Source organism: Miscanthus floridulus, chromosome 9, assembly GCF_019320115.1.
Source record: "Miscanthus floridulus cultivar M001 chromosome 9, ASM1932011v1, whole genome shotgun sequence".
Lineage (NCBI taxonomy): Eukaryota > Viridiplantae > Streptophyta > Magnoliopsida > Poales > Poaceae > Miscanthus > Miscanthus floridulus.
The window spans coordinates 51,177,102-51,247,850 of NC_089588.1; the positions used below are offsets into that span (position 1 = coordinate 51,177,102).

A 70,749-nucleotide genomic window follows, 5' to 3' on the forward strand; every position below is an offset into this window, starting at 1 on the left:
TGCTACAGCCAAACTAGAATGCATCAAATGTGCACTTGCTTTTCAAGTGTCAGGCTCCTGGATTCTTTCTTTGTTATCATGCTCCAGCCACGTGTTTCTTTATTTGGTTTGACATAGATTTAGCAACAATATATCATTTTTCAGATATATGATGACAGGCATAGAAATAGATCAAGGAGACTATTTTGATCTTGTCACTTTATTCGCGGTCTTATGTACTTATGAGCTTGCTGAACTGGTCGTAATAATGAATCACACCTAAGGAGACACTCACCTAAGAAACTATCGTGCATTTGATTTCTAGTAATTATTTATGGTAGAACACATATTTTCACATTTGAAAAATTACCTAATCAGTGTGGTGTGTCATTATGCGCAATAGCTGATAGGTGTTGCCTCTTATGCTAGTTAGATCAAGTTTATGGTAAACAAGCATAAATTATTTTTCTTAACCACAGTTCCCTACAACTAAACTAAATCTTCTTAGCTTAAGGAATATATCAGTTTTTTTTTATCTCAGAAGAGCTAAAATGTTTGTTGCTAAAACCTAATCAGCTACACAATGCAATATTCAAATGTCATCACGGAAATTTTATATGACAATTTGCTTTCATGCAAACTCTCAGCTTATAAATAATATTTGTCTGGATGTAATCTCAGACAGGAAGCTATATTGCAATATATTTTATTCTTCTTCTGATGTTTTTTTAAATTTCTTGTTAGGGTCCGGAGGCCAGAGTTTCCTAACGGTAAACTTCCTCTGCTTATCATTTCCTTTTCAGCATGATATTTTATTTGCCCTATGGGTGGCAAAGAATTTCATGTTGCTTTTGAGTGACACTTCAAACTTCAGTCACACCCTAAAGTTTGATCAAGTGAAACTATTCCATTTTAAGCTAACACTCTCTTTGTATCTTTACTAGCATAAGTAGGACAATGCAGTAGTGAAATGTGCAATCCAGTTATAATAGAGAAACACATCCTACTATTTTGATTTTGAGATGGATTAGTTCATTCCCGAGCTTAGATTTCTAGATTGTGGACCATGGAACTACTGTTGTGTTCCGGTTTGACGAGGTGCAGCAATGTTATTCAAATGAAATATTTTTTATTTCAGCTATCTTGAAATCGTTCGAAGCTCAGCAATGGGACCGCTTGTGTAACAACCCAAAAATCCACACACTAAAAAAATACCAACTACAAATTTTTTCTTAGAACTCCCATGTGATGATGAGTGTCATATATAGTAACCCAACCTAAGAGATGCATTAGGTCTAACCCCAACCCAAGTTAACACATAAGCATGGCATGCCGTTAGTTAATTGTGTTTATTTAAATTCTAACAAATAAAGTATTGCATGCTTTGTTAATTCAAAATGTGATTTGAATTTCCATTTGAGTTATGATATGCTTAACAACTCCAATGAATTTGGTGCACCCATTTTGAATTTAAAATACCCAAACCAAATTTGAATTCAAATCAAGGAAGAAGAAAAAGAAAACAGAAAAAGGAAATGAGGAAGAAGGCTTCGCAGCCTAGGCTGCTCGGCTTCGCGGCCCACGAGCCGGCCCAGCGCATCGCCCGCACACCTATCTGCCTCGCTCGCAGCCGCTGCCTGCTAGACCCTACATGTCAGCCACCCCCATCTACAGTGTCATCTTCCTCACCCACGCCTCAACCGCCTACGTGACCGTCGCCCGATAGCTGTGGCAGGGGTGAGCCAGGGGGTCACGCCGGGGGCATGACCCTGTCCCCTTGCACCGCGCCCAAGCAACCTCGCACCACCGTCTGATGTGATGCACACGCCTCCACCGCACGATGCCATCCGCCATGGGAGGCATGGCACTCGGCTATAAAGCCAGCCCGCACGCCGCTCACGCCCGACGCCCTAGTTTCTCCCTTAGCCTCCATCGCCGCTTGGTGGCCCAGCAGCCACGCCACACCAAGACAAGAGGGCCGTGAAGGGATCATGAGAGGAGGATCGGAGCCCTCATGCACTGTCGAAGTCGCCAGAGCTGAGGGCGACGCCGTCGTCGTCATCACGGTCGTGGGTCGGCGCTGCATGGCACTGCTTCCGAAGCTACATGGCCGCAACTCGTCACTGCACCGCCATCCTTTCTTCCACAACACCCCTGGTGAGCCCTTGATTTTTCCCCTGCTTGCCGCCGGATCTTGCTACTCCGGCCATGGTGCTCCATACCATGAGCGCGTAGGCCAAGGCCATCCCCCGGCCTCTAGGCACACCAGCACAGCACGCTCACGTTGACCGTGACCATCCCCAAGCCCTTGGATGCTATAGACCTCTCCAAGTTCCTCGAACACCATAGCCGAGCACGCATGCTACGCTCACGCCGCCGCCGCCATGGCACAGCCACCACCTCCGAGCACCAGACCACCGTGCCGAGCACCAGACCACCGGTCCAAGCACCCGACCATTGGTCTGAGCACCAGACCACCGTGCCGAGCACCCGACCACCGATCCGAGCACCCGACCACTGGTCAGAGCACTGACCACCGTGGCCAATACTGCTGGGAGCGCCTGGTGCCTCCTTGACATGCCCATCCCATTCGCTGAAGCCATGGGTAACTCATGCGCACGCCGTGACCACCCCGCTAGAGCCCCGTGGTTCACCCGCGTGCCTCACCGTCGTCACTACGTCGCCGTGGCTGCTGGGACACCCCTAACGGCCACCTTGAATTCGAAGCCCCGCCTTGAGCCCTAGACGCCTTCGTTGTGCACCCACGGATCCGCTGAAGCCCCTGTCTGCTTAGTCGAGCCACCGGAGAGCCTGCAAATGCGACCTTGCCACCGGCGAGCACTGCCGAGCCACCGTTCGCCGTGGCTAGTGCCATGGTGAGCCCCGGCCGCCATCTAGACCCCACCATCGCAGTCGCCGTAGCCTGGGGAAGCCTTTCCCCTCCCTAATTGGGCACCAGCACCGCCACGAAGGCTCACAGCCAGCTCGCCGCCGGCAGGAGCACCACCTCGGGAGGAAAACAGGGGAACACCCCCTCACCAGCCACCCATGCGTGAGCTCGGTGCACGTGAGCCGAGCCAAGGAGAAGAGATAGTGGACTTGGTCCACCATGCGCCCTGCCGTAAGTCCATGGACCATGAGCGCTAGTCCACCGTGAGCCACACAGTGTGAGCCGCGCTGTGGACAAAGCCCAATAAGAGCCCATGGCCGTGACGTGGCAGCGTCACAGCGTGCCACGTGTTTGGCCCGGCCCAGCCCAGATCGGCCTAACCCGAAGCCCGTTTAAGACCCGGCCATGTTGACCGTTGACTGGTCAACGTTGACCATTGACCTGGACCCACATGTCAGTGACACGGACACATTGGACCCACACGACAGACGCTGACGTCACACGGGACCCACATGTCAGCAGCCCAAGCCCCACATGTCAGTGACCCTGACTGTTGATCGTTGACTCACCATTGACCGATGTTGACTTTGACCGGACCCACCTGTCAGTGACCCAATAGCCTTTGGCCCCACCTGTTGGAGTGGATGACGTTGATGACGTCATGCTGACATCATGCTGACGTTAGTGAGACCCCACCTGTCAGCTCAGAACTGTGATGCTGACGTCATGCTGACGTCAGTAAGCCACGTGGACCAACCATAGCATGACACGTGTCAGCCCAGGATTAATTCAGCCTTTTTCCATTTTCAGAAATAGATTTAAACTTCAGAAATTCATAACTAATTCATATGACCTCAGAAAAATACGAAACCAAAACCAAAATTCATCTAAAATCGAGCCCTACGCAATGAACCCATGCTTGAGTGCATTTGGCTCTTTTGAATTTTCATTGCTCCTTTGTGCTATTCTATAGACGTCACTAACGCGACTATAATACGATCGTTTGCAGACTCGGAGGAGCACTAGACCAACGAGGATCGTGAGTACCGTGAGGAGTACGGAGATGACTACACTGAAGGTGCCACATTCCACCCAATCTCGTAGCACCTATTACGCATGGCTAATGTAGAACCGCTATTGCTTTACTTTACTGTTATAATCATACTATGATAGGACTTGCATGGTAGTATGCTTTCTTGATAGCCTTTACCTTGACGCAACCTTACCCCTGCATACCCTGCTATTAGGTTAGACACACGCTTACTGCTATATTTTAAATTGCTTATACTTCTACTATGCTTATACTACATTAATGCGTGGTGTATTCTAGACTACGGGGAGAGTGCTGCATGTGTGACTTGGGTGTGTGGAGGGTGAGGGTTGTGTCGACCAAGTTGGAGTATACGACGAGCCTAGGGCAAGTCATGCCGTGTGGTGCTACCTGGGCACCCTTGGAATGGATACCTATGGTGGGTAAATAGTATATGAGGTGGTCCTAGGTGTGAACCTGTGATGGGAGAAGCCCGGGATGGAGGTGCTGTGGTGGCACAATAAATGGAACCCTGATGAAGACATTCTGGCTTGGTCACCCCTAAGGACTTACTAGTACATAGATTCACTGGGAAGCCTTACATACCACTCGCCCTATATGGTGTGGGACAGCCGGACTACTTCGTAGGATATTACCACTTCTGCTAGGTTGATAGCAGACAGTGCGAGGGAGGTACGGGGTGCGGAGGATTTCCCCCACACCCTTCCGAGACTTCATGGAGACCTTGTGGACCCAACTCATGACTCACAGTTTCAGCCACCCCAGACTAGACTTGGGGTGTACCAGGGTTGAATGGTAGGGTAGCATTATCCTAGGCTAGCAAGCGGCCGGAATCAGCCCAGTTGACGATGGTCAGCAAGGAAGGCGGATCTTGTGGTTATGTAAAACCTCTGCAGAGTGTATGGTTGATCGATCGATACATGTGCCGACTTGTCGGCTATGGACCTTTCCTGGGTTTTGATTAAACTAGATAGAGAGATGAGTCCTTCTTTTCTCCCCCTGGAAGTGAGTGTTCGGTCGTAGCCAGGGGCTACGGGCCTTGAGACAGTGCCGAGAGGGAGTTGGCCTATCGACTGAGCGATGGTATGGTATGGTGATAGTGTGGAGATGGTGGTATGTCAATCCCAGGATCAAAACCTGGCTCTGGAATGGGAATGGGTGGAATAGGTGTGGGGATGGTGTTAAAACTTGAATATACTGTTATATACTTGATATGCTAAAATACATAGGAAACCCCAGCCTTATAGGTTCCTTTTGCAAATATCCAACTTGCATCCAATTTCCACAAAGCAATGCTCATAGGGTTGGGAGTGGCCAGTACAAATCGTACTGATAAATTTTGGCATACAGGTTCTGCTGAGGAGTATAGCTCCGAGAAGTTTGACGGTTGAGGGGTTCGTGCCTACGCTCGAGTTTGGCGATCTTATCTTCAAGCTGTTCTAAATGAATGCTACTTTTGATTCTGCCAATGCGGCGATGTAATAATTTATGTAATTCCACACTATTTGTACTCTGATATTATTGTTGTATGGATGTGATATTCGACTGGGATTTGGGTAATATGATCTACTACAGTCTTATTACACTTCAACTCTGTGGATTTCCCTTCGTGGAAATTGGGGTTGTTTCAGTTGGTATCAGAGCCATACTTGACCATAGGACGAGACCCTTAGAAATGGACGATAGAATAGGACGTGAACAGCCCTTCTTTCGGTTATATACCGACCCTGCATTTACTTTTATGCAAGGCTTATCTATTAATGACCTTCTAACACCTGTTCCTTAAAATATGCAGATGGCAATGAACGTTGACTGGCCGCCTCTAGGACCGCTACCTCTGGACCACGCCAAGCTTACCTTCGACTTATGTGAGCTCGGGGGTTTTGCATAGACCCTCTACCGAGTTCTCGTCATGTTAGGTGTCCCCAACGAGCTTGTCAAGGTCACCTGCACTGGGAAGCCAGCTCAGGAAGGAGGAATCAAAGGACCAGTCATCACCTCAGTCGAGTTCCCAGCTAGCACTACCTTACCTTCTGTCCCAGCTTCCACCGAGTTGACTATAGAGGACACCATCGAGGAGGGACTGTGAGCTATCTCGCACAAGGCACTTCGCAGAGTGATGAGGGACCACTATGAGCACTTGAAGATGACAGAGTTCCATCTACTTCCCTAGGCCCTTGACCTCAGCCTTACCCCTAGTGAGCAGAGTTTCGCAGGAGGCAGAGTTATCCTTGCCGAGGAGGATAGATGCCTTCGTGTCTCAGCTATTCACCTACTAGAGCAGGACAGGTACGTGACCCAGCTGGAGCAGAGGAGACGTCAGGACCAGGCCCTCTGGTGGGAGTACTAGGAGCGAGACTCGTAGGGAGCACAGGAGTGAGCTAGTCTACTGGATACAGTTGCCAAGCTATAGGACGAGCTCAACCGTCATGAGGAGGTCCACAGAGCCAAGGTCGTTGACTTATAGGACAAAGCAGCTGACCTAGGCAATAGGAACTACTACCTTGATAGCAAGGTCTTGGAGTTGTAGAGAGAGTTAGACGACAAGAAGGCCGAGTTCAACCGTAGAGGAGATAGAGAGAGATCCAAGGGGATTGACATGCTGAAGATCCAATCTTGGAACAAGACCCTAACTCAGGAGCTAGAGGAGTTTAGGAAGAAGGCCGTTCGCAACCAGGGTCACCTAATTGAGGCACTCAGGTAGACCAAGTACCTACAGGACAAGTGTGAGAGGACATGGTAGGCTTGGCAGAAGTCTGACAGGAAGCGCCTTAGGGAGATGAAGGGTATGTGGGATCAGCTACCCAAGGAGGTTCGTAGTAAGACGAAGCCTAGGATAGAGGAGTTTGAGTTAGCCCTGACTCACCTCAACCTAGATGCCTGCCCTACCCTACCTGGAGCCAAGCCTACTGAGGAGCTCGCCGAGGCCTTGAAGTACGTGTCCCGACTTCACAAGTCTGATGAGGAGATCGAGATCGAGAACAGTCGTATCCCAGCTGCGGTATACGAGTTAGAGTAGAATGACCCTGCATGGTCATGAGTCATGTCAGTAGCTTCCGTAAGTTGTACCCCATGATGTACCCCTTATGAGATGTATTATGAGACATTATGTGTAGTACGATTCTCGCACGTCTTTAAGTGTAGCTACTGGAGATGATGCTATGTAATAAAACCCATGTAATGAATGTTTTGGATCTTATTGCATCTTATGGATCTTATTGCTTCTTTGTAATGAGTGTTGGATAGTGTAAATGTTTTTCTTTAAATCATCAAAAATCATGTAATCATATTGAATTATAAGCACTTTTGGCACAAGCACTAAATTCTCTATAATCCGTGTTGCAGATGCCGAACCGCCGATCTAATCGCCTAATGAACCATGGACGTGCGCCCACCCCTGAACTAGTTGAACCAAATGGGGGACGTGGTGGCAACAACCATGGCCATGGCCATGGCCATGGACGTGGAGGGATACCCTTCCACCTGAAGAATACTCCGTCGCCTGAGGAGAACATTCCTCCACCACCACCACCAAACCTAGTAGAAGTGAGGGCACAACAGACCTAGCTTCTTGCAGCTCTTATTGAAGGAGCAAACCATCACCAGGGAGGTCAGCAGAATGACTTCCAAAGGAAGCTAGAGGGATTCCTGAAGCTAAGGCCACCTACCTATGATGGCACCGACCCTGACCCGCTTGTAGCCGATGACTGGCTCAAGGAGATGGAGAAGAAGCTTGACCTCACTACTTTCACCGACGATGAGTGTGTTGGAGCTGCCGCACACCAACTCACAGGTGCAGCACGCGCCTGGTGGGATAGTTTTAGTGATTCCCATGAGGACCCTGCCAACATCTCATGGGATGAGTTCACCGAAGCATTCACTAAGTACCACATTCCCAAGGGTATCATGGAGGCTAAAGTCGAGGAGTTCTGCAACATCAAGATGGGAAAGGATAGGGTGACTGAGTACACTACCTGTTTCACTAACCTTCTACGCTATGCGCCTCCCTATGTTGTGAACTCGGAGAAAGAGAAGTTGTACTATTACCGCAAGGGACTTAACCCGCACATCAAGCTGAAGTTGGCGGTATTGAGAGTAACACATTGCGTGCTCTAGTGGATCGCTGCATCCAGATTGAGAAGGACCATGCTGAAGCTGGAGAAGAGTACAAGGAGAGGAAGCGTAAGCCTGAGGAGTCCTTCCATGGACTGATCGCAAGAGGTTCCGTAGAGATGCACCATCTAGGGAGCACTCTCACCACAATAGGGATGACAACCCTAGATCGAGTAGGGGTAGTGGAGGTTACACCGTCAAATACTCCCGCCTTGCTCAGGGTCGTTACACCCGGGACTGTTATGCGCAGAACCGCTACACTCAGGACCATTTCAACCGTCCCCGCTCAGCGAATGAACACCCAGCATAGAACCGCTCCGCACCAAGCACTAGAAACTAGAAGGCAACCGTGCCAACCCCTATAGGCGGTACGCCTTTCACCTGCTTTGCTTGTGGCCAACCAGGTCACAAAGCCACTGAGTGCCCTCAGAACTCAGCTGCTCAGAAGTCTCAGCTCAAGGGATCTGCTACTTGTGGACGTCTCAACCATCTGGATGCCGAGGAAGCACAAGCTACCCCTGACATGGTGTACGGTATGTTTTTAGTTAATGGCAACACTGCATCAGTTCTATTCGACTCTGGAGCAACTTGTTCATACATGTCATCCAAGTTTGCATGAGAGCATAACCTACCTATAACCCCACGTGAAAAGCCTATCATCACCAGTTCACCGTTAGGAGACCTAAAATGCACCCACATCTGTAAGGGAGTGAGTCTTACCATTGAGGGCCTTGTCTTTAAAGCCGACCTAACCCTTTTACCTTCCACTAACCTAGATGTCATCTTAGGTATGGATTGGTTAACCATTCACCAAGGTATCATATCATGTTCACCTAGATATGCCCAAGTGACCCACCCATCAGGCCAAGTCATTAGATGTGAACCCTAGTCCGAAAAGTCTACCTCTATCCTATGTGCCCTTAAAATAAGTTCAGAATCACAGAAAGAGGAGAAGACAGTTCATGATGTGCCTATGGTCAGAGACTATCTTGATGTATTCCCTAAAGAATTACCGGGTATGCCACCAGACCGTGATGTAGAGTTCATCATTGATCTTTTGCCGAGGACAGGACCCATTGCCAAGAGACCCTATCACATGTCAGTTGATGAACTGGCCGAGCTCAAGAAACAGCTTGATGAGCTCATCTTGAAGGGATATATCAGACCCAATGCTTTGCCCTAGGGATCCCCTGTTCTGTTTGTTAAGAAGAAGGATGGCTCAATGAGAATGTGCATTGATTACTAGAACTTGAACACAGTCACCATCAAGAACAAGTACTCCTTGCCAAGGATTGATGATCTACTTGATCAGCTTCGAGGCGCCAAGTATTTCTCCAAGATTGATCTCAGATCTGGCTATCATCAGATGAAGATTCAAGAAAGTGACATCCCGAAGACAGCTTTTGTGACTAGGTATGGTCAGTTTGAGTTCACTGTGGTATCCTTTAGACTCACGAACGCTCCCGCCTACTTCATGAACATGATGAATAAGGTTTTCATGGATGAACTAGATAAGTTCGTGGTGGTATTCATTGATGACATCCTTGTCTATTCACCCACCGCTGAAGAACATGAATATCATATGAGAACTGTGCTCGAGAAATTAGCCCAACATCAGCTCTACGCAAAGTTCAGCAAATGTGAGTTTTGGCTACAGGAAGTTGCCTTCCTAGGCCATGTACTATCAGCTGAAGGTGTTGCGATTGACCCAGCCAAGATTGAAGCTGTGAAAGAGTGGGATCAACCCTGTAATGTGACAGAAGTCAGAAGTTTCTTAGGATTGGCTGGATATTATCGCCAATTCATTGAGAATTTCTCCAAGATAGCCCGTCCAATGACCAATCTTCTAAAGAAGACCAAGGAGTTTGAATGGACGCCCGAGTGTGAACAAAGCTTCCAAGAATTGAAACAGAAGCTTACCACAACTCCTATGTTAGCATTGCCTGATATCAGCAAAGAATTCGTGGTCTATTGTGATGCATCCCATCAAGGACTTGGTTGTGTATTGATGCAAGATGGAAGAGTGATAGCTTATGCTTCTCGATAGTTGAAAGAACACGAGAATCATTACCCTACTCATGATCTTGAGTTAGCAGCAGTTGTACATGCCTTGAAAATCTGGAGGCACTACTTGATAGGCAACAAGTGCGATATCTACACCAATCATAAAAGCTTGAAGTACTTTTTCACTCAAGAAGATCTGAATATGAGGCAACGCCAATGGCTAGAGTTGATCAAGGACTATGACCTAGAAATTCACTATCATACAGGAAAAGCTAATGTAGTCGCAGATGCCCTCAGCCGTAAGAGCTACTTTCACACTTTGATCACTGAATCTGTACCACCTGAGCTCAAGGAAGAGATTGACGATTTCCAACTTGAGATACTACCGCACGGCTTGTTGAATGAGCTCTACATACAATATGATCTCATAGAACGCATCCGTCAAGCTCAGAAAGATTATGAAGAAATCGAATATCTCCGTGGTCTAATGAAACTAGGCTATAAGACCAACCACCACGAAGATGAACAAGGAACCATCTGGTTCAAGAATAGAATCTGTGTTCCATCTAACCCAGTGCTATGAGAGGAAATTCTGTCAGAAGCTCACGACTCTAAGTACTGTATTCACCCTGAAGGTTCAAAAATGTATCAAGATTTGAAGAAACACTTTTGGTGGAAAGGCATGAAGACAGACATTGTAGGACATGTGGCACGATGTGACACCTATAATAGAGTCAAGGCTGAACATCAAAGGCCTACAGGTTTGCTAAAGCCTCTTGATGTCCTCGAGTGGAAGTGGGAGAGCATATCCATGGATTTCATAGTTGGATTGCCCCGTTCACAGAAAGGCAATGATTCTATCTGGGTGATTGTTGATCGCTTGACCAAAATTGCTCACTTTGTACCAGTAAAGACCAAGACCAATGCTGAAAAACTAGCAGATCTATACATTGAACATATTCTCAGACTGCATGGAGCTCCCTCTAGTATTGTATCTGATCGTGGCCCTCAGTTTGTGTCTCGATTTTGGGAAGCCCTACGCAAGTCCATTGGAACTAAACTTGACTTCAGTACCGCTTTTCATCCACAGACAGATGGACAGACTAAATGAGTAAATCAGATCTTAGAAGACATGCTTCGCGCTAGTGTGCTGAATTATGGCTCTTATTGGGAGAGATGCTTACCCTAAGCAGAATTTTCTTACAACAACAGCTACCAAGCCAGTATCAAGATGTCGCCGTTTGAGGCTCTATATGGCAGACCTTGTAAGACACCTTTGATGTGGTCCCAACCAGGAGAAAGATCATTCTTTGACTCCGCTAAGATTCAAGATGCAGAAGAAGGAGTTGCTCAAGTAAGAGAGAATTTGAGAATTGCTCAAAGTCGATACAAGAGCTATGCTGACAAAAGGAGAAGAGAACTTGAGTTCAATGTGGGAGATTTCGTCTATCTCAAGGTATCCCTGCTACGTGGAACTGTCAGATTCCATGTGAAAGGAAAGCTTGCCCCTAGATTTGTTGGCCCATACAAGATTTGCAAGAGGATTGGAAAGCTTGCCTATGAACTAGAGCTACCCGAGGAATTGATGGGTGTACACTCTGTATTCCATGTCTCATAGCTACTCAAGTGTTTGAGAGTTCCCGATGAAGTAGTTCCAACTGATACACTAGACATTCAAGACACACTCAAGTATAAAGAACATCCTATCAGAATTCTGGGCAGAGATACCAAAGAGACCCGAAGCAAGACTATCCCTATGTGCAAGATCCAATGGAGCAATCACACAGAGAGAGAAGCAACATGGGAAAAAGAGTCTGACCTCCGGCTACGATATCCTTACCTCTTCAAAGAGTATGTTACGCTTTAATCTCGGGGATGAGATTCTGTTAAGGGGGTAGGACTATAACAACCCAAAAATCCACACACTAAAAAAATACCAACTACAAAATTTTTCTTAGAACTCCCATGTGATGATGAGTGTCATATATAGTAACCCAACCTAAGAGATGCATTAGGTCTAACCCCAACCCAAGTTAACACATAAGCATGGCATGTCATTAGTTAATTGTGTTTATTTAAATTCTAACAAATAAAGTATTGCATGCTTTGTTAATTCAAAATGTGATTTGGATTTCCATTTGAGTTATGATATGCTTAACAACTCCAATGAATTTGGTGCACCCATTTTGAATTCAAAATACCCAAACCAAATTTGAATTCAAATCAAGGAAGAAGAAAAAGAAAACAGAAAAAGGAAATGAGGAAGAAGGCTTCGTAGCCCAGGCTGCTCGGCTTCGCGGCCCATGAGCCGGCCCAGCGCATCGCCCGCACACCCGTCTGCCTCGCTCGTAGCCACTGCCTGGTAGACCCTGCATGTCAGCCACCCCCGTCTACAGTGTCATCTTCCTCACCCACGCCTCAACCGCCTACGCGACTGGTGCCCGATAGCTATGGCAGGGGCAGGCTATGGGGTCACGCCCAGGGCATGACCCTGTCCCCTTGCGCCGCGCCCACGCAACCTCGCACCACCGTCTGATGCGATGCACACGCCTCGACCACATGATGCCATCCGCCGTGGGAGGCATGGCGCTCGGCTATAAAGCTAGCGCACACGCCGCTCACACCCGACGCCCTAGTTTCTCCCTCAGCCTCCGCCGTCACTTGGTGGCCCAGTAGCCGCACCACACCGAGAGAAGAGGGCCGTGAAGGGATCGTGAGAGGAGGATCGGAGCCCTCGCACACTGTCGAAGTCGCCGAAGCCGAGGGCGACGCCGTCGTCGTCATAACGGTCACGGGTCGGCGCTGCACGGCACTGCTTCCGGAGCTACACGGCCGCAACTCGTCACTGCATCGCCATCCTTTCTTCCACAGCACCCACGGTGAGCCCCTGATTTTTCCCCTACTCGCCGCCAGATCTTGCTACTCCGACCATGGTGCTCCATACCATGAGCGCGTAGGCCATAGCCATCCCCAGCCTCTAGGCACACCAGCATAGCACGCTCACATTGACCATGACCATCCCCGAGCCCTTGGACGCTATAGACCTCTCCAAGTTCCCCGGATGCCGTAGCCGAGCACGTATGCTACGCTCACAATGCCGTTGCCATGGCGTAGCCACCACCTCCGAGCACTAGACCACCGTGCCAAGCACCTGACCACCGGTCCGAGCACCCGACCACCGGTCCGAGCACCAGACCACCGTGCCGAGCACCTGACCACCGGTCCGAGCACCCAACCACCGGTCAGAGCACCGACCACCGTGGCCAATACTGCTGGGAGCGCCTGGCGCCTCCTTGACTCGCTCGTCCCATTTGCTGAAGCCATGGGTAACTCATGCGCACGCCATGACCACCCTGCTGGAGCCCCGTGGTTCACCCACGTGCCTCACCGTCGTCACTACGTCGCCGTGGCCGCTGGGACACCCCTAATGGCCACCTTGAAGCCGAAGCCCCGCCTTGAGCCCTAGATGCCTTCGCCGTGCACCCACGGATCCGCTGAAGCCCCTGTCTGCCCAGTCGAGCCACTAGAGAGCCTGCAAATACGACCTCGCCACCGGCGAGCACTGCTGAGCCGCCATTCACCATGGCCAGTGCCATGGTGAGCCCTGGCTGCCATCTAGACCCACCATCACAGTCGCCGTAGCCTAGGGAAGCCTTTCCTCTCCCCAATTGGGCACCAGCACCGCCACGAAGGCTCACAGCCAGCTCACCACTGGCAGGAGCACCACCACGGGAGAAAAACAGGGGAACACCCCCTCACCGGCCACCCATGTGTGAGCTCAGTGCACGTGAGCCGAGCCAAGGAGAAGAGATGGTGGATTTGGTCCACCATGCGCCCTGCCGTAAGTCCATGGACCATGAGCGCTGGTCCACCATGAGCCACACGGTGTGAGCCGCGCTATGGACGAAGCCCAATAAGAGCCCACGGCCGTGACGTGGTAGCGTCACAGCGTGCCACGTGTTTGGCCTGGCCTGGCCCGGCCCAGCCCAACCCGAAGCCTATTTGAGACCCGACCATGTTGACCGTTAACTGGTCAACATTGACCATTGACCTAGACCCACATGTCAGTGACACAGACACATTGGACCCACACGATAGACGCTGACGTCATGCTGACGTCACACGGGACCCACATGTTAGCAGCCCGGGCGCCACATGTCAATGACCCTGACTATTGACCATTGACCGTTGACCGTTGACTCACCGTTGACCGATGTTGACTTTGACCGGACCCACCTGTCAGTGACCCAATAGCCTTTGGCCCCACCTGTCGGAGTGGATGACGTTGATGACGTCATGTTGACATCAGCGGGACCCCACCTGTCAGCTCGGAACCATGATGCTGACATCAGCAAGCCACGTGGACCAACCACAGCATGACACATGTCAGCCCAGGATTAATTCAGCCTTTTTCCATTTTTAGAAATAGATTTAAACTTCAGAAATTCATAACTAATTCATATGACCTCAGAAAAATACAAAGCTAGGACCAAAATTCATCTAAAATCGAGCCCTATGCAATGAACCCATGCTTGAGTGCATTTGACTCTTTTGAATTTTCATTGCTCCTTTGTGCTATTCTATAGACGTCGCTAACGCGACTATAATACGATCGTTTACAGACTCGGAGGAGCACCAGACCGACAAGGATTGTGAGTACCATGAGGAGTACGGAGACGACTACACTGAAGGTGCCACATCCCACCCAATCTCGTAGCACCTATTACGCATGGCTAATGTAGAACTGCTATTGCTTTACTTTACTGTTATAATCATACTATGATAGGACTTGCATGGTAGTATGCTTTCTTGATGGCCTTTACCTTGACGCAACCTTACCCCTGCATACCTTGCTATTAGGTTAGACACACGCTTACTGCTATATTTTAAATTGCTTGTACTTCTACTACGCTTATACTACATTAATGCATGGTGTATTCTGGACTACGGGGTGAGTGCTACGTGTGTGACTTGGGTGTGTGGAGGGTGAGGGTTGTGTCAACCAAGTTGGAGTATACGATGAGCCTGGGGCAAGTCATGCCATGTGGTGCTACCTGGGCACCCTTGGAATGGATACCTGTGGTGGGTAAATGGTATATGAGGTGGTCTTCGGTGTGAACCTATGATGGGAGGAGCCCAGGATGGAGGTGCTGTGGTGGCACGATAAATGGAACCCTGATGAAGACATTCTGGCTTGGTCACCCCTAAGGACTTACTAGTACTCAGATTCACCGGGAAGCCTTACGTACCCTCGCCCTATATGGTGCGGGACGGCCGGACTACTTGGTAGGATATTGCCACTACTACTAGGTTGATAGCAGATAGTGCGAGGGAGGTATGGGGTGCGGAGGATTTCCCCCACACCCTTCCAAGACTTCATGGAGACTTTGTGGACCCGGCTCATGACTCACAGTTTCAGCCACCCCAGACTAGACTTGGGGTGTACCAGGGCTGAATGGTAGGGTGGCATTATCCTAGGCTAGCAAGCGGCCGAAATCAGCCCAGTTGACGACGGTCAGCAAGGAAGGCGGATCTTGTGGTTATGTAAAACCTCTGCAGAGTGTATGGTTGATCGATCGATACATGTGCTGACTTGTTGGCTATGGACCTTTCCTGGCTTTTGCTTAAACTAGATAGAGAGATGAGTCCTTCTTTTCTCCCCCCTGGAAGTGAGTGTTCGATCGTAGCCAGGGGCTACAGGCCTTGAGACAGTGCCGAGAGGGAGTTGGCCTATCGACTGAGCGATGGTATGGTATGGTATGGTGATAGTGTGGAGATGGTGGTATGTCGATCCCAGGATCGAAACCTAGCTCTGGAATGGGAATGGATGGAATAGGTGTGGGGATGGTGTTAAAACTTGACTATACTGTTATATACTTGATATGCTAAAATACATAGGAAACCCCAGCCTTATAGGTTCCTTTTGCAAATATCCAACTTGCATCCAATTTCCACAAAGCAATGCTCATAGGGTCGGGAGTGGCCAGTACAAATCGTACTAATAAATTTTGGCATACAGGTTCTACTAAGGAGTATAGCTCCGAGGAGTTTGACGGTTGAGGGGTTCGTGCCTACGCTCGAGTTTGGCGATCTTATCTTCAAGCTGTTCTAAATGAATGCTACTTTTGATTCCGCCAATGCGGCGATGTAATAATTTATGTAATTCCGCACTATTTGTACTCTGATATTATCGTTGTATGGATGTGATATTCGACTGGGATTTGGGTAATATGATCTACTACGGTCTTATTACACTTCAACTCTGTGGATTTCCCTTCGCGGAAATTGGGGTTGTTTCAGCTTGTTAGGCAAAGCCGTGATGTTTTTGTTTTCTTGGGGAAGCATGATTGCCTCTTTGGCACGGTTGGCCTATGGTGGTGTTTGGTCCAACTTTCTTTTCTGGAGAATATGGAGTTGTATGTGTCTAGTACTACCGAATTTGTCTGGGTGTTCTAGTTCTTTACCCAACTTGGATCTTGTATTTGTTGGTTTTAACTCGCATAACTAAAATTGGTCCATTTTTTTCTTGAAAAAAGGCTGGGAAGTTAGAAGTACCTAGTTTTTATAACAAAAATACTGATATTTACGAACACTGACATTAGAAGCTTGTTTGTCTTATATCCTCTCCTTATCATTCAAGACAATGTTATCAAATCGTCTAATCGATCCTAGTCATCATGGCACTGATCAGCCCAACTAACCGCGATTAATCGTGACTAACCATAGTGCATAGCTGATCGCCATGGCAGCGATCAGCCTGACTAATAGCGACTAATCATGATTAGTCGCTAGACTTGATAACCATGATTCATGATTAGTATCATTTGATATTTTTCACATTATAGTATAACTTGACAACATTTTTCCTGATTGGTTTGGAATCATGATGTTCACGAAGGGCTCGAAATATATGAGGGATGAGTATGGCACGGTGAAGTAGCAAGTTTAGAGTTTATAGCTGAAGCTACATTTGTAGTGAATGCATATATGTTCAGTTTAGATAACTTTTGTCAGCCTGTAGATGCCGCAGAATTGCATATCAGTTTGCATCTACATTATAGATAGAGTTACTACATTCAACTGGAGAATGCTTGCTTTTGTAAATGGACCAGTCTCATAAATTTAAAAGTGAGTATATATGTGCACAGCAAAGGAAGTATATACTTTTACTCCCTTGTAAGAAGATGTACAAATACTCCTCAAAATTGTATACACCATACATAATCTTTTTGTAAAGTAGTATGTATACATACTCTTTTCAGAAGTACCTACTAATACTAGCTCGTCAAAAAAGTATGCATGTATATAGTACATTTTAAGATTGTAGTAATGTTACAACTGTGATTTTGTATTATGATGCACTACAAATATAATGCTTTACAACAACTGAGCCTTTTACTCTCCGTTCAATGTTTTAAATAAACAATTCTCTTCACCCTTGTATCAAATTTTTTAGGTGTTCTCCCCCAAATTTACTGACTCAATGGAAAATATGTATTCTAGAAATCTTGGTTAGTGCCTTTTAATATTCTTATATACTAGGATAATGAAAAGCATCCATCCCTGCACAAAATTATGTCAGCCTCAGTGCCTAAAAAATTTTAGGTCCATTATCCTACCTTAATGACAAAATGGATGGCAGGACCATTCTAGTTCTACAAACCTCTTTTTCTGAAAATATATTTTTGCAGTTTTTGCATTGAAATTGAATATGTGCTTATGCTAAACTGCACCTCCATGGTAGTGAAAAGTTAACTTATCAAGTTCTATTTTTTTGCTGATTCTCTCGGAGTTTCCAATAATGCTCACCTCCATCCTTGCATTTTGTGGCTAATATTTTTCTTAAAGAAATCTCTTATAGTTGCTATCTAATTGGTGCTTTCCTCTCTATTCTTTTCAGTTTGGCGACAACTCGAGCAATAGAATCCTCTATTTTTCAAGGCATACTATATGAGGCTAATGCTTAAGAATCAAATAATGGTCTTCAACAAGATTCTTCAGGATCAATCCGAGATTATGAATAAAGAGTTTTCTTTAGATATCCTTGTATGTCTTTTACTAATGGCTCTAATTCCAACCTATGTAATATCTTTGTTTCCGGCCTTCTTATGAGGGATTGCTCATCAGGGATAAGCAGGAGGACCATATGAGCAATAAATGTCATTTTTGGTCAATGGCAAATTATTAGAGTAATAATGCAAGAAATTGGAGGGTCATGTGATAATTCTTGGAAGATAATGTGGAAATTGAAGGTCCTTCCAAAGATCAAGGTTTTTTGGTGGTGGTTATTAAATGAATTCATCCCAGCCAAGGATATTCTGAATCGTCGTCATATTGAACCAGTTGGTTTCTGTGAGTGGTGTGGAAGCGAAAGGGAGACAATCAAGCACATCTTCATGGATTGCACTACTGCAGGGGTTTCTGGCACGAGGCAAAAGGTTTGACAGGTGTGAAGCTCCCTCCACTACATCCCTTGACTTGGGCAAGTTATATTTTACGAGATGAGGTTTGTTCAGAATGTGATCGTTGTGGCATCATTATTGGAATGTATGCTCTCTGGACACAGCGCAACAGGAAAGACCATGGGGAGCAACAGCTGCCACTGCGGAAAGCTATACAATGGGCGGTGGATATGGCCCATGATTTTTGGTGGACCACCAAACAAGCTATGTAAAGGACGACCGAGTTTTCTAAACCAACATGGAGGACACCATCGACGGGTTGCATGAAATGCAATGTGGATGGGGCGTTTGATCCAAGGACTGGCCAGGGGACAACCGGTGTTGTTCTTCGGAATCATAGTGGTAGCTTTGTGAGTGGAAGAGCGAGATGGTACCCGTATGGCCTGGACTCACTAGATTTGGAAGCATTAGCCTGCAAGGATGGGGTACTGCTGGCTGCAGAGAGGGGTGTCCAGCGTCTGCAGGTTGAAACTGATAGCTAGGAATTGGTGAAGCTCTAGGAGGAGGTAGACATTCAACGATCTAGTATATATCCGATTCTTAAAGAGATAAAAGACCGCAGTGCAGCTTTCTTTGAATTTTCCTTGATGTATGATAATCGCTCTTGTAATGAAGTTGCTCATGTACTAGCTAGACAGGTCTCAGATGACATTAGGATGGGTGAGTGGCATTAGGCCCCATCCTATGTTCTTCATCTGCTGACTGAAGATTGTACTCCTGTTGATTCCTAATAAGAGGAAGATCATAAAAAAATGCCCAACATCCCTTCTGCTATAGAACAAGCTGCATCAGGTAGAATTTGCTGAGAACCCATTATCCATTTTTAACCTATGAATAATAGTGAAATGTAGTATGCTTCGTGAATGAACCTATGAACAACTTGGGACAATAGTACAGTTTGATTTCTGTTGAGTTTACGGATCCCCTAGGTTGGATTTTTTATGCATATATGAATGCCTTTTCTGTGTGTTGTCCGATTCAGCCGTAGTATCACATAGCTTGATTTTTGTTGTAGGTGTGGATGATTTTTTATGCAATTGTGATAAAAATGCATCTGTGGCACTAATTTATTATTTATGGTTCCAAGATATCTGTGGCATGAAAGTATATGAGAACCATGTTGACAACTTGACATGATTCATAGTGAACTCATCCCCAAGTCTCTAGCCCGAACCCCAAATCCATAAGTTATTGCAATTGGATTGGACTTGCCATTTCTGTATTTGGTTTTCATATTTGAAATAATTTATGATTTGAAGAGTTAGTTCTACACTTGAATTACTTTGTGATGTATCATTTAGTACTAGTGGTGCAAAAAACAGGTCTAATTGCAACAGTGATGATGATAGCATGGCAGATGTGCTCATCTTCTTGCTAGCTAGAAGCTGCAATGATGGATGCATGCATTTGGCAAGATGGCACATGAAGGGATGTTGTGTAATCCAGGGATAGCTTGGCAAATGCTAAATTAGCATCCACCAGGAATCCATCGCATGATATTTTAGTTAGTTGACATACTAGTTTCTTTTGATATTATGCATCCTGTTGAGTTGCTTTTTGACTGAATAAACTAAAATGATAGCTTAGCAAATGCTAAATTAGCATCCACCAGTAATCAATCGCATGATATTTTAGTTAGTTGACATACTAGTTTTCTTTTGATATTATGCATCCTGTTGAGTTGCTTTTTGACTGAATAAACTAAAATTATATCAGTAGAAGCTTTTCACCTACTACTTCGATTTTGTTCTTGATGTCTATATTTTTGGAAAACAAATGGATGGGGAAAAAGGGTAATTTTACCAAGTAGCAACCATGTCACAACAACTGTCTTACAATTTGTGCAGGTGTTAGAAAGACCTGGCAACTGTGTATTAGCAGCCAAGCCTACCTCACCCTTTTGGTCACTAGAATGCACGCATCAGATAAGTATAATTGATCTCTTTATCTCTCTTTTTCTTTTTTGGTTCAGGGTGTTATGAGCAAAAGATATCTAATTTGAAGATTATCATACTATGAATTCAGTTAATTACTCATGGGATTTCTGTTCTTTATAGATTGTATTCTTTTCCCCTCAAAAGATGCTCCCTCCATTTCAAATTATAAGTTGTTTTGGCTTTTTTTGGTATATAGATTTTGCTATATATCTAGGTGCAGAGCAAAAGCCATGAGAAAAGCTATGCACCTAGAAAAGCCAAAATGACTTATAATTTAAAATGGATGGAGTACCAACTGGAAGATATCTAATTAAATTAAAAGATATCTAATTAGAAGATAGAGATGTTTCTACAAATGTATTATTAATGTGTCGGTGTTTCGAATAAGTACCGGCAAGTAAATTTATAGTTATGCACGTTAGGCCCGGATGGTGCGCTAATGGACACAAGATTTATACTGGTTCGGGCTGAATGTCCCTACGTCCAGTCTGTTGCTGCTCGTGTTATTAGCACCGAAAATGGTTCGTAGTAGGGGGTACAAACGGTCGTGAGAGGGACTGGTCCCAAGTCTCTGATGGAAGGGTCGAAAGGATGTCAAGAGCCTGATAGCAGCTTGACTATGTGTGATGTATGTTGTTCGTCAAGAGTCGGTCCCTTCGTTGAAGGAAGTACATCCCCTTTTATAGATGAAGGGGACGGCTTTACAAGTGAGAGGGCTCGGATGCGTACGCTACCTAGCCTTATTGTTCACGTCTACCAAGCCTTGTTGTCCATTCCGGTGGGTGCGAAAGGATGATAAGCGCCTAAAATACTGTCGATGCCACTGTAGAATGTTAGTGTGGCTACAGAGTACTGCCCCACGCAGGGTATGGACTTTGGTATAGTGGTTTTGACTTATGAGCCATGCCTTGCCTTTCTTCGCACATCTTCTGGTTCCCTCTGAATGGGGAGCCCCCGGTCGGATGCTCCAGTCGGCCCTCAGTGCGCCGGTCGGAGAAGAGCGGTGAGCAGGCTTCCTGCGAGCCCCGGTCATGGGGTCGGAGTCGTGGGGTCAGAGCAGGAAGCAGTACTATGGGCAAAGCCTTTTGTTCGAAGGGGCGTCCGGAGGCTAAAGCGAATACTCTGATCTGGTGGACCCAAGGGGCCATGAAGCGGGTGCCGCTCCCTTGGGACCATATCGTGGTGATAGCATATCCGTCATTTGTGGAGGACGCGAGTCTTTTTTCTAGACCGTAGCGGTTGTCGTATGTCTATGTCGGGTTTCATGCCCGAGGGCTGAAGGCGGCACCTACAACTCTATAGGGCAAAGAGCACGTGCCCACAACACTGTTCAGGCTCTGCTACACCTAAAAGGGTCTAAAGCACCCATCCCGTCATTCCCTGGCAGTACTTTTCCTATTGGGGCGCAGGGTATGGACTCTGGTTTAGTGGTTTTGACTTATGAGCCATGCCTTGCCTTTCTCCGCACGTCTTCTGGTTCCCTCTGAACGGGGAGCCCCCGGTCGGATGGCTCCAGTCGGCCCTCAGTGCGCTGGTCGGAGAAGAGCAGTGAGCAGGCTTCCCATGAGCCCTGGTCGTAGGGTCAGAGTCATGGGGTCGGAGAAGGAAGTAGTGCTGTGGGCGTCCCTCGGGCGAGACCGAGCCCGTCCCTCGGGGGTCGGGCGAGGCAGAGCTGGCCCTTATCCCTTGGGCGAGACTGAGCCTAGACCTCAGGGGTCGGGCAAGGTGGAGTCTATCCCTAAGCCCTTGGGCGAGGCGGAGCTGGCCCAGAGGCGTCAGGCGAGGAAGAACCAAACTCCCATCATTCGGGCAAGAAATGTAGCGGCGCCATTGTCTGTCCAGAAGTTTTTAACGTTCGATGGTTATTAGTTCCACCTCCTTAGGTACCCCGGTATTAGGTCCCTGACAGTAGCCCCTGAGCCCCCGAGTGATTCGGATAGAGTCGCCCGGGGGATGTATTCAATTTCGTCAGAGTCAATTCGCCAGAGGGTGCACGTGAGCGCACCCAATGGGTGTAGCCCCTAGCCCCTGGGTGATTCGAGTAGAGTCGCCCGGGGGGTAGTATCAGCGCGGGTAAGGCCGTAAGACTTGGTTTTTTGTCAATTGGATATTTTTAAGGGAAACGTGGTATTCCATTCGTGGGAATTTTATTTAGGGCCAGCGAGCTCCTGGCGGAGCTGTAGACGGAGTGGGACCTCAAGCTGAAGGCTGAGGAGAGGTCCGTGACGTTGCAGGAGAAGGCGAACCAGGATGCCATGGTGGTCGATTGGGCCATCTGAGAGTGCGACAAAGCGCGTCGGGAGGCCGAGGCACGCCGGGCGGATCTTGGAGTCGAGGTGGCTCGACGGCTAGATGCCGAGGAAGTTTCTGCTGGTCTGCGCGCCGATCTCGCCGAGGCGTGGGGGCTTCTTCAAGTCGAAGGTGATGAGTATGATCGCCTATCTTTCACTGTCCTGGTGGTCTATGACGACCTACGGGTGACGCAAGAGGAGGGGGCTGGTTCCCTCATGGTCCATGCTACTAGTATCACGGCACGTGTGGGCCAGCTTGAGGAGAGCGCCTGTTGCCTCGAGATCACCCAGGCCTTCACTATCGCCCATTCCCATTATGCTCAGGAGATCAACCTGGGGTTGATGAGCCAAGGCTTCACACCTGTCTATGAAGACGCTGAGCTTGATGAGATGGAGAAGGCGGTGGCTCCCCTTGCACGGAACCTGGCGGACAAGCTGAAAGAAGAGGTTCTCCCTTCGCGGAAGTAGTTAGTGGAATTGGTTTGATAAACACTTATTTGTAACATGTGAACAAGTGTCAGTGCTTTTGTGTCCTGGAAATGGTTGCGTAAGTCTCGTTTCGTTTGTTTTGATCTTACCTTCTCTTTTTGCGATGAAAAAGATTTAGACTATCGACCCTTCCGTTTGTTAAGACCATAGGGCCCAAGGTTTTTTAGGGGAAACTTGATTGTGCCAGTGAGCAAAATTACCATAGTTGTCTGGGCATGGGCCTTTTGCGGTCTTACCAGTCTGTTCCACCGAACCTTGCCCCTGGTCTTGATGTGAAGAGGAGGTCAAATGTAATATTTTCTCAAAAAGAAAAGAAAGGAGGTTCTCATACCTTTATCAGCCCCTGAGTGAGATCTGACCCCTTGTGGTTGCTGGGGTCGGATGTTACAGGAGACCGGAGCGAGGGAGGCGAACTTACATTTGTATTTACTCGTACCCCTTACCTTAGGACTTTGATGATTGCTGCATGACCTTGCGTTATGAGCTTGCTAACAGGGATGTTCGGATGGAATCCGATCCCGTTTGCTTCGCGACAGGGTCGGCGAAGCCCTCGGGTGGCATTCCACTACTCCTTGGCCCGCCTTCCAACAAATTCCCCCTCAATGGGGTTTCTATGGGCTTGGCTAGAGGCTGGATTTGAACAAGAAGGTTAAGATGACCCTATTCACCTTAATGCGGGTCGGGCAAAGGCCGTTGAGGCTCATCTGTGTTTTCTCCCCTAGCTCTTATTCGACGTGAGGCGGCCCTAGACCCTTCGCTGGTCAGCCATCAAACCTTGGTCTCTCGATCTTGGATCGAGTGGCTCGAGCCCCCGAGCCCTTGAGGGTCTGCTAGGGGTCGGCTATGTTTTCGTGTGCTACCCTATCCTCTGTTTTCATGGCCAGAGGGGCTGAGTTGACGACACTTGCCTCGATGGCTTGAGTGTCGCGCTCAATGTGCTCTCTAACGGGTATGTTCGTGTGGAATCCGAATCCATCATTCGCTGACAGGGTCGGCAGAGCCCTCATGTGGCATTCCACTACTTCTGAACCCACCTCCTGGTAGATGCTCGAGCCGTTTGTTGGGCTCAGGTGGCCTGTTGGCCTCTCCTCGATGGAGATTCTATGGGTCTGGCTCGAGGTTAGAATCGAACGAGAAAGGTCAAGATGTCCCTGTCCGCTTTTGAATGGGGTCGGGCAAGGCCGTTGGGGCTCATTTCGGTTTTTCTCCCCTAGCTCTGTTTGACACGAGGTGGCCTCGAGCCCTTCGTGGGCCGACCTTCGAACCCCGGTCAGGTGTCGCTCATATTGAATGAGGCGGCTACCGCTTCGTGATGTGACACGAAGCATTGAGATGTACGGGTTTGCATATGCAATGTTTGAATGCATGAATTTAACATATAGTTTAATCGAGATGAAAGCAGGGGTCGGTAACGTTACCTTGGTGGTATGAGCCATGGGAAGCTCCTACCAGACATGTCCATGCTAGGTTCGGGTCCGATGTTTGCGATGAGGCCAGCGTAACCTGCATAAGTATCGTGATTTTTTGTTTCCATCTCTCGGTGGCAATCTGAGCCATACGATTGACTTTTAAGCGATCTGTCAGCTTCCCCCCGAAGGGGCTCTATAGGCGGACCCCTCCAAACTCCTTTCAGGAAGGCGGGAGCTAAGGCTAGTAGTGTGAGGAATTGTGAACGCGATTAACACCGTAGCCGTTAGGGCGTAGGGTCTGGTGGTTCGTCCAGTTGTACTCATCGTTGTATTCCCACATGCCGTGCTTTTGGTTTCCCAAACGTAAGGAGGGGTCAGGCTAAGAGGGTGTTTAAACAAACATGCGCCCTCGACAGCCCCTGAGCGATGTCCGTGCCCCTACCGTTGCTGGGGTCGGAGGCCTAGTAAAGAATTTAATACTCAAAGTAAGTAAACAGGGGTACTTATCTTTCAATTGGTCGTTCGTTCGTTGTTTTGCCTGGGCCGCCCGATCAACTCAGGAGGCCCGTTGGACTCCCCCTAGAGGGAGGTTCCATCATTGGGTTGTTCCATGGGCCTGCCTGTGGAAGTGGAGAGTTGCCTGCAGGTGAGCGTGCCCCGGTTCTTGCGCTCGGGGCGCATTAGTGGTGGGCCATGCCTGGGTGATGTTCTTTCGCCTTTCCTCTACTACTGTGCCACTTATTTAAATAGGGAGGGGGAGAGGAGTTCTCGCCCCATTCCTAGCCAGCCTCTGAGCCGCCACCACTTCTCCTTCCTTTCCACCGAATGCGGCGGTTCCTGAGTAAGAGAGGGTGATGTGAGGGAGAGAACAACTCACAGGTTTGCTTGTGAATCTGGAGCGCGATGTTGAGTTGGAGGTCGTCCCACGTAGATGAGATGGTGCGAGCCACCCTTGCTATGGGCGCACCACCGCCACCGATGGAGGTGGGGCACTGGAGGGCGCCGAGCATCATCGACCTTGCCATCGTTCGTTGCGGCCTTCCTTCGGTGGGAAGCGCCTCCTGTCCCAACGTCGTTGTCGGGGTTGGAGCTGATGATGATGGCGTAGTCCCTGAATGCCCCAGTGGAGGGGCACCACATTCGCCGGCGCGGTGCTCGACGTTGCAGATGACGGTGCCTTCGAAGATCCTACGGCGTGGTAGGATGTTGCCGATGGAGAGCGTGGTGCGGCGGCCACAGTAGATGAACTGGCCCGTGTACATGCCTAGACGTTACCAATGGAGAGCTTGGCGCGACGGCTATAGTAGTACATGTAGTAAAACTGCAAATACTTCTTGATGCCGTATGGGAGTTTCTAGCGGCCCCTTGCCTTTCTCCGCACGTCTTCTGGTTCCTTCCGAACAGGGAGCCCGGTCGGATGGCTCCAGTCGGCCCTTAGTGCGCCGGTTGGAGAAGAGCGGTGAGCAGGCTTCCCATGAGCCCCAGTCATGGGGTCGGAGTCGTGGGGTCGGAGCAAGAAGTAGTGTTTTGGGCCAAGCCTTCCGATTAGAGAGATCGCTTGGAGACGGCTGGTGCCTGAAGCGAGTGCTCCGGTCAGAGAGGTGGGCCAAAGAAGCTGATGAGCAGGCGCCTGTTCTTACGGGTAGACCTTCCGGTCGACGATTGGACTCTTTTGTTATGGCAAACAGCTTTTCAGCTTCCTCTTCTTGGAGAAGAGGTTTCGGTGCCCTCCGACCCTTCTCGTGGCCCAAGTTGTAAGAAACTAGGAGTGCGGGTGAATTAATTCTGATCACACTGGTGAGCAAAGAGGTTGTAGCCACTAGGGCGTGGGTCTCTCATAGCCCTACCAGTTGTACTCAGAATTTGTTCTCGAAATCTTAGTCCTTAGGACTTGTTTACGAGAAGAACGGAAAACTTAGATAAAGTTTTCAAAGATAATACAGGAAGTGTTTGCAAGATAAACGTACTTGTACTTGTATCAGCCCCCGAGTGAGGTCCGGCCCCTCACAATTTGTAGGGGTCGGATGTCACTAAAGATCGGGTTTTTGTAAAGACAAAAATTGATAAAAAGAAACATGCGTTTATTTAAGGGTAAAAACAACGTAGCTGCTCAATGTTCCAGGCGTTGGTGAAGACCTCGCCATTGATGGTTTTTAACTTTATGCGCCTGGGCAGAGTACTTCCGCGACGACGTACGGCCCCTCCTAGGGCGGGGAGAGCTTGTGGCGAGCCGGACCATGTACCTCATGCGGACCTCGAGGGGTGATACGAAGACTAGTCCCATGCCGGCGCCCCTTTTCATCAGTGATCCATCGAAGTACATCATCTAGTACTCTTGATCAACGACTACTGGTGGCATCTGGACCTCGGTCCACTCCGCGATGAAGTCAGCCAGCACCTGGGATTTGATCGCTGTTCGGGGGGCATAAGTAATGCCCTGATTCATCCGCTCGAGTGCCCACTTCGTAGTTCTTCCTGTGGCATCCTGGCTATGAACGACCTCGCCGAGGGGGAACGATGTCACAACTATCACAGGGTGTGACTCGAAGTAGTGGCGTAGCTTCCTCTTGGTGATGAGGACGGTGTAGAGGAGTTTCTAGATTTGGGAGTAACGTGTTTTGGAGTCGGATAGCACCGTCGTCGCCCCCCGGCGAGGTCGCCTCCTCCGAATGCCGCGGCCTTCTTTCCGACCCCTGAGCTGGCACGTCGACCTAGGCGGATGGCCCCTGGCGCGGCCACGCCGTCCTAGGGTTTGGCCACCCATCGGCGCGTATGCCATGCCACCGCCACTGTGCTCAGTTCTTCGTCGTGCCCTTCACCGGCAACAAGCACCCAGGTATGCCGGCCCCTTTATTTCCCTTCCTGCTGCACGAAACCGAGCACCTAGGATCTGGTTCATCTTTCCTTGATCTGGTTCATCTTCCCTAGATCTGGTTCATCTTTGCAGTGCCTAATTGTTATATTCGCTCTGTCAAATGTAGGCTGAAATAGAGAAGGTTTAGAAAAGAAGGGAAGAAAGAGCAATTGAAAAGGCACAGCATGAAGAGGAAATGGTTTGTATTTGATGATCATAAATCTCTTTTACAATAATTTTGTTAGTTTATGTCTATCATTTATTACATTTAGACAGTTTTTGCATTTGGAATTAAATACATGTACTTGCCATTTTGAAGGCATTGCTAGCTAGAGAAAGAGCATGTGCCGAGTTTCAAGACTGGGAGAAGAAAGATGAAGAGGTTAATATCTTAAAACCTGACAAACACTATTCAATTTGTGTTGGAGTTAATATGGAATTGTTATTTATCTAGCATTTCTCATTTGGAGTGCAGTTTCATTTTGACCAAAGCAAGGTCAGGTCTGAGAACAGGTTGCGGGAGGGGTGTACAAAGCCTATTGATGTTCTCCTTAAGAATCTTAATTTCTCAGATGAATTTGACATTGAGTTAAATGAGCCCTATCTGGTGTTCAAGGTGAGCATCTTTTGTTCATCCTTGTAATTCAACTAAAAAAAGAGCTGTCCCAGCAGCACTTACCTGTGTAATTTTCTATATGGTTTTTAAAGCCAGCTATTGTATAATATTCTGACACCATCATACAGTGCATTCAAAAGATATGCATTTTATAACTTAGCACTTCCTGAAATATATGTGTATTTTGTAAAATATCAGGGATTAACAGTGAAAGCAATGGAAGAGCTACGTGATGACATTAAGATGCATCTTGATCTGGACAAGGAAAGCCAAACAAATGTTAAGTACTGGGAGGTACATGTCATTTTCTTTAACCTTTTTCCTGAATAACTTGTTGGCATTAAGATGCATGACAATATTACCTTCTTCCTGGATAACTGTGAGCAAGATGTATAAAATGTATAGGCTTATTACAGTAATCCTTTATAATCTAGAGCTACGCTATTGCATTGAACTTCTGAATTTTGATTTTGCAGTTTATACTTACAAAAAATGCTTATTTGCATCGTAGGCTTGCCTGAGGGAGATCCATGCTTCTATCCTAAGGAAGCATTTACATCGACTGGAGCATCCTGGTGCTGTTGAACATGATGTGGAATCTGAGAAAGAAGATGATAATAAACTAGAGGATGAGATACATGAGGATGAAGGTTTACCTTCTTTTCTGATTACTCAATCAACTATGTTTCCAAGATAATGAAGTGATTTATGATGTATGTTCTATTTGTAGATGATAAGTGATATTCGCCTGAGCCTATACCTCAGCACACAGAAAACCAATTTGAAGAGGAAGATGGATCCTTCTCTCCACAGCTAATGCATGGCAATGAAGATGAAGATGCAATTGATCATGAAGAGGACAAAGCTGAGATGGTAGAGTCCTGTGTTTCTATTTCTAATAGTATTAACAGAAACATGATTGGAACTGTACTATTTATTTGCTGCAGTGCAGTTAACTGAGTAGTTTAATTGTCAAGTACAGATTGTTAGTAACTGGACTCCATATTATGAGTTGATTAGAAAATTAGAATGATGTTGGCAACTCATACTTAATGCTTTTAATCATCTCTAGGACCAAAAACGTGAAGCTGTAGTTTTGGAGCATCAAAGGAAAGTTCAGGAAGCCATGAAAGCAAAGGCAAGAGTACCTGATGAGATGGAGATGAAGGCCATAAAAACGATGGGAGCTATGGAGGAAGGAGATGCAGTATTTGGTGCCGGTGCTGAAGTGAACCTTGATTCACAGGTTTAGATGATTTTCCTTTGATCCCATTGCGTTTTTACAATGGTAACATGACAATAGTTGTATATCTATATTGTGTTCTATCCATGTTGATGTATGTATACATATGATTGTTAGTTGCTTTAGTTGATCCAGTTTTGTATGTGTGTGTGTTGTTCTGTTGCAGATTGCTAGGCATCGACCAACAAAAGCAATCTATAATGAACTAGTTGCTTCCTCCCCTTTGGGCGCTCTTCGAAGTGACATCACTGCAGGTACACTGAGGTGACAATGAATTAGTGCAGAATTCAACGGGCATCTGTTTCCAATTACTCTATTAATATGTTGCCGCCTAACTGTGGGACATTTGCATCTTCCCAAAGCTACCATGCTCAATGTAGGAGTTTCCATATCATTTTCTGTCCAAAGTTTCACCTTATATCTCTCTCTATCCTTTATTTTCCTTTACTCACTAAAGTTGTTTGTGATGGCGATCATGCATCTGTTATACAGTATACGACTTTCTTCAATGTAGTGTCACTATTCGGTGCCATATCATTTGAATTTTTTTGGCGAAAAATGCACTGTAGGGGCGGCTAATAACACCAGCCGCCTCTACAAATCGATTTGTACGGGCGGTCTGCGAACTGCCCCTACAAATGCATGATTTGTAGAGACGGTATGGTAGGGGCGGTTGGCCTAACCGACTCTACAAATGCTCATTAGCCGCCCCTAGAAATGATATTTGACATAGTGCTCGCTAAGCACGACGTGCATGATAAGGCGGGTATGGGCGTCCATGGAGTCATAGAAGCTGGCTCTACCACGCGCCTTGTATGCACTACCACGCGACTTTGCCGTGCACCATCTCATAGAGAGGCATGGCAGGTGTGTGGTGGTGCTTCATCCAGTCGCTCATGCTGAACATGGGGGATACAAGACCCTGCTGGATGACCGGGTAAATGGTAGGCAATAGGGTGAAATACGAGGCATCATCACCACCGGTGAGGAGTAGGTAGGATGTCGAGGTGAGCTGATACGAGACAACGGCATCATCATCGCCAGGGTTGTTGTCAGGATCATGGCTGATCATGAAGATGCGCATGGCTGCTAGCATGCGCATGAGTCAGCGAAGATAGGGGAGACTGAAAGGTCTTTGTTTGGTTTTAGTAATTGAGTGACAATTTTAGGTGGACTAATATGTATTTGAGTGAGATACACAGGTGATTAGTCCATAAGTACATCATATGTGAGCAACCTATGCCATGGAGGTGAAATGGCTTGGATATGTTGCAAGGCTTACACATGTAATAAAGCAGCTCATTGCATATGAGACATGACATGAAGTCATGTGACTAAGGTGGAGAAGATCAAGACAAGACTTGGCTTGATGGACCGGTTGCAAGCATGAAGGGCAAGTTAGAGGCTTTGGAGCAATGGACCGCGTGGCGGTGAAGCTTGAGCAAGACTTGGCGCTGATGGACAAAGGCAACGGTGAAAAGCAAGTGAGGTTAAGATCGATGAACCAACAAGGTCACGTGATGATATGAAGTGGATCATATCATCTAATTGGTTGGTGCATGTGTTGCATCAACAATGGAGGAGATAGAATGGAATGCGCAAGACAAATGTATTTTTGTAGGGCATTTCATTTCATCGGTCATAGGTGTGTAGAGAAGTTTATGACCGGCTTTAGGATTGATGGCCGTACCATCAAGAGGGGCAAAATTGTTTGCATATCGGTCATCTAGTGCCAATCGAGTGATCTAACTTTGCATACGTATTAGGATTGAGTGGCATGGTGAATTAAGTGACTAATCCTTTAGGAAATGTTTGTGAAATGCTAACACACATGCACAAGTTGGTAAACACTTGGTGGAGTTGGCACATTTATAAAGGTGAAGTCAAAAGGTGAGGCAAAACTAGGTTCTGAGTGCTGCCCTGGGAGTACTGCCACCCCCTGTCTAGTGCATTGCCACCCCTATGGCGGTGATCGGCTAGTGGACGCTGAGAGAAAGGAGTTGGCTGGTGCCCCAGGGGGGCACTGTCATTACTTGTCCGGTGGCACCGCCACCCCTAGGGCGGTGCCCACCTAGCCTCAGTCCTGAGTAGTGGTGTGTGGGGTGGTCACCGCCGTGTCTGGTGTACACCGCCGTGGGGAGGGCGGTGGCACCGCCAGTGGTTGTTCGGTGCACCGCCGTGGCACCACCACTTTTCTCCCGAGAGCAGCTAAAGTGGGGTTGGTCACCGCCTAAGCACAACCGTGCCTAGGGTGGTGCAACGCCCTATTTTTCCAGAGACCAGGGTCTTCACGGGGTTGGCTTGGGTGGTCACCACCACCCCTAGGGCGGTGCCACCGCCACCCTATCTGGTAACCAACAGCTAGTTTCTAGCCATTGGAATTTGACCATTGGGAGTGCACCGCCATGTCCGGTGCCCTCACAGAAAAATGCTCCAAGGCTCCAATGACTCTATTTGGCTATGGGGCTATAAATAGAGGTGGAACTTGGCCTTGGGTTGGTTGCTGAGCACCCTTAAGCCTTGGTGTCTTGTGTAGGTGTGCTTGGGAGCCCTCTAACTCACATACGCTTGATAGTGATCTTCCGATTGAGTGTGAGTGTGATTCTAGTGGTATTGCATTGTGAGAGTGATCGAGTGGCACTAGGTGATCGAGTTGCAAGCCGGTGGTGCTTGTTACTCTTGGAGGTTGTCACCTCCTAGATGGCTTGGTGGTGGTCTCCGTCGAAGCGCGCAAGGAAGATGTGTGGTGCTCTGGAGAAGTGATTGTGAGGGGTGCTGTGCTCGTCCCGTGGGAGCCGCGAAGAGAAACTCTAGTAGAGCGAGATGCGAAGGGTGACAAGTGGTCCGCCCGTGTCAAGTGTTAGTGCTTGTGGTAAGCACTCCATGTGGGAGAGTGTGACTTGCGGGTCACCACTAGCAAGAGGACCGGTGACAACCTTGGAGCTTGTCTCAACGGGGACTAGCTTGGTGGCAACCAAGTGAACCTCAGGATAAAAATCACCGTGTCATCCTTGTCTTCCAATTGGTTTGCATCATCCTTGCACAAGCTTGTAATTACATTTATATACATTGTGCTTATGTAGTTGCTCTTGTAATTAGTTAGCTTGTGTAGCTTGCTAGTTTCCTTCCTGCCTATGTGGCATAGAAGTAGCTCCCTTATGTAGCTAGTTTTCTTTTGTAGTAAATTAGTTGCTTTGCTTAGTTTGTGTAGCTAAGTAAGTTGAGCTCTCTAATTTGGCCTTAGTTGCCTTGTTATTGAGCATTGCTAGTGAGCTTAGGAGCTTTGTGCTTTTGCTACTAGCATGTGTAGGAGCTCTCTGGTGCTTGAAGTACTAGTGGCATAGGTTTGTGTGACCTTGCTCCTAGAATTGGTTAGGAGACTCTAGCTAGCCTAGCACCTTAGTTACTTGTTTAGGATGTTTTTAAGGTGCTTGATAACTTAGATAGAGGGGTGTAGTCTTGGCTAGTCCGATTATTTTAATTCCACATTTGTTTCGGTTAGCCGGTGCGATCAATTTTAGAAAGGACTATTCACCCCCTCTAGTCTACCATCTTGACCCTATACGTGGTATTAGAGCTTGGTCTCTCATTTGTGGTCTTCACCGACCTGAGAGGATGGCGACTTATGGGCTAGAAGTTGATTGTCCACATATTTTTGATGGCACACACTTTGCACGGTGGAAAAATTGGATGATATGCAATTTTAAGTTTATTTGCCCTCAAATGTGGTGGATGGTGGATTTAGGCTTTTCTCATGTGTTGGATGAAGAGAATCTAACTCAAGCACAAGAGAAATGCTTAGATCTCGACATCCAAGCTACTAACATCATATATAGATCTTTGGATGATTGCATATTTGGTGAGATCATAAACTTGAAGACCGTCCATGAGATTTGGAGTTATCTCAACAAGAAGTATGAGATGGTCTCCAATGATGATGATGATGATGATGAGGCTATGGAGGAGTTGTATGAGGATGTTGAGCATAACCACAACTTGGTGATTGTGGAAGATTGCTCCACCTCATGGTCAAGTGATGATGATGATGATCATACCACAAGATCACTTCACAAGGATGATGATGATGCCACAAGTGATGCCAATGATGATGCTACTCTATGCACACTTGATGGTTGTTGGCGGTCTCTATCGATCAAATCCGACCACCAAATAAGTCAAAAAAGAGGAGAAATTAGCAATCCTAATTAAATATGCATTTACAATTAATCAAGTTCCACATGTATTTGGAGAACATTATCTTGCAGGTCATAAACACAAATATATGGAATAATTCACCGAAAGGCACTTTCTGACGCTGATTTGTGCAAAGGAACAAGGGAAACACCCATCAAATCAATTCAAATTGGGCAAAACCCCATGGGGAAGTAATCCTGGTCCAGCCCATGGCTTGCCAGGTGAAGGCAGTGGCGAGAGGCCACGATCAAGGGGCGGCCAACCCCTAGGGGCGCCCGATGCCTTACCGACGCTGTTGAGGCCCTCCTTACTATGGCAGTGGCATGGAGCCATGCTAAGACGGTGGGAGCTAGTCCTCATGCCAATTATAGCTCGTAGCACCACCTATGCACCTGTATAAGTAGAGGGGTACCCCCCTCTCTAAAGACACACCACATTGAGCAACACCTCACTCTCTCTCTCTTTAATTTTACCTTTTAGTTGTATTAGAGCAAGGCAAAGCCACCTTGGAGGGCTTGGCTCCTAGGAAGAAGAGAGTCTTGGTATGAATATCAATATGGGTTCTTCCAAAGTCATGTCTTCACTTTATTATAGTCATACTTATAAACTAGTGTATAGTTATTGTGTTATGATCTTGATATATGAACTAGTGCAGAGTTTATGTGTCATGAGAGTAGCACACTTAACTTTATGCTTAAATAATCATATAACTTATATAATCGGAATTAGAGCTAAGTTGAGGTAGCAATTCATCGTGCCATCAGGTGTGCCCAAGTTCTTTACCTATCAATCCGTAGGGTTGGGGACTCGAGGGGATTTGGCTAGTTTTTGTATACGCAAGTGTGGTGCATGGGTATGGAGAGATAGGTGAATTCATTGTCCTTCTCTCCGGTTGAGGGATAGGTGGCAGGTGGTGACAGTCCTGTCTGTCCTTCATAATCCCCAATGTTTGTTTAGGGTGTAGGAGTCTAAATTGTCACATGAGGCTGTTGGCAGACCAGCACTCGGGGGTCTCCCAACCTGCTTCACACTTAGCCCTAAAACTAATTATGTAATTTGTATAATTATGAACTAATCTTTGTATGACTACACTAGATCAATGCCTACTCGACTTATGATTATTCTTTTATCCTTTCTTTTCTATTTTATCCTTTGAGGAATGCCAAGTGTGTGTCCACTATCTTGGAATTACTATTCTTGCCCCTGTTATAAGCATTGATGTACTTACAAGCATTATTATTCAAGTTCATATCCATACTAGACTCTTAATCAAATGCCTTTCTTTGGGAAAATATAAATAACGATACCATGAATACTTCCAGGTGAAATGCTCCAAAGATAGATCTGTGCGCTTGCGGATAAATATCTAAAATTGTTATGAAACTATCAAGGCTATTTCATAGTAGCATGGCTACACATTAGTTACGTTGCTAAGAAGTACCAACAAGGTATTTCTGGCACAATTGCTAAGGATGGATTCAAACCTCGTACTTAGTAGTGACGTTAAGAAATACCAACAAGCATTTCTGGTGCCGTTGCCGAGGAAGGCATATTGATTAAAGAATCTATTAGGACACGTTCATGATAATATGCATGTAAGGTAGCCATTGTTTATGCAGGGTAACTTTGCTTGTTTTCTCCTATTATGGATGAAAATAGGATAGTGTATGATCGGTTATAAACTATCAGAAAACTACATCAAAAATTCAGAGGCAATCCTAAGGAAGAAACGGTTTCGTACCGTTTCTTCTTCTGCTACTCCTCCGACAGTCAAACCAGTCACCCCCGCACCATCCGCTACTCCAATCATGGCCAAGACCCTCCGTGATTACTCCACCCCCACTGTTGTGAATGTGCCCATTGGGCCCGCTGTCAACGTTGGGGATGGGAACTTTGAGCTCTGCACTGGCCTCATCATGATGGTACAGGCAAACCAATTCCATGGTTTGCCAAGCGAGGATGCGAACATGCATCTCCAACACTTCCTCAAGTCATGCAACATGATCGTCATCAAGGATGTCGCACCTGAGAGCATCAGGTTTTGCTTGTTTCGGTTCTCCCTCTTAGGGAAGGTAAAGCAGTGGTTTTACAACGAAAAGGAAGCTGTCAAGACGTGGGACAAATGTTCCGTGACATTCCTCACCAAGTTCTTCCCCATGGGCAAAACCAATGCCCTGAGGGGATGAATTTTGAACTTCCAACAAAGCTCCATGGAGACCATTCCTGAGGCATGGGAAAGGCTATAGGACTACATCCAAGCATGCCCGCACCATGGGATTGAAAACTGGTTAGTGCTCCAAAAATTTTATGATGGATTAATACCCATGTCTAGGGGCCACCTCGACGCTGCTGCTGGAAGCGCTTTCCTTTCCCTGATGATTGATGGAGCCACGGCTCTGATCAATAAAATGGTGTTGATTCAAAGCTAGGGGAGGAAAGGAAAACACAAAAAGGAATACATACCATGAAGGAGATGGACATACTTTCCACAAAATAGATTTATTGATGAAAAGACTAGATGAACGGGCCCAAGATAAAGAAGCCATGATGGGCACAGTCCAAGCCATGGACTCACACATGATGTGTGAGGTATGTGGAAATATGGGCCATTTGAGGAATGATTGCCCCGAAACCTACGAAGAAGCTGCCTTCATCAACAACGGGTTTCGCCAACCAGGTAATAATGGGTGGAACAACCAATCTTGTCCGCAAGGTAATTCGAACTTCAACTCCAATTATAATTCGAATCAACCTTCCTTCAAAGACATGGTTTTAGGCCAAGTTAAAATTAATGAAAATATTACTAAAAAGTTGATGTATAATGATAAAATGTTAGAGAACATCAACTCTCAAATTGAAAGTTTATCCTCTGCAGTGAAAAATCAATTAAGTTTTAACAAAATGATTGAAACTCAAATTTTGCAAATAGTTGCCGCCATTCCTGTCGATCATTCGGGGAAAACCTCGGGGCAACCCGAGAAGTCCCTCAAAAATGTTCATGCAACTACAGATCAATGAAGGAGGAAAAGTCTTGCCCAACAGACTATAAACATCGAGCCCTTATCAAAGGTAAATCGGTAGTTATCTTAAATTTTTAAAATTTGAAATAAATTTATGCTTTAAAATTCAAAATTTAAAATTTTGCCTCATAATCAACTTTTTTTTAAAATAATAATAATTATTATTATAATAAATGTTTTGAATCTCTAGTTCACCTTTCAATGCCTTCACTTCCGTGGGATGAATCTTGGTTATCCATCCATGCTCTACACAAGTATGTTTTGGTCTGGGTATGATTTGTGATCAATCATACTTCATAGGCTTTTTAAATTAAGCATGGTGCTTAGGTTAATTAGCCTACGTTGATTAAACAAAACTCGAAGTCCAGTTTGATCAATGAATCAAAACTACTGAGTGTAGAGTTTGGTTGGGTATTTAGACTAACCCCTATAGGGAAATGATCAAATCCATGAGGGTAAGTCATGAATGGAGATAAGGTCAAAACCTTTTGGTGAACCCAAAATAATATAGTATGAATAATACATAACTATAATAAAAAATCCTCGAGTGTTTGCCTCTGCAATATAATAAAAGCAGCGAAAGGACCGTAGGTGACAAACTAGCTTGGGGGAGGACCCCCGCATAGGTAGGTAGTATCTTTTATTTTCTGCATTTTAAATTTTGGCATTATGAATTCCGCTATGACTTTATTCTATGAGAAACTTGACATCCAGAGTTTTCATCTTAAAAATGCTAAAATCAAAAGTTCATCAATGATTATGAATTCCTACCACAGCCATATGACATGATCCAAATGCAAACCTTAGTCATATGCTACTTACATTCACATTGAGTTTTGTCAAATTGTTGTGACCCTTATAGAGATTCTAGTCATGCACCCATGATCAAGACTCACATACACCCACAAATAAAATGCTAACTCTTACACCAAGAGTTACACATAAACTTGTTTTCCGTCCACCTAAAATAAAAACTCCATTCATTTGTCATGAGTCTTTCTCTCCAAAGTTTTCATATGCCAAAAAGAGTATGGGGCTATACTGAAAAAAAGAGAGAGATATATGAAGCTCTCAAAATAACAAAAGAAAAGAAGAAAAAGAATGGAGCACATGAAGGTTCCAAAGTATTGAAAAAAGAGAGATAGCCCATACTTCTAAGGCAATTATTCAAAAGAGAGAAAGCCATGATCAAAGGAGTATAAAAAATATATTAGGAATCACTTTTATATTCCACACACTTGCACATCTTGATCAAAGTGTATGACTTGCATCTCCTTAGATCTGGTTTTTGGCTTAGCAATATATGTGATGTAAGTTTGCCTCTCATTCATACCTACCTAAAACTCCACTCAAAGCTTTTTAGAGAGAGGATGAAAAGAAGCAAAAGAAATGCCTTGGTAAGGATCATACTATGGTAGAACCACCTAATCTAATGCCTCTTAGGAGTACTTGTCTTCTATTAGACACTAAGTACCTAAGAGAGGACACTAAACTACGCAGTTCCGTTGAGAACACCCCAAGGGAGAACTCAAAAATCCACATTTTTCCATCAGGATCATAAATGAGAGAATAAAGCTTACAACATTCTTAAGTCATTTCTTACATCACTTTATTATAGTACCAGAATATTATCTCAATTGATTATAACAGTGGAATATAACAATGTTATCAGAGTTACAGAGGAAGCATGATTAATTTAATGATATGGTGGAGCATTAACACAGTGGACATTTTTATACAAGAGATGCTAGCAAATTTTACATCTTTTCTTATAAAAATCTTTAGTGAGGGTTATAAATAAACACTATGGTCATAGCATGAAAGGAATCCTCTTTGAGCCCACTAGAAGGTTTCCACACACAAGAGTCAGCTCTAAGTATCCTCCGATCACCTGCAATAGGGGAAATAAAACCCTGAGTACTCGATTGTACTTAGCAAGACTTACCCGATAGGAGGAAAATCAAAGACTCTAAGGATATGCAAGGCTATATGGCTTATGGGTTATTGTATCTGTAGGAAGCATTATTAAACATCCGTCCCTATAGTCAATTTTATTAGCAATCATCATTAGTTCGTTAACTAACCATTCTATGTAAGCACCTATGCTACTTTCACGCAGGTGGTGAGCAATCAGAACCATTTTATCACCTTTGAAGTTCCAGTTCTTACTACGGTGCTAGACCATATCCAAGTCGTACCGTCTCACAGAAACGGTGATTCGCGAACCAATGTATCCTAGTTGGGTACCCTAAAACATACGCCCCGTTTGTACCCTAGGCACAAACAAGACCAACCCATTCCACTCCTATCTTGGGTCCAGGTCCCCGTCCAAACTTGGACTCCAAGACCCCACACTTGAGACCCAGTCTTAGTTTGGTGCTTAGACCTTCACCTTTCCCCACCTCCAATCAGTCAGTCTAGAAAGAGCCGGAACCCACGACAAGAGCTTAACGAGCCTTCCCGCTCCCATAAGCAAGTATGTGCTTATGATAATAAGTCTGTGACCTGACTACCATACACAGCAACGGATGATCCTCAGTTGACACAGGCGGAACAAGTACAATCTGAGCCTCGCTCGAATGCCTAACCAAGTCTAGATCCAAGGTACCATTCTACCCGGTCTCCAATTATCATTCATATCTATTCCATGTGATAGTAATGTAATAACAACAATAATATCTTTCCTATCTCTCGTGAGTGATAGGTAATCACTCAACTTCTACCAAATCCTATAGCATAGCAATCTACACGATCCTGACATACTAGTAGGACTCATATGATAATGATATATATATATGCAAGTGGTTTCATTTAACTCCTTAAAACTTAAGGCATAAGCATAAAATAAAGTGTAGAATAATATGGGTTATGCACCGGGGCTTGCCTGGGTAAGATATAACCAAAAGTTAGCATTCCATCATGGTGACATGATCATCAAGGCACCAACTTTTCTGCTACTTCGGTTGACTCCATGATCCATCGCTGTTCCTATTACGATATATGTGGACACAACGTAGAGACGTAATTAATCAACGGTAACTGCAACTCTTAAAAATATGATTATGCTCTGCAAGCTAATGAGCTAGCTTAAATGACTAACATACTAGTCTATGTATCCACGTCGTCAAGTAAGGCTTCGCCTTCAAAAAATATTCTAGTTTTAAAATCCCAAGGTGTTTCGGCATTTTATTGATTAAACATATATTTTCCAACTAGGGCTCATTTAGCTATCTTAGCAAACTAATTATTATAGAGCTACAAAAATTACAGTGAGCACCTAATAATGTGAGAAATATACTGTGAAAGTTTTAGAGCCAACACTATCACCAATTTATCACAAAAATTCCTACAAGTTTATATCTTACAATATTAAGCATCTTAAATTAATTAGATAACTCCTAAAAATATTATAAAAATATATGAACAAAATATACTAGCAGATAGATCATGATTTTAGAAACTGAATAAAATTAGTTTCATAATTTTGGTTAAGTACACAATTTTATATTGAATTTACAAGTTTACCTTAGAAATTAAATTAGAAAATGCATTAGAAAAAGGAAAGGGCCAACAGCAACTCGTTCTGACCTGACAGCCCAGTGTGGCGCTGCTGTGCATGCGTCGCAGTGGCCCAGCATGGCCCAAGGATGGGGGCGCCCACGTGTGTTGGCTGTTTTGCAGAAAGGCCCCTGAGCTTTCAGAGATTAATATGACTACTATGCGCACTATTCCTACCATCAGTAACTTTGCAACCAAACCCTCGAATATTTTCGCCTTTACCATGGGAAGATCCCTGGATACCCCGTGCGCACCGGCACGGTGACCTACGGCATAAGGCAGCTACGCCGGGCAACCTAGGCTTGCTTCGACTAGAGTAAGGAGTCGACCACCATCTACAACTAAACACGCAAGGATGGATGACAGTTAGTGACTCGGAGGTGCACTATCGTGAATTGCAGCGGCGAGCGGCTATCCGCGGTGGTGGCGTGTCTGTTTCGATGAACCTATGTATGCTCAGCAGAGTAGAAAGTGGCGGATAAGCATCAGTGGCTCACCGTGGTGTACGCCCTATTGACAGTTGAAGCAAGGGAGCACTGCGATGGTCTAGCCACGTGCGAGTCACTAGGGCGGCGGTGCCTAGGGAGGGACACCCATGCGTCACCATGACTCCAGCAAGCGCCCTAGCAAAATGGTGTGAGCACCAGATAGAGGGAGTCAAGGCAAGCTCAATGTTACGAGCAATCGAACTGCTACCACTCCTACAAGCCTTACCTCCTAACCTACCGATTTGGCAGCGCCCATGACCGGCGATGAGCAAAAGGCCAAATTGTTGGTCGGTAGGGCATGACCAAGCTTGAGGGGAAGGAGACAGCTAGCCTACTTCCTAAGCTACCCACTAGAGCGAGGAATTGAACAGCGAAGCCACTGACGCTAGGAGGAAAGGAGGAGCGGTGACTCCGCGCTCAGCACGGTTGTGGGGAGGTCACACGAGTGAGCTCAAGCGGATTAAAACAAGGCAACCCTGATTGATGGCAGCAGTATGAGCATACATGCACGGATGATGAGACCAAGAGATTTGGCATGATGCTTTTGAATTGGAGCAGCCCCACTCAAGCAGGGACCTCCCATGGCAGGTAGTGAGTTAGGGCGAGCAGAGAGGCATCACCGTCACCCTATGACTGGGGTCAGTTGACCTAGACACAGTGGTGGTGGCACGGCTTGTCGTAGTTGAATCACAGGGCAGGGTGACTGCCATGTATGCACAACAACAATGGCCATGGCCTCCACCTAACCCCACACGCGGCTCAGCAGTCAAGATGGTGCATGCTCGTGGTGACAGCGGACGCACGTGATTGCCGCTGCGCGGCTGCTCTCGGCTACACCAGCATAGCGTAGTGGTAGCACATCGGCATAGCGCAATAGTGTGGTGCAGCGCTCATGAGCACATGAACCAAGGCACAGCTCAGTCGGCCTGACAAGAGGTGGTCGCGACCCGCTTGGCCCAACGTATAGCACGGGTGCCGACAAGACAGCCGCCGGCAAGGTCACACGCGATGCACTTGTGCAACAGTGCGTGCACCCCCACACGACGCCGCACTCCCGAGCACGGTGACCGCGCACATTGGACCAGCCAGCCCGAGGTGAGGTCATGCATGAATTTTAAAGCGAATCAAAGACGGCTGGTTGCCTCGATTGAAACTCAACCAATTTCACTGACCCAGAGACAACACTGCCAGCCATCTAGCGAAGTAATCATCATGACCATAGAGCAACCATAGAGGGAGATAAAAGGATGCCAACATGGGCTCATCACTGGAGTGCCGGTTCACGAACAAAGCGCCAACAATGCGGTTACGGCGCGTTCTAAGGAGGTTTGGGCAATTTTTACGAGAGCAACGTGACATCCCACACAACTTCGATCTACACCATGCTCATGTACTCACTTTGATGCAATCAATAATACCAAAACATGCTGCTAGTGTTTAAACATTTTAACTAGAATTTAAATGTCAAAATAGCATTGTCTTACTACTTTTCTATACTTAGAAAAGTTAAGGATTTCAGTTGGGGCTAAGTAACCATTAACTCTTTTGTCGTAATTTTTAATAGGTCTAAACCTTGTTAACTTCAACCAACAAATACTTCATGCAGTAGTCCATACCTTATACTAACCCATAGGAGCAAAATATTTAAGCACAATTTAACTATTTTGCTCAATATAAATCACCAAAAATGGTATTTTAACAATAGTTCATGTGTTTGCCGACTTAACAAAAAGAGCTTATCTTAATGTCAAATTTGATTTTTTTAGCTCCCAAGAGCACTAGTTAACACTATTTATTTTGGTTTTTCTCAACCACAAAAGTGAGTCACATAGGATTCGATTATCATTTCACGTGCGTTATAAATTTTAAAAACTCCAAAACTTGTTTGGCTAATCCCTCTCGAACCTAAATCTCAGTGCTAAGCAAGCTCATAACACTGGGGGTGTTACAATCTTCCCCCTTAAAAGAATCTCGTCCTGAGATTCGAAACAAGAATCAGAAAGGAGAAAATGTGATTACACTTCATAGATCTGAAAGTACACGGAAGGTTACATGATGTCGAATACTAAACCACACAGGGATTTAGAGATACATGGTTAAGAGCAACCTAGTACAACCAAGGCTTAATTGAGAAGTCGAGATAGACGAGAATAATGGAGAAACAACAAGAAAATCATTATCCAAAACATGGCGTATGTCTAACAGATCTAGAAACAAGCGACTAAGAACTCAAACATTATGAACCCTAAGACCAAACTAACTAGAGATGGACTTGAACTCCTTTGACAAAAAATTCCAGATCACTTCTTTTTCTCAGATTACACAATCACCTCTGACTGGCGACCATTGTTCCACGAACGGTGACTGGATCTCGTAGCTCTGCTTCGGATTCAAGGGGATGAGGACAAAGGAGAGAGCAAGGGCATCTTATAGTGGCAAACAAAGGTGGGGGCACCATGCACTAGGAGTGGAGGCAGTGTGGATGAGAGACACTGATGGTTTACGAGGTGAGGAAGAGGTCGGCCATGGTGCGCTCCCTACGTGAGCTTGAGTGGAGGGAGGAAAAAGGAGAGGAGAGGGGTTCGCTTGACGAGGGAGGCGTACGGGCGGCCGTGTCCCTGTAGCACCCAGTTTTAAGAACAAAACCAGATACACACCATATGTGAGCCCAGGATGTCAAATCTCACATGTAGCTACAAATAAGGGTAATATCAATAGACAATGCTCAATATATAACGTACTTAGTATAAAGAATATAACCTTAGATAGCAAACAACGGAAAGACAACTCTGATCTTTAGGTGAAGACTCCAATTTCACATGGATAACTGACTAGTTGATCACAAGCCTAATTCCTCCAAACTCTAACAATCTGGTACCCATCCGGGATTTTTATCCAAATATGTGAAAAGTAAAGCAAGCGTAAGTACATGTCGTACTCAACAAATATAACAAGGGGTTCATGAGGATCAAAAGGCTGACACTGGTTTAACTACGATTAGCTTTTAATGAGTCATCTTTTAGCAATTGGGTGGCAACATGTTTAATCACAAGCCCACATAAGCACATGATCAGGTAAACATGAATAATGAATAGCATAAATGGTAATCATTAGTGAGCATCTTTATCATCAGTATCATCAGTGTTCATCATCATTAACCATTAATGATCATCTATTCCGTAAATGTTCCAAGGCCGCTCGTGACTGTGAGCACGACTGATATACCAGTTTTACACTCAGCAGAGGTTGTACACTTTCATTGTGAGTCGTGATTTACCCTTTCGCCCGAGGTAGCTAATCTCTTGACCCACTTCCAAGGAAGGTCGACAGGGTTCACTATGAAGCCTTTCAAAGGTTCATCTAACAAGTTAGGGCCATTAGATTCACTCGGCAAACAGATATAGGAACCCCCCTATTGAATGGCACAATTCCATCACGGCTATACACATAAGAGTAGAGGCTGTCCTATACCCGATTTGGCAAGCCATTCTTATGCCAATAAAGGTAACCACTAACAACCTAGAAAAGGTCCTCATACTGAGCTAAAGCCAGAGCCATGTAGCCCTCATAGTTGTATTGTAAGTCCCGGATGATCGCTTATAGATAAGTCCTTCGGGAGAGGAATCTAGGGCACCATAAAAATAGCCCAATGCTCTAGCCTCCTTGTTCCATGTTGCTAAAACGCATCTTTTAGTGTTTATTGCATATTCCATTAGTCAAGTTCCAAGATCATGTCTTTAGTTGAGCACTAGCATCAAACTACCCAATGCAATACCCCATAGGTATCAAGGCACAAGGTACAAAGTACTAGGAAATCCTTAGTGGTAATCAAGGTAAACACATGCAATATGAATTAAGTGATTAAAGGTGAATAGGTAACAAGGATGGTCCCATGCTATACTTGCCTTAAACTTATATCCTTCTTCGAGTCCAAAACTTCAAAGATCTGCTTCTTGATTCACCACGTATAACTCACCGACTAGACATCATCATAAAGCACCGCACAAGCATCCCTGCAATCATATACGAAGCAAACAATAGATCTAAATTAGAATAGTACACCAAGCATAAAATCAAGATAAAAAGTTTGTAAAACGAATCTATGTCTTGCTACGAACACACAAACGCGAAAAAGCACACTAATCGGAGCTGTAATGAAAAAGATACAACTACTGAAAGATTTGCTTTATAAAAGTGAACCAAGAACTTTACAAATTTTATCTATATAAAAAGATATATAAGTTATTTTAGAGAAATACTTGGGTTGTGTTAAGTCAAAATTCAAATTTGCATTTAGAAGACAAAAGTAGAATTAATCATATTTTATTTATAAAATCTAGTTGCATAACTATTATTCAAGTTAGGAGTTAAACCAAGAAATTCCAAAATTAGTGACATGATAAACATCGTTACTAATGCATAGTTTATGTTGTTATGAATCCAACGCAACTTGAATGGGCTAAAATGGAGTTAAAACATAGAAGATATGAAATAAACAAGATTTCCTTTAATAGAATAATAAATTAAATTTAATCATGAATTTTAAAAGTTAAAAATATATCTAACAGTAGTATGAACATGTAGATTATAAAATTATGAACCTAACGCAAGTTGAACGGATCAAATCGGAGTTAAAACAGGGAAGTTATGGCTAAAACAAAATTAGTGGCAAATCGGTAAATAAGTGAAAACGTATTTTGGATCTAAACCAAAATAAAGAACGCTTTCAAAAGAAGAAAACGAAATCAGGAAAGATGTTTTGGACTATAGGTTTAGTCTCAAATATTTATAAGGGCTCTTTTGCAAATCTAGCAACGAAGGGGTATCCTTCATCTAGGGCTGTCGGATTAGATTTGAACGGCCGGGCTAGAAGTGGAGGGGAGAGAGAGCATGGTCACTGGAATAGGGCCGGCGGCGAGGCATCCACAGCAGCACCATGGAAAAGCTAACCAGAGCTCTTGGTTCTTGGCATACCGAGCATGGTTTGACTCATCGGTGACATGGGGAGAGAGAGGAGGGGGTGGGGAACTCACCGGACCCAAGAGAAACGAGCGGGGACCAACGGAGGGTAGCGCAGCGCTCGGTGAAATGGCGATGGCTCTCAAGCTCGCGGTGGCGCTGATGTAGGGCAAGGGCAGCTGTGGCTTCTTTCCAAAACGAGATGAGGAGAGCGGCGTAGGATCAGGCGACTATATAAGGGGCATGGAAGCTTGGTCGACACGGCATCCGCGGCATAGCGGAGCCGAACACGGCGGCGTCGGCGCGGTGGTGTCTAAGCCGGTCACGAGACGAAGGAGGAAGGAGACACCTAACGGGTGGACCTGACGCATCAGTGGGGAAGAGAAAAGACGCGCACGTGGCGTGACTTGGGCCGGGCGGATTGGGCCGTGTGGGAGGAGCGGCGGTGACGCTGGGCCGGTGCGCGGCAGTCAGCCCAAGAGGAAACGGCGCGCGGGGAAAGGAAAGGAGTGGCAACACTAGGATGAGCCACGGCTACTTGGCTACGAGGAGGGAGGGGAGCAGTTGGGCCAGCTCGGGAGAGTCCTGAGGAGAAGGGAAGAGGCCGGGCCTTTTGGCCAAAAGAGAGAGAGAGAGCATTTTCCTTTTTAATTTCTTTTCAAATCCAATTCAAATATGAACCAAATCAAATTTGAACACGGTTTAAAATACATTTTTCAGTTCAAATAAAAAGAACAATTTTGGGTAATTTCCCAAAAATAAATTTTACAACTTAAAAAAATACTTTTATTTTCAAATTCTCTTTTTCTTTCTTTTCTTTTTCTTGAAAACCATTTTAATTTCATTTGCAAAAGCAATTTTAACCATTTTAAATTTTCAATCAAAACCACTCAATCAAATACATCAAATGCAAGGGCATGTATGCCCAAACATGTTGCTAAACCTTATGATGAATTTTAATTAAATAAAATTTTTTATTTTCCTATATTTTATGAGCACAAAATTCAGAAATAAATCATTTTATAATTATTTTCAAAAGAGCCAAATTTTAGGGTGTTATTGTCCCCAAAAGCGAAAAATAGGAGGGGGGTCTAGTACTGGGACGTGGGCGAGGATCGAGAGCCGATAGGATGCTGGGAAAAATGGAAACGCACATCGCACGAGTACGGTGGATGCGGTATAATGCCGTGGTTACACGAGAACGGGGTACTAGTGGACCCTGACACTGACGACATCTGCAAGGCATGCTGTAATATTGATCGGCGTGCATAGCATGGTCGAGCTAAACACAAGGCTTGGGACATGACATCCACTTAGGCTTTTCCAATCACTCACTACTACCCAAGGGCTAACTTTTCCTTGTTGTTCTTCTTTTCCTTCCCTTCCGAGTTCACAATATGCTCCAACCTTTTGTATGAACTGAGATCATGACATACATGCTTCCTCCAAAACCACCTTCTCTTATTTACTTTGAGGGAACACTATTTCATCAATCCATTGTTGATTTCCCATTCGAACACCTGAATATTTCTAAGAAGAATATTTTGTATCAAGAGCGGTATGGCGGTGTAACTTGGTAAAGGTGCTTAGTCAACAACCTCGATACCAGCGTGTGTGGAGCAGCGTCACCATGTGGCAGGTGTTCCATAGGGGCCCTCGGCTTTGTCATGGCACCATAAGCTATTAACCAGGCAACTATTACCAACTTACACGCAATGAAGGCAGTGGGGTCATAGACCACAAAATCAGAGGACTATTATAAGGAAAGATTCAGACAATAAGGGTCCTTTCGCAACAAGGGACAAGGAATTCAAATCCCACAACGGATTTGATTTAAAGAGATTCAAGTGTTCTGCTAGGACATCCATAATTAGTTGATACAGTGTCCTACGTTATCCAATCATGGCTGGTCTACTCGCACCTAAATAGTAACTTCTCTTGTAACCCACTTAATGTCGCCCTTGAAAACCCTATGCACGTCTAACGAGACCTAAGAGTAGATGGATGCAATAAACACAACAAAATAAATAAAATGCACATTCCAAACGTCCTTATGCCGGTACAACATACATGCACTCACTCTCCCATTGTCGACACATCGTTCACCTTCCTTACGACCAGACGATCTCAACAACTACGAATGAAATACAACGAAAAGATTACAATACTAGAGGGCAGAGATGAAAAACACCACTAACTATGGGTACATCTTCCTAAGGCAACTAATCTACTTTGTCGGACCACACATCTTCATTCCCATGCTTGGTGGATTCTTTTACCGCCCTGGCTATGGATCTGCCTCCTCTCTAGGTAGTGGCTGAGTGAGGGGAAGCAAGGGCTCTACTTTTGATACCTCCGAGGGTGGAGGTGCTAGCGATACTGCAACACTGATTCTCCTTCTTTTTTGGTGGGTGGACATGGATTCCCTCCAAGATCAAGGGATCCTTCCTTTCAGCGGCCAGCGTCCTACGCTTGGCCTTGGTGACAAGGTAGGCCTCTCCCAGCTGATGGGCATGCTGATCTTCGGCCTCCTTTAGGGCTTCTGACATGATAGTCTCACGACTCTCTACGATCGCCACACTGGCATGCGCTTTGGCAAGCTGCACCTAGAGCATCCTGGAGAAGATCTCGGCTTCCTCGGCTCGCCGAAGGCATTTCCTCAGCTCTGAGGCTTGCCATCATACTGCTTGTCCAGAGCAAGCAGGTATGTGGTAAATGCACCATGGTTGGACTATCTTCTTGCGCATCCTGCCCTTGCAAGGCCTCCATGCGAGCCCTCCATACCCATTGATTCTTTTCCAAAGGTGGAAAGAACCTCCTGGGGGTACGAGCAATGGGCTCTTCATAGATTTGGAGCCATTGTTGAGGATGGATTCAAACCCCGTACTTAGTAGTGACATTAAGAAATACCAGCAATGGTGATGATGATGGATCATGCTCGGGCTATAAGAGTGATGTGTCTACAAGCTCATTCGCTACATCACATTGCTCCATGTCATAAGGTGACACTAAGGTATCTAATGCAAATGTGATTGATCTTGATTCATATGAGGAGCTTCTAGGTAGATTTGGTAGCATGATCAAAGCTTTAGAAAAAGAGATGGCTAAAACTGAGAAATTGAAAAATAAAAACACTTTTCTAAAGAAAACATGTGAACAACAAAAGCATCTACTTTATGTTACTATTTGTTCATATGAGGAGCTAAAATTGGCTCCTGAGGAACTTAGTGTTACTCATGATAGCTTGGTACAAGACCATGTTTTTCTTACTAAAGATCTTTCAAATGAAAAATCTAAAACTAGTGAGAGCTCATCACATGGGTCAATTGATCAATCATATGTTGTTGCTAACTCTTGTGATGTAGGCAAGAAGCATGTATCCACCTCTTGTGATGATTTATTAGCTATGCCATGTTCTTCACATATAGATGCTTGTTCTACTTCTATGTCTTGTGAGACTAACCTTTTGAAGGAGAACAATGAGCTCAATGAACAAGTGAAGAATTTGAGTAACAAGTTAGAGAGGTGCTACAACTCTAAATTCACCTTTGAGTATATGTTGAAGACTCAAAGAAACTTTGGTGACATGAGTGACATTGGCTTCAACAAGAGCAAGATCAAAGGCAAGAGATGGGGAAAGAAAAAATATGAAAGAGAGATGAAGAAGCAAGAACAAGAGAAGCTTTCTCATTTCATGTGCTTCAAGTGCCATGAAGTGGGATATCTTGCAAATGGTTGCCCCAATGATGAAAACCTCAAGTTGAAGAAGGAAGAAGAGAGGCTAAAGCATGACAAGTGCTTCAAGTTCCGCACATGGGGTTATCTCACCTCTATGTGCCCAACCAAGCAATTGGTGAAGCAACAAGTAAAGCCTCAACCAAAGCCACAAGTTGAGCAAGAAGAGAAGCCCCAAGAGCAAATCAAGATCAACCATGAAGATGGTGGTGATTTGATGAAGAAGAAGAAAACTAGAAGGGGTGGAGAAGCAAGAGAAAGAGCAATACGTCTAATGATGAATCAAGATGCAAAGAAAGTGAGCAAGAACAAAGAAGAGAAGATGAAGGAAGTTGCTCACATCAAGTGCCACAGTTGTGACATATTGGGCCACCTAGTTTTGGATTGTCCAAACAAGCTTGAGAAGAAGGCTCAAGCAAGCAAGGAGAAGCACCACATGAGCAAGGAAGAGGAGGCTCAATCAAAGAGAAAGTGTTACTCATATCGGGAAAGGAGACACATGGCACATTCATGTCCCCTAGGTAATACTCCTAAGCCTATTTTAATTGATGATGATTCTATGCTTAGAAAGGATGGAAATGGTACCTCATTAGTTGTAATTGCAAAACATCCCACTATCCATACTACGGCAATGCCTAAGTATGTTGCTCCTAACTTGAGAGGACCCAAACTAGTTTGGGTACCATCAAAAAGTGGATGATTGTTTATAGGTACCATCGGCATTGGAGGCTTGATTCAATTGAATTCGTATTGTTCATCATATGATTGAGTCAAGTTGTGAAGCTTAGTGCATATCCAAACCCAATGCCAAGTCAAACAAGTGAAGTCCAAGTGCTACAATATACAAGTGCTATAATTCAAGTTGTGGTGATTTATTGGATTATTGGATGGCTTGCAAATATGAGAGTTGAAGCTTGCTAGTTGGATGATCATAAGCTAACCAAGGTATATCTCTAGTTGATCTAATTCATTTGGGTGCATATGAGTTGATTGAATTGGATATATATGCATATGTTGCTTTCTATGAGATGTTCGGATGGATTAAATGATTAGTAATCAAATTTGAGTTAGTTTGAATGGATAAGTTCATGATATGACTTTTAGTAAGTAGATTGAATGGATATATGTCTTGTGAAAGTATTCAAACAAGTTAGCTTCAAGTTTGATTCACTTTTGATGAAGTTTAGCTCAAGTATTGAAACATGTCCTATATTGAAAATCTGAGCTAGTTAAGATCAAGTCTGAGTTTGAATAACCAAATCTATTTGTATTGGCTTGAAATTTGTTATGTATACTCTAGACTTATGGTATAAGTTTTTGTAGAAATTTCATGATAATTGGATAAGAATTGCTTCGGTTTTCGAGTGAATCTTTTCAGCTATAGTGCATCAGTTTTCAGCATGTAGAAGTGTGGGAAGATGTGAAATCTGGTAGCAATCAAGAAGTTAAATGAAGCCCAACTTTTTACAGCTGCTAGATACCTTAGTGAAGCACATCTCCACCAAATTTCATAGTATTTGGGTCTGTACATTGAGGGATATGGATTATTTATTGAAGGGTACAGAATCTGCTAGAAAAATAACAGTTATTGGATTCATCAAGAGTCACTTTGATTGAAAGGTCCTCAAGTTGGAAATATGTTTATAAGTGATTTAGGCACCTATGTTTGGTTTTGAAATGAGCTAGAAGCATGACAAGCAATGAGTACAAGGCCATTTAATTGTGAAATGTATTTGGCACATATTTGGTACTCAAGTTTAAGATCATGATAAAACTCAAGATGAAGATAGAGTTTAAGTTCTAGTGATTATTGGAGACCATTCGCTAGAAAGAAAAGGACTTAAACAAGTAGAAAGAAAATGACTTAAAGAAGAATTTAATGTTACTTATCAAGTTAAGTCCATCACTTAGATCAATAAATCAAATCATTTCAAGTGAGTATCAAGGATGGTTCTTTGGAGAGAGATCACTTCTCCCTAGTGTAGGGGCTTGTTGTAACACCTCTGGTGTTATGAGCTCACTTAGCACCTAGGTTAGACCTAAGAGGAATCACCTAATAAATTTTTAGGTTTTTAAAACACACATGGAATGACGAGCGAGTCTTATGTGGTTCACTTTGTTGGACTAAACTAAATATCTGAGTTAATTCACTTAGTGCGTAAAAGTATTTAAAAATGTCCGATAATGATTTTAGCAAGTAAATGGCGAATGACTTGTTCTGTTGGATTGAGCATGAAAACAATTTTTTTAAACAAAATTTGTTGAAAGTAAAATTTACTAAATAATAAAACCTTAGAGTTTAGTTACGCTTGTTAGTGCATCAAGTTGTTTAGAAAATGAATTTTTGGAAGCTAAAATAATATAAAATATAAATAGGAAAAATCATATCATCAGCAGGATATGAACATCGTGAATATGTTGGTATGCTTGTTCGAGTGCCAATGTGATGTTGTTAGTTTTAAAATAATAACGAAAGTGTCGCTGACCACTCAACTCACCTACCTCACCGGTACGACGCGCACGTTATGAGATAGGACCGAACTTGCTGGCCTTGTCGGCTGCTTGCTTCCCCTCCCTCTACTGGTCTTGCCACGTTTGCCTGGCGATCATATCGTGCATTCACATGCCTTGTCTCAGCCTGGTTGGCACATGTCCTGCTCTGTCCTTGCGTCTGCTGTCCAAATGGTCTTGGTCATCTAGTGGAGAAGAGATTTCGTTAATGCAGCGGAGCCCACGCTTTTAATAGGTCCATTGCATAGGGGCATCAGAAAGGGAGCACGTGGTTCTGCCCCTGCCCATGCCGTGTCCTCTCGCTTCCCTGTGCACGCGTAGGCGCGCCGCTGCTGGCCAAGCTACACCGTCTCGCCCTGTCCCCCCACCCACGTCATGCCTATGAAGTTGGTGGCGAGCCGCGCACGACTCCTCGCTCTCCCTCATGTGCTTGCTCTTCCTTGCCTCCATCTGCTCCCCTCTCTCTGCCGAGCAGTCACAGTGGTCACGCACCGCCGTGCCGCACCTCACGCCCGCCGGTGCCGGCCCTCCCCTACGCGAGCGCACGCAAGCCCCCTCGGCCTACTATGGACCGCTATCTCTCTTGTGTGCCAAGCCATGTTGCCATGCACCACAGCCTCCTCCTCGATGGCCGTAGCTCTGCACCACCGATGCCGCTCCCTGCTGCTCCCAGCGACCTCCTATGCGCACCTACGGCCGCTTCCATCGCCGGCCGCCGCACGCAAAGGCACACCCGAGCCCCACTGCACCATCCTCTCGAGCGCCTTCCCCACAGCTGCCGTCGAGCAGAGTACCCGTCCACCATAGCCACCCTTGTGCTCTCCCTTTCTTCTCCAAATTGGCCACGCTCAACTCATCCCCCTCCAATTGCTCACGCCCATGACTGAGCTATGTCCTTAGCTAACCTTCGGATGAAGCCTCGACGATATACGTCCACTGGTGTAGCCATGTGTGGCCTCGCCATCGTCGTGGTTGCAATTGGCACTAAAGCTTGGCTCCTCCATGGGCATGCTCTCCTCGTCCATCTCCTCCTTGTTTTTACCTCGTCTCGGAGCTACCTTGTTACCTTGCCACTTCTGCTGCAACAGGTTCTCTAATGGAGCTTCATATCACTGGGAACGTTGGCGCTAGTCCGGTTCGCCGCCACCACCACGCCGGCACACGTGGGTAGCTCTCCTCGCATCGTATCCGACCGAATCAACACCTCTAGCAGTACCTAGGTGAGACCCTATTGCTTCCCCACCCCTCAGATCACTCTATATCATGTTCGTCTCGTTGGAGCGTGTGCGCCACTACCGGTAAACCCCACCAACACGGACAGTCGTGCCCTGCCCACCGTCGGGTGCACTGGCCCCCCGGGTCACTCTCCACGGCCACATTATCGCCGTGAGGGGGCCCGCGCGCCTCGTCACCCACCCTGCGTCGTCGACGAGCCCTCCCGGCTGGAACCAGTGTCGATCGGCCATGACTTGCTGCATTAGTCTGCTCTAGATTCTCAGAGACATGCAAAAACAAGAATTGAGACAAGTATAGGGTGCTAGGTGAAGAATAGATGACTCATTTGAATAGTGAGCTAGATTATACGTTTATTAGTTAAAAACCTAGGGTCCTTTTTGCAAAATGGACGGTGCACCCTGGGCTTTCCCACCTAGGCCGGCCTGCATTGCCGCCTAGGCTGCACGCTGTGCGCCTGTGGGCCGAGCCGACTCATCGGTCGTGGGCCGTGCTGGAGCCATGCTCGCTGTGGGCCATTTGGGCCGCGGTGTTCTTTTCTGTTTCCAAGGAATTAGTGAAGATTTCCTAATATAAATTCTGAGCTGATTTTGTTATTTAAATATAAAATCATTTAGGAGTCCAAAAAATTGTGGAACAAATTTCATGGAGTTCCTAAAATCGTGATCTATCTATTAGCGTAATTGGTTCATCTAGTTGGTGCTGTTTTTAGGGTTGCTCTAATTATTTTAAAATGTTTAATATTGTTAAAATGTGAACTTATGGGAATTTTTGTGGGGAATTGGTGATAGTGTTGACCCTAAAAATTTATAGTAAATTACTAATATTATTAGTTGCTCAATATAATTTTTGTAGCTCTAGAATAATTAGTTTGCTAGATAGATAATAATGCCCTATTTTGAATAAAGATTAAAGTGATAGAATAGAATAAAGAAATACCTTAGAATTGTATGACTAAAACACTTGTTGGGAAATGACACCTTTCTCGATGATGTTGATACGTAGATTAGTACATTAGTCATTAGAACTAGCTCGTTAACTTGAAAGGTGTAAATCGTATTTTATGAGTCACGGTTGCAGTTGATTAATTATGTCTTTGTATTGCATCGCATTGCATATCATAATAGGGACGTCGATGGATCGGGGAGTCATCTGGAGTATCAGAAAAGATGGTGTCTCGAGGGTCGTGTCATCACGATGGGAAAGCTAACTTCTTATTAAATCTTACCTAGGCAAGCCCCGGTGCATAACCCCTACTTTTTTGCACTTTAAATTATATTTGTGCATTAAGTTTTAAGGAGTTGAATGAAACCCACTTGCATATATATCTTTATCCTATGAGTCTTACTAGCATGACAGGATCGTGTAGATTGCTATGCTACAGGACTCCGGTAGAAGTCGAGTGATTACCTATCACTCGCGAGAGATAGGAAATATATTACTGTATTGTTATCACTTGGAATATATAAATGGTGAAAGGAAAAATGGAGACCAGGCAGGGATATGGTTTGGGTATTGGTGGGTGTAAGAGGTTGTGTCATGCGGCCAACGGGGCATAGCTTGGTTACACTGTTTTCCCTATCTGTGTCGGTTAAGGACCGACCGTTGTATTGGGTTCTAGGCAGGTCATAGACTTATTATCCCAAGCACATACTTGGGTATGGGCGTAGGGAAGACTTGTTACTCTCTTGTCATGGGTTCTGGCTCTTTTTAGACCGACTGTCAGGATGGTTTTTAGGTGGAGGTCCTTGCACCGCACTGAGTTCAGGACTCAAGGGCGGGGGCTTGGAGTCCTAGTTTGGATGGGGACCTAGGTCCCATGATAGGAGGGTAGTGGGTTTGTCCTGCTTGTGCCTGGAGTACAAGTGGAACGTGTGTTTTCGGGGTACCCAGCTGGGCACATTGATTCGCGAATCATTGGGCAATCTAGTACGGCTTGTCTACAGTCTCGCAACGTAGTAAGAACTGGAAGATGAAAGATGGTAAAATGATTTTGATTGCTTACCACCTGCTTGAAAGTAGCACAGGTGCTTACATAGAATGATTAGTTAATGAACTAATGTGACTGCTAATAAAAATTGAATATAAGGTCGCATTCTTAGTAATGCTTCCTATAGATGCAATAAACCGACAAGCCAGATTGCCTTGCATATCCTTAGAGTCTTTTCTTTCCTCCTGTCGGGTAAGTCTTGCTGAGTACAATTGAGTACTCAGGGTTTTATTTTCCCCCTGTTGCAGGTGACAGGTGGATGCTAGAGCTGGCCCTTGTGTGTGGATTTCTCCTGGTGGGCTCAGAGAGGATTTTATGCTGCGATCATAGTTTTATTTATAACTCTCCCTAAATATTTTTATAAAGGGAAGTTTTATAATCTGTTGTCATAGTTTATATATCAATGCTTCATCATGGCATGAATAGATATTTATTTTCGCTGAAACTCTGATCACATGTTTATATTCCGCTGTTAAATTAAATTGTTCATAACTCTGATAACATAATCATATTCTGCTATTATCAACAGTAAATATTATACTCTGATGCTATATTAAAAGTGATGTAAGAAATGGTTTAAGCATGTTGTAAGCTTTATTCTCTTATTTGTGATCCTGATAGAAAAATATGGATTTTTGGGTTCTCCCTTGGGGTGTGCTCAACGGAACCGTGTAATTTGGTGTCCTTCCTTGAGTACTTAGTGTCTAATGGAAGATGAGTACTCCTAGGAGGCATTAGATTAGGCGGTTCTACCACACTTGCTGCCTATGTGTAGGTAAACTAAGTGTGGTACTTGGATGGCTAATATAAAAGTGGTGGTCTAAGGGATATTCGAGATACTTAGTTGAAGCAATCAAAAGGATTGATCTAGCAAGCAAGCAACACCCAAAAGAGAGTTAGTCATGGCAATTCAAGTGATATTCCAAATAGTTCTCTCATACAAGCAATAAAAAATAAAGAATCAAGCCAACCACAACAAGAGTTAGTGCACTTGATCATTAGTGGTTCACATTTCATATGGGTGAAGAATGGATTTCTCTATTGATGAATGGTCTTCATCAAGCTTATAATTGGACTTCACATTGCTATTGGAGAAATGAATTAGAATCTATGTGACTATCCTCTTCTCTAACATAGCAAAGGTATCATTGTAATGTGCATGATCATTTTCATCCCTAACTAGTATGTGGTTAGTGCATATAGTACGTGCTTTATAGGATCATGCATGACAAATGGAAGTTTAAAATTCATAGCCTACCACTATTGCTTAAATGATTAGTTCATCTAGTGGTAGTGTATGAGTTTGTTCATGAGCTAGTGAACCCAAGTATTTGATTTAATTTGGATTGCCAACAAGTGACAAGTACAACCTTGATAAGATAACCTCAATATGAGTGTGAAGAATCTTAGAGAGGGTTCAAACCTGACTTGGAAGCTTAGGCAAATCAACTTAGTTTAAGTCAATATTAGAAGCTCATGATAGTGACAAGAGTATAAGAACAAGACAACAATGTAAATGGATATCTAGTTTAGTTGCTTCAAGTGGTATCTAGACTCAAATTATCTTTCAAGAAGAATTCACAAGTGGTGTTTAGATCCACTTACAAGTGATATCCTACAAGTGGTACTCATGGAGATAGCAAGTGTTCAAGAAATGGTTTTATTGACAAATCCGACAAGTGGTTCCATGATATTCTTTCAAGTGGTATCACATCTACATGTGGTATCAATCATACAAGACGATGGTTCCACAAGTGATCCTCAACTTTAAGTGATCATCAAGTGAAGCAAGTTCCCTCATATTCAAGAGCTTAAGATTGTCAAGTGGATGACCCATGTTTGGACATAGGGGAGGTGCCCCACTACAATTGGTATCAAGGTCAAAGATCCTACAAGTGATGTCATTCCAACAATCAAGTGATGTCCATAAAAAATGTAAGATTGAAAGTGTCGAGCATCTACCCCAAAATGCAACCCTTTGTATCAAAGAGATGCACACCTTTTATAGAAATTGATGACAAAGGGGGAGAGATTGAGACAAAGATATGACAATTGGGGATTTGGATATGGAGAATGGACAAAGAGGGAGCAACATTAAGGAAATGAGAAGGATCAAATTCTTGGACAAGGAGAAGCACAAAAGTAGGTGGAGCAAGCTCATGAATTTTTGATTGATTACATTTGATATGTGCATAGTCATGCGCTTGCTTGTATTGCATAAGTTTTAAATTTTATATGCATGCTTGTGTGGTGTATGCTAGTTGTAGAACTTGAATAATGACTTGATAACTAGCATGCATAGGATGGTAGCTAGACTTGTATTTCTACATGTGGTACTAGAACCTTGATTATAATGTTGATCTCACGGGGTTTCTAGTATTTTTGTCTAGCTACTCATGGTGCTAAGGATGGCATTAAAAGTGCAACTCCGATTGGTATCATGCTTCAAAGGTTAATTTTTTACACCTTAGCATCATTGGTAGTAATTAATCTCCTATAATTCCAATCTATGCATATGTGCGAGCTTCAAACCAAACACTCTTAGCACATATGTGGGGGGAGCTAATACTACCAATTCGGATTTGTGGCACTTGTCCAAAATCATTTACACATGGTAAAATTGCTTAGGCAAGCAACATGAATCCAAAAGTGCTTAATTTCCATATCTTTGTAGAGTTGCCATCAATTACCAAAAAGAGAGAGATTGAAAGGTCCTTGTTTGGTTTTGATAATTGAGTGACAACCTTAGGTGGACTAATATGTGGTTGAGTGAGATACACAGGTGATTAGTCCACAAGTACATCATGTGTGAGTAACCTATGCCATGAAGGTAAAATGGCTTGAATATGTTGCAAGGCTCACACATGTGATGAAGGAGCTCATTGCATATGAGACATGACATGGAGTCATGTGACTAAGGTGGAGAAGATCAAGACAAGACTTGGCTTGATGGACCGGTTGCAAGCGTGAAGGGCAAGTTAGAGGCTTTGGAGCAATAGACCATGTGGCGGTGAAGCTTGAGTAAGACTTGGCACCGATGGACGAAGGCAACGACAAAAAGCAAGTAAGGTCAAGATCGATGAACCCACAAGATCACATGATGATATGAAGTGGATCATATCATGTGATTGGTTGTTGCATGTGTTGCATCAACAATCGAGGAGATTGAATGGAATGCTCAAGGCAAAGGTATTTTTGTAGGGCATTTCATTTCACCGGTCATAGGTGTGTAGAGAAGTTTATGACTGGGTTTAGGATAGATGGTCATACTATCAAGAGGGGCAAACTTGTTTGCATATTGGTCATCTAGTGCCACTCAAGTGATCTAACTTTGCATACGTGTTAGGATCGAGTGGCATGGTGAATTGAGTAACTAACCTTTTGGGAAATGTTTGTGAAATGCTAACACACATGCACAAGTTGGTGAACACTTGATGGAGTTGGCACATTTGCAAAAGTAAAGTCAAAAGTTGAAGAAAGGAGGCAAAACTGGGCTCGGGGTGTTGCCTTGGGAGTACCGCCACCCCCTATTCGATACACCGCGACCCCTGTGGCGGTGACCGACTGGTGGAGGCTGAGAAGGAGGAGTTGGTTGGTGCCCTTGGGGGCACCGCCACTATTTGTCCAGTGGCACCGCCACCCCTAGGGCGGTGCCCACCTAGCCTAGGTCCCGAGCAGTGGTGTGTGGGGTGTTCACCGTCGTGGGGAGGGCGGTGGCACCACCAGTGGCTGTCCAGTGCACCGCCGTGGCACCGCCATTTTTCTCCCGAGAGCAGCTGAAGTAGGGCTAGTCACTGCCTGGGCACCACCATGCCTAGGGCGGTGCACCGCACTATTTTTTTAGAGACTAGGGTCTTCGCAGGGTTGGCCTGGGTGGTCATCGCCACCCCTAGGGCGGTGCCACCGCCACCCTGTCCGGTGACCGTTGGAATTTGACCGTTCGAGAGGGCACCGTCGTGTCCGGTGCCCTCGCAGAAATGTGCTCCAAGGATCCAACGGCTCTATTTGGCTTGGGGCTATAAATAGAGGCGGGGCTCGATTTTAGGCTGGTTGCTGAGCACTCTTAAGCCTTGGTGGCTTGTGTAGGTGTGCTTGGTAGCCCTCTAACTCACATACGCTTGATAGTGATCATCCGATTGAGTGTGAGTGAGATTCTAGTGCGATCGCATTGTGAGAGTGCATCGAGTGGCACTAGGTGACCAAGTTGCGAGCCGGTGGTGCTTGTTACTCTTGGAGGTTGCCACCCCTAGACGGCTTGGTGGTGGTCTCCGTCGAAGTACGCAAGGAAAATTGTGCGGTGCTCCGGAGAAGTGATTGTGAGGGGTATTGTGCTCGCCCTGTGGGAGACGCGAAGAGCAACTCTAGTAGAGCGAGACGCGAAGGGCGACAAGTGGTCTGGCCATGTCAAGTGCTAGTGCTTATGGTAAGCACTCTAAGTGGGAGAGTGTGACTTGCGGGTCATCACTAGCAAGAGAACCGACAACAACCTTGGAGCTTGTCTCAACGGGGACTAGCTTGGTGGCAAACAAGTAAACATATAGACAAAAATCACCGTGTCATCCTTGTCTTCCCGTTGGTTTACATTCCCCTTACACAAGCTTGTTATTACTTTTATATACATTGTGCTTGTGTAGTTGCTCTTGTAATTAATTAGCTTATATAGCTTGCTAATTACCTTCTGACTTGTGTAGCATAGAAGTAGCTCCCTTGTATTGCTAGTTTTCTTTTGTAGTAAATTAGTTGCTTTGCTTAGTTTGTGTAGCTAAGTAAGTTGAGCTCTCTAATTTGGCATTAGTTGTCTTGTTGTTGAGTATTGCTAGTGAACTTAGGAGCTTTGTGCTTTTGCTACTAGTATGTGTAGGAGCTTCCCGGTGCTTGAAGTACTAGTGTCATAAGTTTGTGTGACCTTGCTCTTAGAATTAGTTAGGAGAGTTCTAGCTAGCCTGACACCTTAGTTACTTGTTTATGATCTTTTTAATGTGCTTGATAACTTAGATAGAGGGGTGTAATCTTGGCTAATCCGATAGTTTTAATTTCATATTTGTTTTGTTTAGTCGATGCGATTAATTTTAGAAAAGACTATTCACCTCCTCTAATTCGACGTCTCATCCCTAAAGAGGCTGGACGCTGGGAGGTTGCTGGAGGCAAGGAGCTCGCCTAGGGTGGCGGCTCCGCCACAGCGTTGGATGGTGCCTGCGATACACAGGTCCAAGGCGCATTTGAGGGCCATGGACTTGATGTAGCCCAAAGCATGGCTCCTGAGCTCATGGTGGGCTTCCCGCGGCTCCTCGGTGTTGGTGGTGTGCCACGCCTTCAGCTCGTCGTGAGGATCTCCGGCAGCTTCCTGCTGCGCCATGATTGGGAGTATTTGATAGTGTTTGTTGTTCTGATGTACAGTATATATATATATATATATATATATATATATATATATATATATATATATATATTGCTGAGCGCTTTCGCACCATCATCACATAGATAAGACCAGTGCGTGGGCCCCTTGCATTGTTTGTTTTCCAGGGTGTTCGGCTGGTACACAAAAGCACAGTGTGTCGACTGGTTCCGAATAATTCAATAGTATTCTATGAGAGAGAATAAGCTGAAAGAAGCTCAAAAACAGCCGAACAGGCCCATTATTCTCACGTGCGGTCCGGTACTCATCTATGCAAACAAGCACTATATGGTGTTTAGATATTTTGTCCATTTGACAATCAATAGTTAGTCAACTTTTTTTTTGCGTAAAGGAAGCAATCCGGTATCCTATCTTGTATTGTAATAACAAAGAAAAACAGACCAATTATATTATATAAAATTAATAAAGGCGTGTTAAGTTAGTGCCATAGTTTGTCACACCTACGCTCCGTTCACTTCGCTGAAAAACAAGTCGAAACACTGTTTCGGCTCTGAAAAGTACGGATTATAAGACCAGCGAACATGCCATAATCTTAAGTAAACTATGGCTGTCACACAAAATATGATAAGTAAAATCAAAGCTACAATTGTGATAAAATTTAGCAATAAAAAAGTCCATAATGTTTGGGACATGATGTCGAGAAAGTGTGACGTACTATTGTTGTAGATGTAAACCAAATAACTGTCTAAAAATCTATGGCATAACTAAGGCCGCGTTTGGTACCATTCCAGACACCACTTCGTCTACAACTTCTATGCTCTATGAACCAACAAGGAAGAGGAGGAACAACTTCACCTGCTCTGCCTCAAAATCACGCCAAGAGAGAGATGAAGAACGTCATGGAGCTGAAAATTATAGCTTCCTCCGAGTCCATCCTCAATGCTTGTGGGCCCACCCCACATTATGCCTCCTCCATGGCGACATGGGCATGAGCGATGCTCGGAGGCAGAGCTCGGTGGGGCCAGCGTTGGAGTCGGCAGTCCCAAGACAAAGGAGAGAGGGGTGCGCGCGGGGGCCACTGAGGCAGAGAAGGGTGAGGGCGGCATGGAGTGGCAGGAAGGGGCAGTGTCGATAGAATATCGTCGGTAGTCCACCGAGGGGTATCCCACGATGGTAGATTTATCGGTGGGGGTGCGCGTAATCAGGAACCGGATGGTGACACAAGGCGCAGAGACAGCGATTTAGACAGGTTCGGGCCGTCTGATCGACGTAATACCCTACGTCCTGTGTCTTTGGTGTATTATATTGAGATGTAGTAGATAGATCTTGATGGATCGCGTCCGCTAGGGGACCCCTGCCTCTCCTTATATAGTCTGGAGGAGCAGGGTTACAAGGTAAGTATCCTATTTGGTACTATACAATGTCTTGCAGTGCACGCCGAGTAGCGCCGTGCACGCCTTGATCTTGTGGGCTGGGCCGTCCCTGAGGGCGCAGCCCATGTGGTCTGCCGTGGGTATCCGGGGGCCATACCCCCACAGGCGGCTTGTGGGACCGGGGATGGCAGGGCTCCTGGCAAAAAGAGGCAGCGTGCAGGACCAGGGGCATGGCTCTTGACAGGGGAGGGAGAAGGCGGGGCAACGTGCAAGTCAAGGCTCCTGGTGGTGGGGCGAGGCAGAGGAGGGAGAGGGCGGGGCGGCGTGCAGGACTAGGAAGGGATGTCGGGGTGTGGTGGGGGATGGACGGGGCTCCCGGCGGGAGTGGCGGCATGAGCGAACGGTTAAGGAAGGGAATAGTAGATACTCGATGCAAGAGAGGAGAGAAGAAAAAAAAGACTGAAAATAGAGAAAACAAAAAAAATGGTATTATAGATATTTCTCCTCTTTTATCTACTACTAGGAGAAGCTATTTTACATTATTTAGGTTAAGAGCATTAAAGAGCCACTCCACCGTATAAGAAATAGCTAAAGGTGGAGCGACACGTCCTAACATATCGCATGGTAAGCTGTAACATGCCTGAAACAGAAACAGTGCTCTGAAACAGAAATAGTGCTCCTAGTTGCTATGGCAACCGCGACAATACACGTGGTCTGGTCCGACGAACTTTAATCAATTGTTGCCGAGTGGTCGCTATCACAACAAATAAAATATTTATATTAGCACGTTCCAAAACATAGACCACACATCTATACTATTGGGGATAATTGTTGTTCATGAAGGCTCTAATTTTTATTTTCCTATAATTAGTCTCTTCATTTTTTATGTGGCACGAAATAAATATTTGTTGTTCAAGAGGGGCTACCAATTTCAATGTTGACGAGCACATGCATGCGACAACCTGGCAACCTATTGTTTTGAGCTACAATAATATTGTTGTTCATAAAGGCTCTAATTTTTATTTTCCTATAATTAGTCTCTCCATTTTTATGTGGCATGAAGTAGAATAATTTTTCTATACAGAGATGGATCGATGGTGGATGTATGGCCTAACATCTGTGGACATGTGCTACTTGATGGGCGTTAGCACCTTCATCAAGGCTGCCAAAGCTTACGCTAAATGTCGTCCAGGGGATCAAGAGCCTATATTCTACCCATGCGGAGATTCCAAAAATCTCAGGTAATTTGGTAACGTGGAGCAGATACGATACCAGAGGGTTCGTGAAAGATTACATGATCTAGAGTAGGCATGGGGAGGTTAGTGAGAATGCTCCGCAACAAACCTTTGATGATGTGATCATGCCTAATGTAGCCCCTCCCGAGGATGTTACTTATGAGAAAACATGTGTCAACCCCCAACCTGCGGGTACCAATGATGATGTGTTTAGGAATACGCTGGCCTTTTTTAGATGCCACATGATGTATAGGGTAGATTCCTTAGTGTTAGACAGTTGAACAAGCTAGAGATAATAAGAAAGGATAGAAAAACATCATTGTATCCGGGTTGCCCAATGAGCAAATTGCAAACCGACGTCTTGCAAACCGACAAATCAGGAAAGAATCCAATATAAAAAAGGGCGACAAGTAAATAATGAGAAAAAGTTAGCAAAATAGAAATATACTGGATATTTGGACTTAAGAGAGGAAGAATACATTTTATTTGAGCGAGGATAAATTGAATTGCAACCTATTGCAATACTAACATTTGGAAATCGATTCTTATTAACCATCTGTGGAAATCGGTTCCGTACTAGTGCACAAATATGTTTCCTGAACCCATAAGTAAATCTGGGAATGCAGCACAACTCTCACTCATTAACGCAGCACAGTGCAAATACAAATAATCAGCATACACACATATATACACACACAAATATAAACTCACACATACGAGCAGGTTCTTCTATATGCATGCATATTTACGTACACACATACAAATTGTGAGTGATGGTGTTAAAAGATTGGACACTATCCATGAGTGACAAATCTTTAAATGGTCACACTTAAAAATTTATTGCCCTCATCCAAGAATGATCAACGTTGATATATATATATATATATATATATATATATATATATATATATATATATATATATATATATATATATATATATATATATATATATATATATATATATATATATATATATATATATATATATAGAACAACTACTCTATAGCTGGCTACAAAATAACCTATTCTGTAGCCACCTTGAGTTACTATAATTACTATGTTAATTTATGAGATTATAGTAACTCCTTACTAAGTGGTTTACTATAACGTTATGGTAAATATCCCTATGTGTTATAGTAACCCAACTATAGTAAATATATATTGACATTATCGTAAATTAGTATATAAAATTATGGTAAATTGAGGTGGCTACAGAATAACTTATTCTGTAGCTGGCTACTGAATAGCCTCTCCCTATATATATATATATATATATATATATATAACAACGATGTCTCTCCTCTCATCATGGGTAAACCACAATTATAGACGGAATACCACGAATGTGTGTGATTTTGTAGTCGCGAAATCCAGCTGCTAGGAAGATCCTTCTCCACTCGTGCTCCTCTCGCTCAACTCCGTTCGCCGCAGCCATTATATGAAGATCACACAGAACTTGAGCCTCCTTGCATGTAAAGTCGTCATTTGGCTTAGATCCAATCACCGTGTCTATTACAATCACTTTCCCCGGCCTTCCATCTTTGCCACTAATTGCTTCCTTGCACCGTTGAATTATCTTGATGCACTTAGCGTCATCCCAGTCATGCAGAATCCACTGCAGGAAGATTGCATACAAGCCGTACGCAGCCGCCCATGTATGGTATATATACATCAAATAAACATTTAATTTATTATTTGGAATAAAATTAAATTCCACTGCATAAAGATTACATATAAGCCTTATCACTACGTCAAAAAGGATTTTTAGAGGCGGTTGTAGACCATTTGTAGGGGCGGTTTGTCCAGCCACCCCTACGCAAGGGTCTCTACAAATCATGCATTTATAGGGGCGGTTTCCAGGTCGTCCCTATAGATCGATTTGTAGGGGCGGCTGGTGTTTCCAGGCGCCCCTACAAATCGATTTGTAGGGGCGGGTCGTATTACCAGCCGCCCCTACAAATAGATTTGTAGGAGCGGCTCGTATTACCAGCCGCCCCTACAAACAGGTATTTATAGGGGCGGTTCAATCTAGAACTGCCCCTGCAGTACGTTTTCCCGCAAAAAAAATCAAATTTACAATTCAAAATCGCGTTGCCGAACGTGCCACGACCAACGTTCCGAACCGCGTTCGCGTTGCCGAACGCCCCGCGACCAACATTTCGAACCGCGTTTGCGTTGCCGAACGCCCCACGACCAGCGTTCCGAACCGCGTTCGCGTTGTCGAACGCCCCGCGACCGCGACTACAAGCACAAGAGTATTCTATAAACTACAATTACAAGTCTAATTCACAAGAATATATACAATTCATCATTAAATATATAAATTTCATACACATTGTTATCAACGTCCTAGAGATAGTCTTTCAGTCTCACGAATGTGTTGGTACTGAGGATTTGTACCTAACTCAGACTCTCGGTCATGGTAGGCGCCTCTGACGTGTACAATCTAGTCCAATATGAAGTTGCAAAGGTCACCGACGAGCTCTAAGAGTTGGTCATCCTTGTATGGGTCTCTTTTCATTCCTTTATCTTCTCTCCACTACAAGAGAACAAGTTTTAGTTTAGTATTTCATACCATTTACGAAGTTTTTATACTACGGGTGAAGAGGTTCAAACTTACCCTTAAGGAGTGTCTCCTGTAGGCACCGGTGTTACTCATTATAGAACATATATAGTATCCACAATGTACACTCTCAGGCTTCTGCTTGTGGCACTATGTGTTTTGCATATGAAAATGTTAAGTAATGCTTTTGACGGCCATGTAATGGAGTACTGAAGAAGTAAGTTACACTTACCGCACATAGTATTTTTATAGCCAGCTTTTCCTTCCTTGCTGGATCATGCCTTTCATGATGATTAGTGACATAGAACCTAAATTCCCTGTTCAAATTATTTTAGCAAATACATATGAAGTCTTTGTATGTCGCCGGGTCCTTATCTAATGAATCAAAGACCCATGACATGCTCCTCCCGACATCGACGGCTATACAAATCCAGTGGTTGCTGCATGAATTTAATCATAGAACTAGATAAGCTCTTTTGCATCGAATAAAATATATCGAACAAAGCTTTAAGTATAGAGTTGAGCTTACTCGAAGTTGTATGGTAGCCATATAGTAGAGTGTTGTTGGAGATTTTTGAAAGCCAGGGCAATGTATGCCGTAACCTCAAGGGACTCTTCCCTTAGTTTTGCCGTACGGATCTGCTCTTTCTCCTGAAGAGTCTTTGCAGCAGCTAGCTCTTTGACATCAAGTGTCCACCGTTTAGGGTAATTAAAATTTGTTTGGGCTATAGCTTGAGGGTCCACATACCCGACTTTTACACTTGACATTTGTTTGACAATGTGCACTTACATTCTACAAATCACGACGTGGGTTAGTTACAATAAAATTCAAAGATTATATTCATATCATATCGAGCGGACAAGGACTTACAGGCACCACGTGCGAATTAGATTCATCTCCATTTCTCCCAGGTGAAAGCATGTTTGCATGTCATTGAAGTCAAAGATAATTTTCCTGGCTAGGCTTCCAAATGTGCCGGTGGGAAAGCATGCTTGTATGATATCTATGCTCGTTGGGAGAAGACGCAAGTACCAATCATGGAACCTTCTCATTCCAAGTGGTAGGCGCTGGATGTCCCAGTTTGGTAGGAAGGGCTTGCCTCTTTCATATGTTTTCGGGCAATCCTTTGACCATTTGATGACATCAACATTTGGATACTGCTTTGCAATTTGGTGGAGTTTGCTAGTGACGGCCTCCTCAGAACCCCATGATGAGACTTTTTTAACTTAGTTCTCAGGCTTGAACTGGTCATGGGAATACCACTTGAACACCAACGAGACGTCTTTGATTGGAACATAAACTGGCCTTATGGTGATTGGATGCTTCTTTCGAAGTTCCCATTCAGGCACGTCCTCATCTTCTTGTGCTGCAGCTTCTTCAGGAGGCACTCGTTGTTCATGTATCGGCTGTGCTGGTTGAGAAGACTATGGTATCTCATGGTGCACTTGCTCGGTACGAGCTGGAGAAGGTTGTGGCATCTCATCAGGCACATGCTTGCTAGGAGGCGGGGAAGAATGTGGCATCTCAGGAATGTGGGGGTCACAAGACGGTGAAAATATCTCCCCGACCTCAACAACTCACTCTAAATTTGGGAGAGGGGGAGGCGGTGAAGAAGCAGTCAATATAATGTCCCGTTTGTGCCAGAGGATGAACTGCCCCATAACGTCTCCGAGTAACACCAGCCCCTTAGGAGTTGCGTAGTCTATCCTCCACTGTATGAACTCGGGCTTCACTGTATGCACCTCGACCCTAGTGTAGTCCAGAGGTATCTTATTATTGTGGTGTAAGCCACCGGGAGGATGTGCCACACCCGTTGCCACCTCCATCACAGTGTTCTGCCGGCTGCTGAGAAACACCAAGGTGCAACTAGTTGGTTCCCGTATGCGATCGACTGGGGTTGTGGCTATAGTGGAACCTTGGCTGCTAGGAACTTTCAGAGGGCTGCCAACTAATGCCAGTTCTCCCAGCGACGTCTCTAATATCCGTGGCTCCATAGACAGTCCTTGCTCCTCCAGCGCCTTCGCAACTAGAGCCTTCACTTGGAGCTCAAGACTAGTCTCCCGGTCTCAGCCATGTTTCTTGTATATGTGCCTGTCCTCTTCGAATCCTTGCTTCCAGGTCGTCCTTTTCCCTAGCCCCCTGGTGTGGCCCGTGTGCTCCTTGTTTCCCAAGCCAAGGCTAAGCTCGTCCCTCTCTCTAGAAGGATTGAATGAGCCCTTCTCCTTCTCTTCAGCATATTTCAGTATCCTTGATACCGCCTCTTGGGTCTCTGGCTTATCAAACTTAAGATTACTGCCGGATGATTCTGTACTCCTCGCATATATCCAGTTCCTTAAGCGTACCTTCAAATTAGTCACATCGATATTCCCAGCAGCTGCAGCCTCTTCGTCCATCTTCCTAAACTGATCTTCCTTGGCATAGTAGCCACTGGGGCCTAGATGATGGTGGCGTTTGTTCCTCTTTGCCAGCTCGGTGTTACGGGCACTGAGCTCCAATGCCTCCGGTGAAGGCTTCTGAGCCACGAGCTCCTCCCATTGACTAGGAGTTATTTTGCCGAACTCGTTGAAGGGAGTTAACCCCTTTTGGATATACTTCGTGTTGAGCTCCGACCTCCAACATCGGAATGACTCTCCCATCATCCTGATAGCATTTTTTTACCAATTCATGCTTACCCTCTAGAAATCTAAAATTGACCTTCAACTGCCTATCCCATAGTGCATTCTTTGTGTTCTCTGGTACCTCTTTCTAGTTAGGGATTGCTGGGTTCAATTTATCTCTTACTAGGGCCTTGATCGTATTACGGAATTTTCCTCTTAATTCCTTCAGCTCAAGGATCTCCCCTACTGGCCCACCTCCGTTATCACATAGCATGCCTTATCTGGATATAGATTTCCTTTTCTATCCCCTTATTTCCTCTTAGGCTTGGTAGTCATAGTTGTGTCTTAAGTTTATGGAGCAGAGGCATCGTGATCCGTCTCTGTGGCTATTGCCTCTGCTCTCCTTTCCTCTACTCCATCTTGTCCAGCGAGATGTCGTGGACATCGACATCGTCTTTTCTGAGCTTTAGGAGGGACCTGTATATATGATAGGTCAAAGTGTTAGCAGAGGTAACACAGCCAAAGCTTTAGCAAAATTTACAAGCTAAGGCTTTTTCCCTACCTCCTCGTTCGGGTCAAAATCCTTGTCCAAATCTTCCTCTGTTGGCCTCCTTCTGGCTTCACGTGGGAAAGGATCCTTGGGACTTTCATATCCCTCTTCTAAGTCATCTTCTTCTTCTTCGCCTTCAGCAGCCTCTCCTGCTCTTCCTTCTGCTCCCCCTTCCTCCTCGTCACACTACTCCTGAGTAAGCATCACTTCTAGATCCTTTTCTAACTCGTTATCGAACTGCTCCTGAGTTAGCTGGTCCTCTAGTGCTTGCTCCTCATTGGTTGGGTGCTCATCATGCTTGGGGCATCGGGCTGCACTATCTGGTGTCCACGACATTATTTCGCGCTTTGTTGTAATAGATGCAAGAAAGTGTACTTTAGGTACACGAGAAGGTATAAGAAATCAAAAAGGGCTATAAACCAAAGTAGTCCTATAAAACAACAATATATCAAAAAAAGAGTAGTAGCAGTGGTAGAGGCCTCAGAAACATGTCAATCATCATCTGATCTTGAACTTGGAGCATCAAGGCATCATAACAGAGAAGAGAGGAGAAGGTAATGTAGGGGCGGCTGCTAATGATGCCAAGTTCCTAACAAGTTCTTGATCATCAGCTCATATTCCATATAATGTATGGACTTGGATAATTTCATCATCGGCAAAACAAAGGAGAGGAGAGGGGAGATTTGGCAAAAAAACCAATAGTTGCTTAGCAAACAAAGTGCAGCAGCTGATGGCAAAAGACAGGACAACAAGTCATGGGCAAGTCCTGGGAGATTTGGCAAAAAAACAACAGTAGCCAACAGTTAGTAGCTAGAAGTAGCCACTTAGGAGTAGTAAGTAGAAAGTAGTTGAGTAGAGTAAGTGTAGCAGTAGAGTGGTAGTAGTAGAGTAAGAGCAGCAGCCACTTAGGAGTAGTAGTAGGAGCATCACTGAAAGTATAGCAACAGTAGGAGTAGCAAGTACAGGGAGGAGTAATAGGAGTAGTAAGAGGAGTAGTAGGAGTAGTAAGAGGAGGAGTAGTAGGAGTAGTAGGAGGAGGAGTGGTAGGAGGAGGAGGAGTAGTAGTAGCAGCAGCCACTACACACCAGCAATATATAAGAAAAAAACAGAGAAGGAGTGGTAGTAGTAGAGTAAGAGCAGCAGCCACTTAGGAGTAGCAAGTAGTAGTAGTGAGTAGAAAGTAGTAGAGTAGAGTAAGTGTAGCAGTAGAGTGGTAGTAGTAGGTGCTATAATGAAAGATTATATATCAAAAAAAGAGTAGTGGCAGTGGTAGAGGCCTCAGAAACATGTCAATCATCATCTGATCTTGAACTTGGAGCATCAAGGCATCATAATAGAGAAGAGAGGAGAAGGTAATGTAGGGGCAGCTGCTAATGATGCCAAGTTCCTCACAAGTTCTTGATCATCAGCTCATATTCCATATAATGTATGGACTTGGACAATTTCATCATCGGCAAAACAAAGGAGAGGAAGGGAGAGGGGAGATTTGGCAAAAAAAAACCAACAGCTGCTTAGCAAACAAAGTGCAGCAGCTGATGGCAAAAGATAGGACAACAAGTCCTGAGCGAGTCCTGGGAGATTTGGCAAAAAAGCAACAGCAGCCAACAGTTAGTAGCTAGAAGTAGCCACTTAGGAGTAGTAAGTAGAAAGTAGTTGAGTAGAGTAAGTGTAGCAGTAGAGTGGTAGTAGTAGAGTAAGAGCAGTAGCCACTTAGGAGTAGTAGGAGCATCACTAAAAGTATAGCAGCAGTAGGAGTAGCAAGTACAGTGAGGAGTAATAGGAGTAGTAAGAGGAGTAGTAGGAGTAGTAAGAGGAGTAGTAGGAGGAGTAGTAGTAGGAGTGGTAGGAGGAGGAGGAGGAGTAGTAGTAGCAGCAGCCACTACACACCAGCAATATATAAGCAAAAAAACAGAGAAGGAGTGGTAGTAGTAGAGTAAGAGCAGCAGCCACTTAGGAGTAGCAAGTAGTAGTAGTGAGTAGAAAGTAGTAGAGTAGAGTAAGTGTAGCAGTAGAGTGGTAGTAGTAGGTGCTATATTGAAAGATAGGG

The 70,749-nt window shown here is 45.0% G+C and overlaps 1 non-coding gene and 1 pseudogene across 1 annotated transcript; both read right to left on the reverse strand.

The window, feature by feature from the left end:
• Nucleotides 1-30,158: 30,158 nt before the first annotated feature.
• LOC136479873 (TRIBOA-glucoside O-methyltransferase BX7-like) lies at nucleotides 30,159-60,382 on the reverse strand (annotated as a pseudogene).
• On the reverse strand, nucleotides 35,704-35,810 carry LOC136484527 (small nucleolar RNA R71). The gene has a single exon (XR_010766048.1). It is a non-coding gene; the product is annotated as a small nucleolar RNA R71 (small nucleolar RNA).
• Nucleotides 60,383-70,749: the final 10,367 nt, after the last annotated feature.